This window comes from Agelaius phoeniceus, chromosome W, assembly GCF_051311805.1.
Source record: "Agelaius phoeniceus isolate bAgePho1 chromosome W, bAgePho1.hap1, whole genome shotgun sequence".
Taxonomy (NCBI): domain Eukaryota; kingdom Metazoa; phylum Chordata; class Aves; order Passeriformes; family Icteridae; genus Agelaius; species Agelaius phoeniceus.
Genome location: NC_135301.1, coordinates 17,159,321 through 17,231,409, shown reverse-complemented (window position 1 = coordinate 17,231,409; position 72,089 = coordinate 17,159,321). Strand labels below are relative to the sequence as shown.

The 72,089-nt window shown below is 45.5% G+C and overlaps 1 pseudogene; it reads left to right on the top strand.

Moving 5' to 3' along the window:
• The first annotated feature begins 19,547 nt into the window (after window positions 1-19,547).
• On the top strand, window positions 19,548-54,215 carry LOC143696618 (uncharacterized; annotated as a pseudogene).
• Window positions 54,216-72,089: the final 17,874 nt, after the last annotated feature.

Sequence of the window (72,089 nt, the reverse complement as noted above, 5' to 3'; positions counted from 1 at the left end):
AGCCGCCGCTTAAAGTAGGTGCTGGTACCGGCAGGGGACTGCTGTGTAAAGCAGGAACCGAAGTCGGCGGGGAAGTGCTACTTAAAGCAGGCGCCGATGTCGGCGGGGCAGTGTTGCTTAAAGCAGGCGCCGATGTCGGTGGGGAACTGCTGTTTAAAGCAGAAGGCGATGCCGGCGGCAGATTGACTGTGGACATGGCAGGGGATAATGGGGAACCAAACCAGTCCCCATAATTTCTGTTTTTTTCATGGGCTGCACTAGCCTGCTGAGCAGCTCTTTCCTCTGCCTGATATTTCAACCATTCATCATGCACGACTTGCCATAACTTTCCCAACTTTCTTGCAGTTTTATCATCATCTATGACTTCCTGCCACAACTTATCCCCAAATATACGCCACTCTGACAACTCATGCACTGTGTGAGGATTTCGAAAAAGTCCCTGTGCACACCCATAAGCTAACAACCCAGGAAGCTCTTTCTGCAAATCTATACCCTTAACCTGACGCTTTTGTAAAAAGCTAGTAAATAAATCGTATGCTGCTTGCCTTTCTTTATCCATGTTAAAGATAACAGCACGCTTCTTTCAGCCCTTCAAAGCGTTGGCAGCACGTATCGGCCGGGGTCTCCGATGAGGTCCCGGGGCGCGGCACTTTCCCTTTTTCAGCGGTGCTTTCGCCGTCCTCGTCTGCGGTAGGACCCGAACTCCTTACACCGATCGACCGTGGCTACTGGCGAAAAACATCTCGGGTCACCATTTGTCGTGAACGGCGGAAGAATTGCCTCACACAATATGCGTGAACAGCAAATCCCAAAGTTTATTGATAGCTCACACATATTTATATTGGTGTTAATGAAGCTTATACATATTGCAAAAGCTGAGCTCATTATTGGTTAAAGCACACTTGGATCAACCACACCTACTTCTATGCTCTAATGATTCTTTTGTTTCTATTTTTACATTCTTATAGCTACTCTACCTAGGCTATCTTCATTTTCTGGCAAGCGATTTTCTCCCCCATCTTCCTGTTTCAGCGAAGGTCACCATGACCTCTGTCAGTGATTGGACACTGGTTACTTAATCCCAGGCTTGTTTCCCCTATCCTTATCCAACGGTATCACATCGAAGTGGCCTTTCTCAGCTAGCCAATTATCCACAAAGCTCTCCACAAAGAAGTGACACAAGCTAAAGAAGCTCCACCATATAACCAACTGCCAGCAGAAGATACACAATACGCTCTTTTTACTGATAGTTCTTGCCGCATTGTGAGAATGAACCAGAAGTAGAAAGCAGCTGTATAAAGCCCCACACGACAGATCACAGAAGCCACTGAAAAAGAAAGTAGATCAAGCCAACTTGCTGAACTCAAAGCTGTTCAACTAACCCTGAACATTGCTGAGAAAGAGAAGTAGCCAAAGTTCTACCTTTATACTGATTCATAAATAGTAGCCAATGCTCTGTAGAGATAGCTAGAGAAGTAGAAAGAAGCTAACTAGCAGCGTAGAAGAAAACCAATTTAAGCTGCTGATAAGTAGAAAGACATTGCTACCAAAGTAAAGAAGGTGCCTGTGAAAGTCCGCCATGTAGATGCTCATGTTCCCAAGAGTAGAGCTAATGAAGACCACCAAACAATGAGCAAGTAGACCAAGATGCAAAGATAGAAGTGTCAAAGATAGATTAGCAACATAAAAAAAGAGTTATTCCTAGCTCAATGAGCCCATAATGCCTCAAGCCATCAAAGCAGAGATGCCACCTATAAGTGAGCACGAGACCAAAAAGTAGATTTAACCATAGACAGTATTTCTCAAGTCATCCATAACTGTAAGACGTGTGCTGCCATCAAACAAGCCAAGCGAGTGAAGCCCCTATAGTATAGTGAGCGGTAGTCCAAGTACAAGTTTTAAGAAGCCTAACAGATTAACTACATCACACTGCCCCAGACACGCCAGGGCAAGCGCTACATGCTGACCATAGTAGAACCCACCACTAGATAGTTAGAAACCTACCCTGTGTCTCATGCTACAGCCCGAAACACCATCCTGAGCCTTGAAAAGCAAGTTCTGTAGACACATAGTACCCCTGAAAAGATCGAGTCAGACAACAAGACTCATTTCAAAAACAGCCTTATCAACACCTGAGCTAAAGAACATGGCATTGAGTGGGTATACCATATCCCCTACCATGCACCAGCTGCAAGCAAAGTAAAGAAGTACAACAGACTGTTAAAAACCACATTGAAAGCATTAAGTAATAAATCTTTCAAAAACTGAGAGCAACATCTAGCAAAAGCCACCTAGTTAGTTAACACCCGAAGCTCTACTAACCGAGTAAGCCCTGCTCAATCTGAGCCTTTGCATAGAGTAGATAGAGACAAAGTCCCAGTAGTGCATGTCAGAAGTTTGTTAAAGAAGACAGTTTAGATTACTTCTGCCACGAATACAGACAAGTCCATTCGTAGAGTTGTTTTTGCTCAAAGACCAAGTTGCACATGGTGAATAATGCAAAAAGATAGAAGAACACGATGTGTACCTCAGAGATCTAATTGTTGAGTGAAACCTATGTGTAAATACCACTGTTTGCTGAATGTTATTACCATTGTCTGTGTATAGATGTATAATGAATGTATAATGTATGTGTTTGTAAAGTTAGAATTTATATTAGTTTTAGTAGTAAGCAGACGATACAAAAAATGAGTGGAATGTCCTGAGTTGACTATATGATGCTTTTATCCCCAATCGTCTCATTCTGTTTATGTTAAATAATAAGTTTTGCACCTTTAAGAGTGTTCCAGAGAGTGAAGAAAGAGAAGAAGTAGCAGGTTTTTTCAGACACTGTACTCACTCCTCCACATTCCTGCTCCTAAACTGTTGTTGTCTGCAGATAGACAGCAAGACAGAGCTCTCTTTTGCTTTTAGTTAGTTTTAGCTAGCTGAAGCAAAGAAGTTCCCTAGACTTTTGTTTTTGTCCCTTTTCCTTAGACCTCTTAAAACCTGCTCTAGACTGAACACCCAGAAGAGCACCAGCAGCTGCATCTGTAGCCCACCGGGCCGGGCCTGGCCTGAGACATTTCCAGCACCAAAAAAACTGATCAGAGACTGAGTAAGCTGAGCTGCAACCTGAGAAAAGACTTTCTCAGTTTGTCATCTCTTTTAGAGTAGCAAAAGATTTTATTGTTTGATATTGTTTAAGTTTTATTGTTTAATAAACAGGTTTTTTCTACCTTTCTCCAAAGAAGTATTTTCTCCCAGACCAGTTAGGGGGAGGGGCCAATTAGATCTGCTTTCCTACCGGAGTTCCTTTTAGAAGATTCTCTCCCAAATTTGGTCTAAACCTAGACAAATACACCATCCCACCTTCCCATGTCTTCACACAGAAAGAACCATAGGTCAGCCCTTGGGGTGTACCCTCTCTCTCTAGCTGGAGGATGTTGGGCTCTGACTTTGGGGCCTGTGACTTGCATGGGTGCTGCATTGATCTTCCTCACTTCCTCCCTCATCTCCTTCATCTCTTTGAACTCCTTAATCACAGCAGAGACATGAGCCTGAATCAGGCCATTGATCATACTTTCATAATTTCTAAGCTTGTTGGCGACAGAACCCACTGTCTCTTGGTTGGTATCAGCATTAATCGTTGCAATGAAGGTGGTGTATTGAGATGGCCCTAGATTTGCCAGACTCCACAACATTTGCCCTGTGCACCTGACTCTGTCAGGGTCATTTTCATGCTGTCCATCCCTCCCAAAGAGTACCTCCAATATTGCCACTTCTCTCAACTGTTGGATACCTTCCTCAAGGGTCTTCCAGCGCATTCTATGGTGGTGCTCCTGCATTCTCTCCCTGTGGACAAACCTCTCTCTGACACTCATTAAAAGCTGCTCCCAGAGGAAAAGGGACTCTGGCTCCCTTACAAAGATCTGATTCATACCTGAGTCCTGTGTGGCCACATTTCTCTTCACAGAGAAAAGCAAGGCACAACTTCCCAAGGATATTTTCTGGGAGTCGCAGCGAGTAACCTCAGAGAAAGAAAAAACAATTCTCATTTGCTGTGCCTGTGTTTGTGCAAAAGTAGAATGCAATATGGAGATTGTTTACCCAAAGGGATGGTGTTTTGTTTCCTTGGCCTATCAGGGCCAAGCGTGTGTGCAGACTGTCAGTCAGCAGACAGTCACAAGATTCAGTTCAGTCAGTTGAGTTGAGTGCTTGTGCAGATTCAGTGTAATATAGTATAGCATAATATAGTATAATAAAGTAATTAATTATCCTTCTGATATCAATGGAGTCAGATGAATCATTTCTTCCCACATGTTGAGGTTGCCCTGCTTTACTATAGTCCTGGGTCAAGGATCTCAAATTCCTTGCTTCACCACCATCCAGTTGCACGCCTGTACCCATAAGGTCCCAGACCCGAGGTAACCAGGTTGTATAAGCCTCACACCCCGGTCTGTCCTGAGTTGACTATATGATGCTTTTATCCCCAATCGTCTGCTCTGTTTATACTGAATAATAAGTTTTGCACCTTTAAGACTTGTTCCGAGAGTGAAGGAGGGAGAGAAGAAGTGCAAAGTTTTGTTTTCAGAAAACTACACTCACTCCTCCACATTCCTGCTCCTAGAATGTGTTGTCTGTGGATGGACAGACAGCAAGACAGAGCTCTCCTTAGCTTTTAGTTAGTTTTAGCTAGCTAAAACAAAAAAGTTCCCTATATTTTTTTTTCTTCTTTTCTTTAGACCTGTTTAAACCTGCTCTAGACTGAAGACCAAAAGAGCACTGGCAGCTTGCACCTGTGGCCCACTGGGCCAGGCCTGGGCCACAGCATTTCCAGCACCGGAAGGACTGATAAAAGACTGAGTGAACCAAGCTACAGCCCACAGAAGGGACTTTCTGAGTTTGTCTCTCTTTTAGAGCGGCAATAGGTTTTATTGTTTAATATTGTTTAAGTTTTATTATTAATAAACAGTTTTTCCACTTTTCTCCTAAGAAGTATTTTTTTCCCAAACCAGTTGGGAGAGAGGCCAATTGAATCTGCTTTTTAGAAGAACCCCTTTAAGAGTTCTCTCCCAAATTTGCCCTGAACCAGGACACCGTTGTTCAGTGTTAATGTGCAGATTATGGAGACTTTCATATGTCAGGGACTTGTTATGATTACAACCTCTGGCTCCCCTGTGGGTTGTGAGGGCCTTCCATTCTTATCCTTGTCTGGGTGCTCTGATTCCATCTTAGACCTCCTTGTTTCTACAGGGGTGACTGCTGCTGGCTGTGACTGCCTTTGCAGTTCAGCTGGAACCTGGACGGTTGTAACATTTGTGGGCTCAACTGCTGCACTATTAGACTCTCTCTTTTTGAGGCAGGGGGAGGGTTTCTCACCAGCTGGGGAGATGTACTCCTTCAGCATCTGGCTCATTTAACATATCTTCTCAACCAGACCCCCCACCCAATCTGGATGATTCATTTCTGAGGTGGGCTGTGGAGCAGGGACAGGGTCTGGGGCAGCAGCATCCCTAGTCTCTGGGGTAGGTATCAGGGTGGTTATCCAGGTTAATCTTCCCTTATCTCTGAATGCTAACTAGAACAGGCATATCAGCAACACCAATCATTGTATGATATCATTAGCAATTAGAGTGGATCTAAACCCTTCAAAAACTGGTGGGGCAGACCCAAAGAGATGGTTAAAGGGTTGGGAGAAAATTTCCCCCAGTGTCATTTCCTCACAGTAGGTACCATTATTAAAGTAACCCCAAAAACATACAGTTAGTGTGTGATAGCGCTGAATCCATCTGCCCGCCTTCCAGAGGAAGTTAATGATCCATGAATTCCTCACCTCATTAAGCCATAAAGCAAACTGGATAACAGCCACAGTAGCCTTAGTTATAGGATCCATGTTTAGATAAACATGGGAGAATGGGAGAAATACAGCCATGACCATGTGCCCGCCAAACCAGGGTATGCTAGACGACATGGTGACACTTAACAAGGTTTCTATATCAGCACACAAAAATTAGATTACTCAAGAATTGTTATTCCTTTTTTCACCCTTTTTCTCTCTATGCCCTTGAGCCTCACGTTGGGCACCAAAAATCTGTCTTGGTTTGAAAAGACAGGTGTCTGCTTAAGGAAGATAGGACTCTCCCCTGAAATGGGAAATGTAAACCCCCTCCCTCCAAATTGTTATAATTTTGAAATTAAAGAGCTCTCAGGCAAAGATATGGGAATAGGAATAACAGTTCTTTACCAGGAAAACTAAAAAATACAAATGCAATAGCACAAACAAAAAAAACCCCAAAAACAAAAGCCACTGACAGAGTCAGAATATGACCTGACACCCTGTGGGTCAGGGTGTTGGTAGCAGTCTGATTGAATGGTGGCTGCAGTCCTCCTGGAGTGACAGGTATGGTTCTGTTGAAGCAATGATCCTGTAGAAGGATGTAGGTTTCCTCTGAAGATCCAGTGGTAGTGTAGATGGGCCTGGTCTTCCTCTGGGAATCCAGTGGAGAAGACAGATGTTCCTCTGAGAATCCAGTGGGAAAAGGTTGCCTGTGGTCTTCCAAATGTCTGATTATATCCAGTTAAGAATGCTTGGCTCCTCCCTCTGGGTGGAGCTTCTCCCAATAGGATGATGTAATTTTAGCAGTCATGCAGTGAGACTCAATGACCCATTAACAGAAGATATCTCCCTGGAGGGATGATTGTTTGTGCAAGAGATAAAGAAAACTGCCCAATTAACAGAAGATAACTGCTCCACAGATAGGAATAGAATACGCTCACCAATTTCCAACCTAAACCACCCAGTTTTCAGTTTTGTAATCCAGGTTCTCTGATAATGGTTGCTTCCAAATCCCTCCCTATGTTCCAAGTTGGTTTCTCCCTAAGTTGTATCCATCCCTGATGTAAATCACTCACCTCACCCCTCCCCTAAGGTTATCCCAATGGCTGGCTGTTTGTACTTGCTTACCGGTTTTGGCCTGATTATAAACCACTGCAGAGCTGTGTTCTGGCTGTCTTTCGCTTCTTAATCTCTGGATTAAAGACCTTCTGAAATATCAGGTGGAGAGCATCCATCAACTCTTTTACTTTTCTCCCTGACTCTGGTAAAGTCAATCCCGCTGTAGAGCCACAGCTCTGAAGTTCAGCTCCTGGTGAATTTATCCTGGAGTTGTTCCATACACCTTGGCGTGGCTACTGGCATTCTAAAAGAGCTAGCTAAAGACTCCAGTGGCTGCGTCAAGTATCCCTTCAATTCCTGCATCCAAGTTGTTTATAAAGATGTTGAGGAGAACTGGTCCTAAGATCGAGCCCTGCAGAACCCCACTGGTGACTGGCCATCAGGCTGATATGAAACCATATCCCTTTGTGCCCCACCTATGAACCAGATGCTCACCCATCACGTAACATGGTTATCCAGCTGTGTGCTGGACATTTTGTCCATAAGGATCCTGTGAGAGACAGTACAAAAGCTTTGCTGAAGTCCAAAAGGTTTGCATCTACTGGCTTCCCTTGATCAACTAGGTAGGTTATGCCGCTATAGAAGAAAATCAGGTTCGACAAGCAGGACTTTCTGACTCATGTAGCCATATTGGCTGTGACTGATGACTGCATTGTAATTCAGGTGTTTTTCAATACCTTCCAGAATAATCTTTTCCATTATTTTACCAAGCACAGAAGTTAGACTTGACAGGCTTGTAATTTCCGGGGTCTTCCTTCTTGCCCTTCTTGAAAATCAGGACAGTGTTAGCCAGCTTCCAGTCAGCTTGAGGATTCTTGTATGAATCCCATCAGGCCCCGTAGATTGGTAGCAATCTAGCTGGAGCAGCAGATCCTGCACAAGTTCAAGGTCGACTGGGGTTTGATCATTCTCACAGAAGCAAAGAATGCATGAAACATCTCAGCCTTGTCCATGTCCCTGTTTTTTGAGGTGACCACCCTGATCCTGGAACAGGCCAATGTTATTTTTACACTACCTTTTGCCATTAATATATTTGAAAATATTCTTTTTATTGTCTCCCACAATACTGGCAGCTTCAACTCTAATTGAGCTTTGGGCGCACAAATTTTCTTCCTACCTTGGTGAGCAGCATCTCTGTATTCTTCCCATGTGACCTGACTTTGCTTCCACTGGGCATACACCTTCCTTTTTTGCCTTAATCCAAAAGAAGATTCCCACTCAGCCAAGCCAGCCTTCTGCCTTGTCTGCTGGACTTCCAACAATCAGGAATTGCCTGCTCCTGTGCCCAAAGAAGGTGGTGCTTTAAAAGTGATCAGCATTGATGGACCCCAGCACCTGCAAAAACATTTTCCATGGGGACTTTACTTACTAATTCCCTGAGCATCCTTAAGTCAGCTCTCCTCATGTCCAGGGTTGAAGTTTTGTCAGCACTTTTCCTCCTGTTATCAGGGATTTTAAATTCGATTGTTTTGTGTCTTGTAACCATAACTACACCAAAGACAAAATTCCCTAAAGAGCAGGGAAGAGACTGTTTATTGGGTTTTCTGTTCTTGTTTTTTGTTGTTACCATTGTTGTTGTTTGTTTGCCTTGTTATACATACACATACTAATAAAAAACTGTTATTCCTTTTCCCGTATCTTTGCCTGAAAACTCCTTAATTTCAAAGTTATAATGATTCAGAGGGAAGGGGTCATATTCTCCATGCCATGGGAGGTTCCCGCCATCCTTGGCAGACACCTGTCTTTCTAATCAAGACACCCACCTAGCTGATCAAGGGAAGCCAGTATATCTAAACTTTTTGGACTTCAGCAAAGCTCTCGATACTGTCTGTCACAGGATCCTTCTGGACAAAATGTCCAGCATACATGTAGGTGGATAAACACAACATTAGATGGGTGAGCATCTGGTTCATGGGCCAGGCACAAAGGGTTGTAGAAAAATGGGGTTACATCAGGCTGGCAACCGGTCACTATTGGGGTTTGTCTTGGTTTGAAAAGGAAGTGAGTTTTTTGGGAAGTTGTAGTCAAACCAATCAGTGCTCAGATTTGAATATTGGCACCTGGTGTGGCCACTGAAGACATAGATACACCTCTGAGAACACGGGGTTAAAAAGCAGAGAACTCCCAGGGGAACTCTCTCTTGTTCTTTTGGTTCCGGTCGGTGAAAGAGGTCAGACTTCCCCTGCCCAGCTGTGGGCTGGGTGAGAGAAGGGAAGCCATGCAGCCTCAGCTGAGGTAGGCCAGAGCCTTGGACAGAGAAGATGGGTGAAGGCCCCTGCAGGATGGAAGGGTAGAAGAACACTGAGAAACATCAGGCAGCCCCTTCCCCCCCCCCCCCCCCCCCCCCCGCCGTTCTGCCGAGAGAGAGAGAGAGAGAGAGAGAGAGAGAGAGAGCGCCTCTGCCTGTGCCACCTTGAAATTTGATATCTTGTGCTGGCAGCACCGCCAAGGAGGAGGGGGCGGGGCGATGGGGCGAGAAGGTGCCCGGCTGCTGTGAGAGTTCTGAGCAAGCAGAGCCCAAGATTTTAACCTTTTCCTTGGACGACGAAAACTTTACAAAACACTAGTCCTCCTTAATTTGAACGAGAAGAGAGACAGACATGAAATAAAAAGAAATGAACAAGTGTGGTAAAGGTCTGAGCAAGTGAAAGATGTCAAAAGAAGATGGGGAAGAATCCTAAGTAGGAAGAGATGATGGAGTGGCCTTTGGCTGGACTTTTCTTGCATAGCCATAGACGGAACCAATTTTCTGCAACACAGAGACTGCATTTAGGGGGAGGCAATGGCTTGAGCCAAGAGAGTGACCTGCTGAATTGACGCCGAGTGCAGGAGTGAAGAGAACAGAGAAAGATGAGGAGAGTGTGGTGGTGCCCTCTGTCTTCAGAGAAGAAAAAGATCTTCCTTCTTGAGACTCTCAGCCCCAAGGAGAGTGAAAATGGGGGGGCCTTTGTCCTGAAAGTGAGAAACTGTTGCTTTTTTGGTACTTAGCAAAGCATCCTTAAAAGGGAACCCTATAAGCAGTTTTAGTCCATGAATGGTGGTGAAAGCACTGTACATGGAAGGAAGGAAAATGTCACGATGGCAAATGTTCTTGGGGCGGTGCCACGTGTGACATGGAAACACAAGAAGTTTCAACAGTGTTTCCTGGAGAAGCCTGTGGTACAAGAGGGACTCCTCTCTCCTTGATGAACTGAGAGTTGATTATCTGAAGGGTGGTAACTAGATTGAGAATCTAAGGTTTTATCTCACTGTGCTGTGTTAAAAATTAGGTAAGGGAATAGGGAATGTTTTGAAAAGCTTTCATTCTGAGTTCTATGTGTGTTCCTTTTTACATATTGTAAGTTAATAGAGTTTTTTCCTTTATTCCTAAGCTGGAGCCTGCTTTGCTCTATTTCTAATCACATCTCTCAGCAAACACTGAGGAAAATATATTTTCAAAGAAGCACTAGCATTGCGCCAGCATCAAACCATAACAGGGTTCCACAGGGCTCCATCTTTGGGCCAATTCTCTTCAACATCTTCATAAACTACTTAGATACAGGACTTGAAGGCACACAAAATCGTGAGGACCTGTTGACTCCCTTGATGGCAGAGAGGCCCTGTAAAGAGACCTCAATAAATTACAGAGATGGGCAGTCACCAACCATATGAAATTCTACAAAGGCAAGTGCTGGATTCTGCACCTGGACAGGGCAATCCTGGATGTATGGACAGACTGGGATAATGAGATGATGGAAAGCAGCACCTTTGAAAGGAACCTGGGGGTCCTGGTTGATGGTAAGTTGAATATGAGTCAACAGTGTGCCCTGGCAGCCAGGAGGGCCAACCATGTCCTGGGGTGCATCAGTCAACATCACTGGCCTGTTGAGGGAGGTGATTTTCCCCACTCTACTCTGCACTGGTGTGGCCTCACCTTAAATACTGTGTGCATTTTTGAGCATCTCAATATAAGAAAGACATTAAACTATTAGAGGGCATCCAAAGGAGGACCACAAAGATTGTGAAGGGCCTAGAGGGGAAGAGGCTGAGGTCACTTGGTTTGTTCAGCCTGGAGAAGAGAAGACTGAGGGGAGACCTCATTGCAGTCTACAACTTCCTCATGAGGGGAAATGGAGGGGCAGGCACTGATCTTTTCTCTCTGGTGACCAGTAATAGGACCCATGGGAATGGCCTGAAGTTGAGTCAAGGGAGGTTTAGGTTAGATATTAGAGAAAGGTTCTATACCCAGAGGGTGGTTGGGCACTGGAAAAGGGTCCCCAGGGAAGTAGTCACAGTACCAAGCCTAACAGAGTCCAAGAAGCATTTGGACAATGCTCCCAGGCACATGGTGGGACTCTTGGGGATGTCCTGTGCAGAGCTAAGAGTTGGACTCAATGATCCTGATGGGTCCCTTCCAACTCAGAATATTTTGTGATTCTGTGATTCCGTGGTAAGTTAAGTCCCCAATAAGAACAAGGGCCAGCAGTCATTAGACTTCCCCCAGCTTCTTATAGAATATTTCATCTGCCTCTTCATGCTGGTTGGGTGGGGTTATAACAGACTCCCACCATGGCATCTGCCTTGTTGACCTTCCCCCTGCTTCTTACCCATAAACACTCAACCCTTTAATCACTGTCATCAACCTCTAGACAGTCTAAACACTCCCTAATATACAGGGTTACCCCCCTGCCTTTCCTTCCTTGTGTATAATTTCTGAAAAGTTTATAACCATCCATTGCAGCACTCCAGTTTTGAAAATCATCCCATTGTGTTTCCATGATGGAAAAAATGTCATAGTTTTTCAGCTTGACAATGGCTTCCGGCTCCTCCTGTTTGTTGCCTATGCTGTGTGCATTGGTGTAGATGCACTTCAGTTTGGTTACTGATCCCTTATCTCAAGCAAGCCTGATTTTTATAATCATGTTCCCTCTTCAAATCTAGTTTAGAGGTCTTTCTGATGACTTTCTCTGGTCTTAAAAATATGAGCCAGACACAGCTGGGGTAATTAAAAGGGGGTACCTTTATATAAGGATCCTTAGGTGCACAGTTCAGTCAGGTGGAAAATGCCAAAGATGCATATCCCACATGATGTGTGTACAATTTTTATAGATTCTGCAAATTAGCATATCTGAAAAGAGCCCCCAATTAGCAGCATGCCCAGTGAAGTAATCCCCCCAGTTCTAGCACCTTCTAAATCCTCCCCCCTTCAAATTAGATCCAGGCCCTGTTTACAAAAATATGTCTCAAAGAGCTGGTTTCAACCTTGGTTTCTAAGGAGAACCAAGATAGCATAGGGGTCCTGGAATTTGTTTTGTCTTTCTATCTAGGAAAATACTGAAGCTAAATTACAGTAATAGGCCACAAAGCTACAAATGTATGTGCAAAGAATACAGAGAATATATAAAAGAAAAAAAAAAGTAAAAACCAAAGTGGCATCATTTTCCCTCTTTTTTAGAAACTAACAAGACTAACTTGAGTAGGAAGCATCCTCTTCACATCTTTAATCTGTTCCCCAGGGAGGCAGAAGACTTCCCTAAGAAGTGGGGTTGGTGTGCATATTGGTTCTTCCCTTCACAAGGGAGTCTTCTATGACAATGACCCATCTTTTTTTCTTTATGGAAGCAGTTTTGATGCAGAGTTTAGTCTGACATAACCTCAGTGACACTTCTAAGCTAGATAAACCATTGTCCTCATTGTTTAGTTCCACTTGCAGAGCCTCGTACCTATTATGCAAGGGCACTTGGTAAGGTGGAGAAGTTGTAGAGGAGACACTCCTGCTGCTGCTCTGGGCAGGAACTTGTCATCATTGTCACCTATCCCTTAAGTCACTGTGTTCAGCCAGGTAGAGAGAAGATAGGGAATCCTCTATATCATGTGTCCCATCTGCTTGTTGGGCCTGTGTCAGGGAAGGTGGGGTGTGATTGCAGTAGGTTATCTTTCACACTCCCTGATACTTCTCAGCCTTCTCACCTACTCCCAGAGCTCTGTGACTAGGCAGAGGAGTTCTCTACCTGGATGCACTTCCCCCAGGTGTGCTCACTGCTGCTGTCTGGTACTGGCATAAGAGTAGGGCATGCCCCACAGTCCGACACCTTGGTAGCATCATGTTCTGTCCAGAGCTCTGTCTGGAAACTTGCGTCTGTTGTCATGGGTGCAGAGGCCATGGCTTTCTGCCAGGTGGATACCATTGCTCCCTGGTTGAGCTGTCAGGGCATCAGCGCACTACCTGCGCACCCTCACACACGAACTGCCCCGCCATACCCTGCCTGATGTGCCATGCCCTGTTTGCACTGCTCTGTTCAAAGCACTCCTGGTTGCTAGTGACAGACAACACAGAAAGTAGAAATTTTCAGTTCCTCTTGAAGTTGTTAAATAGAGCTTAAAGACTAACTAGCAAAATAGATAACAGAGTGTAAAAGTAGACACACAGGATGCTAAAAGTAGCTGGAACCAGTGGATAAAGAGATAATGAGGAATATAGTGGCTTTTGTAGCAAAGCCATGCAACACAAAGCAACAGCCCATGCCCTAAGAGAAGTTCAAAGAAAGGTCATCTGCAACATTGGTTGCATTCAGTGAATACCATCACCAGAAATCCCTTTAGAGGACCCTTTATGACCATAAAAGGACTTCCAATAAGAGGCATGCAAATTAGTTCTAGGAAAAGTGATGTTTATGTATTAGCTAGGAAGTACGCTGCAATGAATATGTATGATCATGATGGAATAAATACCCTGTTGTAAAGTGTCATGGCACACCTAATTAGAGGAGATATCCTCTGGGTGTCCAGCATGCTAAGAATAAAGAATTCCTGCTTTTTAATACTTCAAATTATGTTATAAAGTTTGTTTTCTAGCCTATTTTGGTATTACTAGCATTTCCTGGGGCTGCCTTTTGTGGGAGTGTTGGACGGCCCCCATACTCCTGACCTTGCCTGCACCTTAATCAGCTACTCTCATGTGAGCTGCTGGCTTCTGCTGTGTTTCAGCACTCAGGAAGCACCCTCTCTATGCCAAGATACCCTGCTTTGCTGCAGAGTAGTCTTTTACCTGATCAGTTTGTCTCGAAGAGTGCTGTTAAGTACATGAAAGAGAAGGAACTGCCTGTGGGGTACTGACAAAATAATTGAGGGAGCAACTAAAGCCTGTAACATATGCAATTGGATCCAGTCATACAAGGATCTATCTCTTTGTACTGGTTTTAGCTGGGATATAGTTAAATTTCTGGAATGAGCTTATGGTTTGGATTTGTGCTGAACATATTGTTGATAACACAGGGATGTTAAAGTTATTTCTGAGCCATCCTTTCACAGCATCAAAGCCTTTTCTTGCTTCTCACTGCCCTGACAATGAGTAGGCTGGAAGGGCACAAAAAGTTGAGAGAGGACAAATCTGTGACAACTTTTGCATTAAGAGTAGAGAAATTTAGCAGAAAATAAAGCCCCTTTCATTCCAGTTGTTCCTCAGAGATCAGAGGGGCTGGGTGCATTCTGGGCTTAATATCTGATTATAGCAAATTGTTGTGGTTTGTCACTGGCCAAATGCCAGGCACCCACAGAAGTCACTCACTCACCCTCCCCTGCCACAGCTGGGAAGAGGAGAGAGAAAAATTTAATGAAGGCTTAATGAGTTAAGGACTGTGAGAAAACACTCCAAGGGCAAAACAGGCTCAACTTAAAAGTACAAAGTAAATTTATTACTAACAAAATCAGAGGAGGATAATGAGAAGTAAAATAAGCCCTTAAAAATGCCCCTTCTTCCCCCAACCCCTCCCTCTGTCCCACTGACAGTGCAGGGAGACAGGGCATAGGGGTTTGGTCAGTTCATCACCCAAGATCATCTTCCACTGCTCAGGGAGACAAGTCCTTCCCCTTCTAAACCATGGGGTCCCTTCGCACGGGAGACAGTTCTCCGTTATAACGTTATGGTCTTGGGTTGGAGATAGACACATGACAGGACTCACCAAAGATCATGTGATAAAACAGCAAACATTTAGTATGGCCACCTCCTTTTATAGGGGGTTCAAAATTCCCATGCCTTAACAACTGATTGGTTGGGGTCTCAGCACCGCCCAGCTCACTAGCCAGTTAGATGTTTGCATTCGGGACTGAATGGGATTGGCTGGGGTCCCCTGTTTGAGTTTGAATCCAACCTATCCTTACCATACCTGGGGACTTGTTTATTTCTTTTCTATGATGATCTAGGCAAAACAACACACCAATTCAGCACTATAAGTCCGTTTGAGTTCAATAAGGAGAACTTTTACAAGCACTGATTCACAAACAATGCAGTTCACCAATTGTCACGATCTGTCCCTACGAACAGGTTTCGTGATGGTTCGTGGATTGATCTCAGGGTGCAAAAAGAACTGACACGGCACAGGGGGTCTGCAGTGATAATCAAAACAAATGCACCTTTATTGAATGACCACAGCAAAATGCGATAGAGAGATTAAGGGAGAGAAAAAGATAGAGAAAGAGAGAGAAAAGAGAGAGAGAGAAAGAGGGGGATATAGCTACCAAATGTAGAGACGAAGTCCTTCGGTCCAGTCCAGTCGAGGATTCGCCTGTTACGTCGGGGAGATCTCAAAATCTCTAGCTAACTCAGAGGTTTTTATTATGATAATTTGATTGAAAATTGTGAGGAGGGGGGAAACAGATACAATAAGGAATAGATGTAACAGGTAGTCCATGTTCTCAACAGTAAATGAGAGCCATTGTTTTCTTGGTCCAGTGGTCACAACCTGCAGGCAAACATCTCGGTTTGGTCAGCTTGCCTCCCCCCACACACCTTCCCTGTGCTGGGGGGCTTCAGTCCCAGTCCTTGGAAGGAGAAGAGGGGCCTTTTCACATGGGGGTTTCATGTCTCAGTACTTGATGGAGAGGCTTCTTACATCTCAGTCTGTCACGGTGGTTGTAAAGCAGGTGAGGGTCTTCTGTGGGAGACCACCCAGAACTCAGGAGAAGTCCAGCCAGGCCGAGAGGTGGGACAGCTTCCAAGGCTATTGTTGCAAAAAGGGCACGGTGCCCCCTTCTTCATTGGGCTCAGTGTAGCATACAGCAAACAACACCTGTGAAAGCAATAACTTAGCACTGTGCTCTCAGGTCTCGGGGCCTTTGGCGTGTGACTTTCTCCTACAGGGCTAGACGGGGGGGGGGGGGGGGGTCTTCTCTTCAGTGGTCCCCAAATGACAATCATGAGGCAGATGAGGGAAAATTTGGACAGACTCTCACACCAATTCAGTACTATAGGTCTGATCCCATTCAATAAGGACTGGCACAATCCAGATTCACAAATAGTACAGTTTATTGAAGCAGCAGGAAAGGAGGTTTAGGATTGCTGGTGATAAATGTGGTAACTACAGAGCATTAATATCTGTTGCAATAGTAAATATATTAACAGAAATCTATGACATATATATATGTGAGAAATAGCTACTCACTTTTCATAGTTTAGGAAGGTTTATTAAACCTTATCAAAAATACAGCAGAAGACTGAATAAAGAAAAAAGGTTATGGCGCCGGGAGCAAAAGATTTTCCCCGCCATGTGCTCAGCCCCCTCACAAAGGAGGTTTTCCCTTTTTAACCTGTTAATCCCTCCCAAAGTTCTGTCCATCAACCCCTTCTTCGCCGTCCAGTGGTGGAGATCTCTTCCTCAAATCCTGATTGGAGGTCAGATGTTACCATAGTGACAAGCTGGCCCTCCCAGATGTCCCAACTCCAGATGTCCCTTGATAACCACGCAAGGGGGTAAAACATAAATATAAATCTATACTTTTCTTAACATGATATTTGTCTATTAATTGTGAGAGTCAATCATCGCATTACTCATCTATCACGTAGATATAAATTAATATTCCCAGGTGTGCTTCAATGCAATCTGAGGTGCAAAACTCCCATAAAGGTGTCCATTCAGCAAAGGAGGAGAGACACAGTTCATTGACCGATCCCAAGCAGGCAGAGGTGTTTTCCCTCTCTGACACTTTCTGCCCTCAAGTCCCCCTCTGTGGTATAAATTTTTGTTCCTTCCTAATGGGATGGAACAATCGCATGGTATAGGTGGGGTTTGATTACTTTGGTCATACATGTATTACGCTTCATGTTTTTCCTCATTTGAATCCCAAGGACTGTGAAAAGCAATATGTAAACAGAGCTTAATCAGGGTCTCAGTTAGTTTCAGTCAGAATTTGTAGTTGACATAAAAGGTAGAATAAACACTTTGATCCTCCTCTATCCGCTGAGGCAGCAGTAAAGGCTGACTGACCTACACCAGATAGTCTCTTTGTACATCTGTTTTGTGGGGATAAACAAAACTCCACAACTTTGCAAAAGTTGTAAAGCCGGTATGTTTATTACAGCGCTGGATGCATGTGGAGATTACTCTCCTTAAAAGACATGCGCACCTCTGGGAACTCCAGGTCCCTTTTTATCCCCCTCTCAAATACATAAGCATGCAGTTTCACAATAGATTCATGCATATTCATTTTTATAAATTTCACGTGATATTTGCCACTAGTTCTTCTTTATCAGAAAGAATTCCTAGGTCAGGTTGACCTGCTCTCACAGCAGTCACTCTGTCTCTCTCTGTCTCCCCCCCCCTTATCTCTTTCCTTCACTGAAGCAGTTTCTCTGAGCCTAGGCTTTTTACGAGAACAGGCAGTCAGACTAAATAGCTATGTTTTCAAACTACAGACTTAACTCAAAGATGTACATTTCACCTAAATCAAAATCTACTCTGGAGAATTTCTACTCTGTCTCATTTCCCCCCTTTTCTAGAAAATAAGTAAATTCTTTTACTTAATGCAAACCCCTATGACAATAAGTGTCTCTTAATGCTTTACCACGTACGTTTGATAAGGAGGTTAACACAGCTACTCGCTGTAGTATTCTCCAATTCCAAATTAGCAATATAATGGATAATCCTAAACTTATTCCAACTAATATTAACAAAACTACAATGGGATGACACAACTTATTAAAGATTCCATTTGCAGTTGGTGACCACCCAAAGATCACATCCCACCAGTGATGATCTGCATTTTGTTTTATTCTTTGTAGAATTCTGGTTATTTCTTTTGTATCATGTTGGACAGTAATTAATGTTTTCTTTCCACTTTCTTGGATTTCCTTCAAGATCCCCAGTAGGTCTTGGTGCTTAATTAATTGTTTTACCGATGTAAGGTCCATCCCAATAGGAGTAGGTGATAGTCTGTGATACATTGTGTAATTCGTTGTAATCAACTGGTGGGATGTCACTGGGGCAAAGTACGAAAAATCACACCCGATAATTTTAATAAAATTACAAATACAAAAATTAGAATGATTTTTACTAGACAAAATAACATTGCTGTTATCAATTTTTACAGCAGCACAAGCAGTTCTCAAGCACACACAACCTTGACCAGTATATACGAGCACAGTTTTCTGATCAGTGACTGGATGAATTTTGAAGTGGCAAATACTCTGTTCAGTGTCTAGACACACATCCTGGGCATTAATAGTATTGCTTTCACAAATGAATCCTAGTTGTTCTTTAGTAATGCAGGATTCTAAGTTTACTGTTTGCCACTTTTCATTCACCTTTCACGCTCACACTTTATGTTTTGAAGGGTGGAGAACTGTTTTTTCATTATTTAATCCTAGTGCAATGATGGGATGGATAACATAAACAGTGCCATTACTTATGGTAAGCACAAAGGCAGCGGCCACATTAGAAGCAGGATAATAGGTGAAATTTACCATAGTCCACCAGGATTGAAACCTCCTTTCAAAATCAATCGCATTATCCCAGACAACTTTCCGAATTTCAGCTGGAAAATTACCTTCACCCCTTTCCCATATGATCAGAGCTGCTGTTGCCTGCATCCATAACAGTGCTTGTATACAACTGAAAGCTAAAGACACATTATCTTGAACTGTACTAAATGCTTCTACTATGAACTTGTGGTCTTGGTCCCTGGCCTTTTCTCACTTTGGCAGCACTTTTGAAATCTGCCCCTGGCTAGTTCCTAATGCCAATAGAGATGACTGTAAAGGATGCTTCAATTTTGCTAGGCCACCTGCTGCAGTGGCCAGCTTATTCATCAGTATTTCTGAATCAATTCCATTTAAAACTCCCAATCCTGTCCCTAATATCCCAATTAGATCCTTTCTTATTCTGCTCCTGAGGTATACCTAAATTTGTAACCACGTTGTCCAGCCCTCAAAGGATGTTCTTAGGAAAGAGGAGCAGGCTGGTTGGATTTTTGAGATATTAATTTGCATTCCACAGTTCCCGTTCCTGCCACTCCTGCTCCAAATATACCTGATCCCCGTGGATTACTACAGTGGATAGGTTTAAATCTTTTATCTCAGAAGGTTCTCCCATGGATCCAGTATACTGATTAAAAGCCTGGGACCAAGGCCATTCAGCATTGCTTTGAATAGAGGTACTCTCTAATTCTAAGACTCCAGTTTTAATTATATACAAAACAATTCTGTAAATTAAATTACAAACTACCCCCGGCCACAATATACTCATTTTGCCTAAGTTTTAATCTCAGTTCATTGTCTCCTGGTGTCACTCTCCAAGGGGCTTCTGGGGCCTTCTTCACTCGAGAGTGCTGGATCCAGGCATTCTGCTCCTTGATCTTGATGGCGGTGAAGGTGGTGAGAAGCACTTGCAGTGGTCCCTCCCACTGTGGTTCCAAAGTCTTTTCTGCAAGAGGCTTAACATATACATAATCCCCAGGCTGTATGTTATTTACTGGTCCATCTAGCTCCCTGCTATGAGTTCCAGTCACATGTTTTCCATTTTCTCCGAGCTGTCTACTTAAAGCCACCATGATAGGTATTGTGGCTGGAATTCTGAAAGCAGTATTGTTTACTCTGGTCATCTCTCAAGCCTTGACAGTTCTGGTGGGGAACACTTCTGGCCACACTGAAAATGTATTTGTCAATACTCATAAATAGTGACACCTCCCTTTCCATGGGAGTTCTGAAAAGTCAATTTGCCACTGCTGTCCGGATCCATGACCCTTTCCAATCTGACCTAGTTTTGGTCTGGGGGTATCCTTGGGGTTAGTCTGGAGGCAAGGATCTCACTGTTGGTTTACCTGAGTAATAGTGGCATATAAATTCCTGGCAACGATTCTTTCAATCAGATATGTGTTCTAGAAAGGCTGTGGAAACTACTACTTAAAAGTCAACACTTAATTTCGATGCACTCTGTAACACTGGCAGCCTTGGTCATTCTGGGAAAGGAGCCACACTTTATAAAAGCTTTTAACTAGTCAGGCCCCAGTGTGTTTTCTCGTGCTCTTCCTTCACTAGTGATCACAAAAATGGGAAGGGATTACCAGTTCCCTTTCAATGGTAGCAGTAGTAAGGGACAGGCGTTCGGAAGATTTCGGGCTGTGATGGAAAATTACAGGAATCCTTCTGCCCCCCTCCCCATAGATAAGGATCACCCTTGGAATGTAGCCAAACAGGTAGCCCCCCTAACCTATGGATGCCAGTAACTTTCCACTCCATACTAACCCTAGAAAGTATAGCCAAACCCCTGTCTGATGTAGAGAAACCCCTTAGTCCATAAATACCCTTGAGACCCCTCAATAAAGGCCTTTAACCGTCCACCACATTGGTGTTAGCGTCCGTTATTGGCCCCGAAGGATCCCAAGGAGGAGATCGCCGTGCTGGACTCTGAAACCAGGTCATCGCGGCCTTCACAAGAAGGCAACATAGTGGTGCCGAAACCCGGGACAACGCAAGTCCGGGCGACAGGGGTACTCCTGGCCAGGGGACAGCATCCACAGCGCCGGAACGACTGTAACGAAGCAGGGGGACGCCCCGGGACCCGCGATTCGTATGGAAGCGATAGCAAAGGTCGTAAGTTTGATACATATGCAATGGGGAATCAAATGTGAACTCGGGAACTTTAATCTCGCTTTAACGAGACTCCTCGAGCTTGGGGTCATTGATCGACCCATAGATATATTACACTCTGAGGTGTGGCAGAAACGCACTGTCGCGTTAGCAGAGGACACAAAAGCCACAGGCAGCAGCAAAAGCCTGAAAGCGTGGGGGAAGGCAGAAGCAGCCCTACACAAAGCATTAGAAGAATGGGAGACGTGGAACGCTGCGCGTTCCTGTTTGTTAATCATGCCACAGCTGGGGGAGGGGGCGATAACGCGAAACTCCCCTGGTGGCGACCCGATTGAAAGCGGGGAGACGCGGGGGCCGGGCGCATCCCATCCCTCCCCGAGCCCAGAGCCCCCGGAGCCCCCGGGGGACCCCCTGACCCTTTCGGGGGACCCGCCGGGGCCCAAACCCCCTCCGGAACCCCCCGGAATGCCCGCGGGCCCCTCGCCTATCCCTTCCCCGCCGCTAGCTGACTTAGAGCAAGAAGCGGAGGGACTCGCGCGGTCCTTTTGGGAGGGACTGGCGGCAGAAGCCCAAAATATCGAGAAGGCAAGCGCATGGGCGGGTGGCGGAGGGGATCCGCCGCCTTTCCCGTTCGAATATGGCGCGGGTGGCCGGGAAGAGGGGTGGAGCCCGTCGGCCCGCGGCGGGAAGAACCCGAACCCAGCAGACACGCATGCGTGGGGGTGCGACAGAGGGCGGGCACTCGCTCGGGAGCCGCGCCCACTGCCGCCACCATATATGGGAGAGATCCCTCCCTGCGGGAGGCAGGGCGAGCCCAGGGGGCGGGAGTGGCACCGCCCCCGAGGGGAGGAGCGGGGCCGTAGCCGAACAAAACGGCAGGGGAGACCGGAAGTTCATTGGCAGTTGACTTCCGACTCTGAAGAGAACCACACCTCCCCAGACCGCTCTGCGGAGCCCACCGAGTCCAGCAGCGACTCGGAAACAGAGGAAACAGAATCAATGCGGTTTCGGACGAAACCAAATAAAACTTTTAACACAGCCGGGAACCAGCCCCAATACGAACTCACCGACTGGGGTAAAATCAAAATCGAATGCGCGGAATGGGCACCCGCAGCATCGGTGCATGCCTTCCCGGTGAGAATTACGGGACCCCAGGGGAACCAGCAAAGAACGTATACTCCCGTTAATTCCAAAGACATTCAGACAATAGTAAAAGCTATTTCAGAAAAAGGAATTAACTCAGGGGTGGTTTCCACTCTCGTGGATGGTCTTTTTAGCAATGATGATTTACTCCCTTTTGATACAATGCAAATAAGCCGTATGCTTTTTGAGAGGGAGGGAACGTGCGGGATTCAGCCCCCTCCCGCTATGGATGCGAGACGGCCCATCTATGCCAACCCATAGTGGGGCAGGGGATCTTCATACCCTATGCTCCCACAGGCAAAAGCACACAGAAAGGGAGAAACATGACCTACCCCAAAGCTTTGCCCACAAGGGTCACCGACGTCCCGACTGGTGATGAGGAAGCCTTCCAGATAGGCCGCTCAGCCAGGTCAGGCTCGGACCCAATCCTTCGCATGTTAGAAGCTACCTTTCTATCCCTGAATGAATCTAACCCTAACCTAACCGACTCCTGCTGGCTTTGCTACGATGTTAAACCCCCCTTTTACGAAGGAGTCGCTTTAGATACACCCTTCAGCTATTCCACAGCCGATGCCCCTCGCCAGTGCAGATGGGACACACCCCGCAAAGGAATTACCCTGAGTCAAGTCACAGGTCAGGGCAGATGCTTTGGCAATGCAACCCTAGCTAAGCGGAAAGGCGACGTCTGCACCGAAGTAGTTGAGCCCGACAGGAAGAATAATAAGTGGGTAGTCCCATCCGCATCTGGGATGTGGGTTTGCTAGAGATCTGGAGTAAGTCCCTGCGTGTCTCTTGCCAAATTCAATAACTCTAACGACTTTTGTGTTCAAGTTCTGATCATCCCTAGAGTCCTGTACCACTCAGATGAAGAGGTGTACCACCTTTTCGAAGAAAACAGCCGGCTCCACAAGAGAGAAATATTAACAGGTATAACTATCGCCATGCTGCTCGGCCTAGGGGCGGCTGGAACGGCAACAGGTGTCTCAGCCCTAGCAACTCAACACCAAGGACTGTCCCAGCTGCAGATGACCATCAATGAGGACCTGCAGAGGATCGAGAAATCCATTTCCTTTCTAGAAAAGTCAGTCTCTTCGCTCTCAGAAGTGGTCCTGCAGAACAGGCGAGGACTGGATCTCCTGTTCATGCAGCAAGGGGGCCTGTGTGCTGCCTTGAAAGAGGAATGCTGTTTCTACGCTGACCACACAGGAGTCGTTAGAGACTCCATGGCAGAACTCCGAAACAGACTAGCTCAGAGACAGAAAGACAGGGAAGCCCAACAGAGCTGGTTCGAATCTTGGTTCAATCAATCACCATGGCTAACTACCCTAATTTCTACCCTAATAGGTCCATTGGCAATGCTGCTTTTAGTTATTACCTTCGGGCCATGCCTGCTGAACAAGCTAGTCTCATTCGTTCAGGCCCGCCTAGAATGGGCTCGCATCCTGTTCGTGGGACAGCAACGGTTCCTGTGAATCCAACAGGGAACACTGCCAGTCACCAGAGACTTGCCTGGCAGAAACTTACTCAGGTTTCCCAAGACCCTTTTCCCTAGTCAGATCTCAACCTCCTACCTCATTTCAGTGCCTATGTATAGGACTACCTCGTTCATTTGTGAAAGAGGGGGGGGAAGTGTAGTAGTAAGGGACAGGCGTTCGGAAGATTTCGGGCTGTGATGGAAAATTACAGGAATCCTTCTGCCCCCCTCCCCATAGATAAGGATCACCCTTGGAATGTAGCCAAACAGGTAGCCCCCCTAACCTATGGATGCCAGTAACTTTCCACTCCATACTAACCCTAGAAAGTATAGCCAAACCCCTGTCTGATGTAGAGAAACCCCTTAGTCCATAAATACCCTTGAGACCCCTCAATAAAGGCCTTTAACCGTCCACCACATTGGTGTTAGCGTCCGTTATTGGCCCCGAAGGATCCCAAGGAGGAGATCGCCGTGCTGGACTCTGAAACCAGGTCATCGCGGCCTTCACAAGAAGGCAACAGGTAGCCCACCCCTTGTGGCTGTATTTCCCTTATGATTAGTATTATTATTATATTCTGGTTTACCTTCAAGGGAAATCTGTCCATAATTACCTCACCTTTTGCTGCTTTCTTTGCCTCTCCATCTGCCAGCTCATTTCCTTCCTCCAATTCTGAGCTCACTCTCTGGTGTGCCTTAATATGCCTTTTCAGGCAGCTGAACTGCTTCCAGCAGACGGATTATCTCTTCTTTCCTTGTGAGGTCAGCAGTCCCCTCTCCTTCCAGATGGCTTCATGTGCATGCACGACTCCGAATGCATACCTCGAGTCTCTCTGCATGTAGTCACTGCGTATCCAGCATGTCGCTTTCCACTGCCAACATCATTCCCATCAATGAACTAGGTCTCTGCATCATCCAAAGGAGTGTCCTTTAAGTCTGGGCAACTGGAGTAGGTAGCTTCAATGGTCTCCAGGCAATCGTGGTGTACTGTTTCTCCTTGATTTCCACTGAGAAAAGAAGCTGGGTTGACAATATTAGTCACCACTACCTCTACATCATCTTGCTCTACCATGATGGCCTGGTACTTCAGGAACCTCTGTGGTGAAACCAGTGGCTGCCCTTTACTGCCAGTACTGCGGACAATGTGTAGGACACTAGCACAGTCATTTTGTCCCAGGGTAAACTTGTGTGCCCCTTGCTGCTACAGCTCTGAGGAACCTGGCCATCCTTTGGCTGTTGCATCTAGTTGCTTGGAGAAGTAAGCAACTGCCCTCTTGTATGGACCCAAGTCCTGAGCCAGTATTCCCAGGACAATTCCCTGTCTTGCATGGGAAGATAGAAAGAATGGTTTACTTACATCTGGAAGTCCCAAAGCTGACATGAGGGCACTCTTTAGCTGGTGAAAGGCCCATGTGGCTTCCTTTGTCCACTGGAGATCTCTGTTTCCACTGGCAATAAGAGCATAGAGGGGTCTGACGAGCAGTTCATAATTATAAACCCACAAGCCGGCACCACCCTGCCATGCCTAAGAAGGTTCGGAGTTCCTTTGTCGTTTGGGGTTTCGGGGTTTGGCATATGGCTTCTTTGTGAGCCTGCCCTAAAGTCCGTTGCCCAGCACTCACCTCATACCCCAGGTAGATTACTTTCTGTTTCACTACCTGTGCCTTTTTCTTTGATACTCTGTATCCTGGGAGTCCTAGGAAATTTGAAAGGCTTACCATCCAAGCCACACATGCTTCCCTCGTCCAAGTGGTTACTAGAAGATCATCCACATACTGCAATAGCCTTCCTTCTTCCTGTGGAGCATCCCAGGACTCTGGGTCTTTGCAAGTTGTTCCCCAAACAGAGTGGGGGAATTTTGAAGCCTTGAGGCACATGGACAATGTGAGCTGGGTTTTGCACCACTTTTAGGACTTTCCATTTGAATGCAGAAATTTTTTGTCTGGCTTCGTGGATAGGGAGGCAAAAGAAGGCATCTCTCAGGTCTAAAACAGTAAAACAATTTAGCTCAAGTGTTAAACAAGTTAGTAAAGTATTGGATTTGCTACCACAGGGTATAAATTCTTTGTTATTTTATTGACAGCACTCAATCTAGTACTATCAATTATTCACCTGATTTCTTCCCTATCTTCTTTTCAGGGGCTACTGCTTAATTCTCACTGGTTGTGTTCCTTCCTTAAGCTTGATTACTATGGGGGGGGGGGGCATTTTTCACCCTCCCTGGTACAGCAGAGGCCCATACCCCCGAAAATACTTGTCCTAATATCTCTTTCCTAATGTCTTTCTTAATTTCAATGGCTGTTAATGTTAAGCCTAACATCTTTATATCATTTGCCTCCAGAATAACCTCCCCATTTGAGAATGTTTGGCGATTTGGGCATATACAAAAGCTTCTAAGTACACATGTTGCTTTAAAGGTTTGCAAAAGTATGCCTATTCAGACTGGCCAGTTGTTCCCCACACTACAACATAATCATTCTCCACAGGTACTAAAGCTTTATTTAAAACTGAATATATGGCCCCTGTATCAACTAAAATTCCACCCTTTTCCTCTGGTCTCACTGCCTCTCGCAGAGGGGTCTGTTACCTCCTAGTTCTGGATGAAATTGAACTGCCAGGAGGGGGATGGGTGCGAATGGGTATACCTTTGGAGCCTGAGTCCTCTTCCCTTTTGGGGAGGTCCTCCTTATCCTCCCTTACCTTAGGAGGAGCCTTTAACAAATCATATGTACTCATTTTGCGAGTTGTAAGCGCTTTGCATTTCAGCATGATAAACTTTGTCTGACTTCATGCATTGCTATCTTATGCTGCATGCTGAACAACACGTTTGATTTGCCTTCTCTTTGCTTTGTTTTCTTTTTCAAGAGCTAACACCAGTAGGTCAGAGGGGGCTCTGAACCCACAGTTACTCTGCCATTCTGTGTGATTTTTTAAAGCAAAAAACACATCAGCATACGGGACCTTATCCCATTTACCTTCCCATTTTAAAACAGCATTAACTGCAATAAGGTATTATAAATCTTTTTATTTTCTGAGCCGCCCCTACTTGTAGCAAACCCCATGGAGCTGGGTAAGGCTCCATGGAGAATTGAACAATAGGAACTGCTGAGACAGCAAAATAAGTTCCTGTCTCTCTGACCCCTGCCCCAAAGCTTATCTCTTTAACCCTATAGGCCATGTTACCTAACCCTTACTATTGGTCAAGTTTGGATCCCCCTTAACCCTATAAAAGGGGCCTACTTTAGCCCATTCGACAGAAGAAGAGCTGTCATTGGAACCTTCACAGCCTCTCCTGCAATAAACATCGCTGTGGAACCCCAAGGCGCTCCTTCTCCTCTCTTGCCGTCTGCTGCAGCCTCAAGCCAAGGGCTACCTACCTAGCAAGGAAGAGCTGAGATCCTAAGAGAGCTGATACCACTATAGAGCTGGCAATCACCAAGTTTGCTAAAGGAGGTAGCCCGTGGCATCGGCCTCAAGCTAGCCTAGCTTTCAGGCACCCTGTCTCCCTGAGGACTGGGCCCCCGGGCCAACTTGCACTGCTCGATAATAAGGCCAGAATAGAGGCTTTATTATAACTACTGGCAGCTTTCTCCCAGTGAGCCCCTCCCAAAAAGGGCTAGTTCAGGAACCTCTTTACTCTGATTAGTTCTCATTATCTCCTTCTCCTTATACTATCTTGTTTCCATCCAAGCCTCACAGTGTCTTTTCTCAGTTTTTCCTCACACACAGACCTCCAGGTGGCAGGTATCAGATGTGATCCTCTACACATAAGCTTTAAGATCTCAGATTCTGAATTGGTTTGATCAGGAACCTTCAATTTTAAGGCACAGAACAGCAATACCAGCCCCTCTCACAAACTCTGCATTGCACATAAGGTGCCACCCTCTCAATGCACCAAAAGCTCCTCACTTTGGCGTTTATCACTTAACCTCTATGGCGGATTGTTCTCAGTCCAAACTTACTATATTACCAGCTGAAGTCCCATAAACTCATTCGTCTCTTCTATCTAAACTCTGTTTTACAAAATCTCAGTCTTTTCCAGTTCTCTTCCCACACAATCTAGTTAAAGCATTGTTTCTACTGACACTCACTTTACTGCCTTGCAAAAGGCTGTGCTTGTTTCAGCAAAAACTCTGATATTGATATGCCCACAAACACAGACACCCCCCCCCCCCCCAACTCAATTTCACGAGAGTCAGGGCTTGAATTGCTCTGGGGGGGGGAATTCTTGGAATTCCTTTAATTCACTTTACCACAGTTAAACATAAATCACCATACCATAGTTCTTCTGTGTAAAATGCTACACTTGTTGCAAACAAAATCCTAAAATCTCCACAAACACCACTATACAATCCCAAGAATCAAATTACCACAATGCGGTGGAAGAACCACACAAACTCACTGGGAAGGGGCATATCTCTCAAAGTGCCCACTTTTCTCAACACAACACAGCATACAATACTTCAACATTTACTTACATCAGCTTTCTCTGGTCCTCACACACTCTGGACACAATCAAAATAACAGCACACAGTAAAATTCCAGAGATCAAGTCCAAACTACTAGGGCAGAGGAACTCCCTGAGCTAGTCCTCGTGGTTAAAATGCTCCCAATCTACACAAATCACCACCTTTAAACACAATAAATATCCTCACTGACATTTCTCCACTTGTTCCACTTCTCTGCGGGGCACTCCCTGCCCCCACAGCCTGCCCCAGCCGGCGCCTACAAACCTCACTCAGCTGCTTCAGATGCAGGTAGAACTCCCCCCTCCCCCCCCCCCCGCCACCAAACTCACTTGTTTGCTCTCTCTTTCATATGCCACACACTCGCACGATTACAAACACATTAACATTAACCACACTATGCATTAATCATACAATGTCTGGACACCACAAACACACACAGGTTCACTCGACCCGCCCCCAGGGTCACCAGCGGTCGCTCTACCGAACAGTGAACCCCCGTCTCTAGTCCAGCCGTTCTATCAGCTGCCGGCCTGCAGGCACAGAAACGAGGCTGAGCACTCGGAGGTCTCTGAGTGACCTATTCAGGCGTCCTAGCTCTCTTTTCCCCCGGGGGCCCCTCAATACCTACCGTATTCTCCACACACCAGCAGGGCCTTGTCTGTCTCCTCAGGAGGCAAGGCGAGACGAGTGGAGCTCCTCCGGGAAAATCCCGGGGTGCACCTCGGAGGTCCGTCTATTCTCCCCTGCCCCTGCTGCTGGGACAGAGACACATCCTCCTGCCTGGCTCTCCAGAATGTTTTGCGGGGATAAACAAAACTCCACAACTTTGCAAAAGTTGTAAAGCCGGTATGTTTATTACAGCACTGGACGCATGTGGAGATTACTCTCCTTAAAAGACATGCGTACTTCTGGGAACTCCAGGTCCCTTTTTATCCCCCTCTCAAATACATATGCATGCAGTTTCACAATAGATTCATACATATTCATTTCTATAAATTTCGTGTGACATTTGCCACTAGTTCTTCTTTATCAGAAAGAATTCCTAGGTCAGGTTGACCTTCTCTCACAGCAGTCGCTCTCTGTCTCTCCCCCCTTATCTCTGTCCTTCACTGAAGCAGTTTCTCTGAGCCTAGGCTTTTTACGAGAACAGGCAGTCAGACTAAATAGCTATGTTTTCAAACTACAGACTTAACTCAAAGATGTACATTTCACCTAAATCAAAATGGATTTCTACTCTGGAGAATTTCTACTCTGTCTCACATCTTTATCTCTTAAAGAACCAGATTTACAAGGCTTGTTTTGCACGGTGAAGGGGAATGAGGCCAATGGCTGGTGCAGAGACCTGGGTGCTCTTCTGTGCCTCACTGAAAAAACATCAGACCTTGAGACCTTCGCTTCACTCTATACATCCTTCAGTTGTGTAGTCCTGCTGTTTCCACAGTGGGTAGAGTCAGAGACCGACACAGATACCAACTTAAGGAATAGTGTAATGTACTATAACACAAAACTGCATAGAACCACAAAAGGATAAGCTAAGTAATGCACATAATCATTAATATGAAAGAATGCCTATAGTGATTAAGAAAGATACATCACCAGTTACCCTAATACTTTACCCTCATCCAAGCCTGCAGAACATCAGCAGTGGGGGAAGCTGTCACAGTGAAGGACTGTAGAACCACACCCCGTAATTGGGAAATCCTTGGCCATGCATCCACTTTTGCAGGCCACAAGACTCCCTCACTTTGCTGTGACAGTAGCCCAGCTTTTATACTGTTAAACAAACAAGCTGGCATAACTTCTAATTTCATTGTCCTGTTGGCTTTCTCTCAAATCCTGGCCAGGGCTCAAGGAGGAACTAAGGGAATTGTCTTTGATCCTATCCTCCCCTAATTAAGTCAGATGTGGCCTTATCCAGTTTCTAGATATGGAAAGGTAAATACAATTTTTGCCTATAAATTAACACATATAACAATACTTTGTTAATGAGGGAATATATATATATAACATTTGGTTGGAAGGTTCATCTAGAGGTCCACTTTGGCTCAGGGAGGGCCTGTTATTCAGACCTTAGTACTTCAATCCGTCCTTTGACCTATAAATGAACTACAACCTTCATAACAATTCTTTTGATAGTAGAATCTTAGATTTAGATATTAGTCGTAAAGGCACCACCTCTTATTCTTCAGTTAAGTGCTGTTCAAGTTCATTACTCAGAGCTATAATTTGCATTCCTTTTAAACCATGCCTGATTAGTTGCTATTCTTTAACAGATTCTGGTTTGTGGGATCTCGCCCTGCTGATGTTTTTACCTCAGATGCTTTTACAGATGGATTTGGCCATAGACCATGGAAGGCAGGGCACTGAAAGGAGGGGACACCTGACCAGGCCACAGTGGGAACCATAGGTTCTTGGGAGCCAGTATGCTAATAGAACCTTCCTATATTTGGTCAGCTTTCCAGTTTTCCTTCATCACTGGTCAAGACCTTTTTCTTATAAGGTAATGTTCTAAGTTCACTTTTCTGATCAGGCCTGTGCACCTATACCTGGCTGTGTTTGCCCTACCCCTGGGGTCTTGGGAACATAGTCTATGTACCTGTGTGATGTTTGTTATTTTTGCTATTAAAGTTTTTTATTTTCTGGCTAGTTCCATGGTTCCCATTCCTTTTATTAGCCAGTTCCTCTCCTGGCTAAGCCAAGGAGGGGAACCTCAGTGGGCTTCAGAGCTCATATCTGGCACCCGAGACTGGGACCTCACATTGAGGGACCTCCTCGGCTCAACTTGCCTGGGTCTTGGCCAAGTCAGTAGGACTTTTTTTCTCTTCTGGGGAAATCATCAGCTGATGTTGTTGGAAGCCGCCTCTTGGATCCGGCTCAGTTCTTTTGGACACCTGCCTGAATAAAGCAGGTAAGCAGAGAAAAAGATATGTCACTGTCATATTTTATGAAAAATCCCTTTGCCAGGATTTTTCTCCTGAGAAGCTGAGAAGCCTCAGAAAAGAAATGTAAACAATAATTATCTGATTGCTTGGAATGTGGTTTGGAGGTTGCTTTCCAACAGGTGCATCTTTGGTTCCATGCAAATTGTTTTTAATTAATGGCCAATCACAGCCAGCTGTGTCTGACTCCCTGAGTCTGTCACAAGTTTTTATTATTCATTTTTTTCTAGCTTTCTGATGTATCCTTTCTCTTTCTTTAATATAGTTTTAGTATATCATTTTCTTTTAATATAATATCATAAAATAATAAATCAGCCTTCTGAGAACTTGGAGTCAATTCTCATCTTTCACCTCGTCTTGGGGACCCTCAAAACACCGCAACAATTGGTGACCACAAAGATACGCTTATTCCTGTCTGATCCTCCCTTTATCGGGTGGGCATGAAGCGATATGCAGAATAAATAGACTCCACAACCCAATGTAGTTATGAAGTGGGTATGTATTGTCAGCGCCTGGCACAAGTGAGATAGCTCTCCTGAAAACTTGTACCCCAAGCCTCAGTCTGACCCACATCTTTATTCACAAAGATGTTCCATATGCATTACATTGCGCAACCTTTCCATGCATATTCAACCCCTGGCCCCGCCTGTCCTCGTCTCACATAGTAATTAGATCCACGCCCTTCTGGGCATGCATTGTTTGCTGTGGTGGTCACACAGGGATCACTTGGTGGTCTCTGAGGCTGAAGATCATGGTCTTCTTCATGACTGAACTTTTGAACTTTGCTCGTGCACTTTGGTCCCTTGGTGCTTATCTGAGTACATCTGTCGGTCTTGATGAGCTTGGAGACAGAGGAGCCCCTATATCTGGGTTTCTTGCATACCTTGGTCTTTTCCCGGTATTGTTCTTTATGCAAAAAGCTTCAGAAATTTGCATTTTCCTATGCCCTTTGTACCATGGCAGAGGTTTCTTAAGTAAAAGGTTAAAATTCAACACATAATTCTACAAGCTAAAATTTAAATGTTTAATTCATATTGCTGACTCAAGTGAACTCCAAAAATTTCTATTTCAGGCACACTCACCTAATCCAAATTTAAAATGGGAATAAGACTGTCTAGACCTCTGAGGAATGTTTATGGATGATGTAATATATGGTATAAAATAATTAATGCTGAAAGAGAAAACGTATATTATAAAATTGTAAAATCCAACGAGCCTCTGACCACAAGCAGCCCAAGGACAGATAACTACTTTGGAATTTCAAAATTCCTGAAGGCAGCAGGAGAACGATGCTCCATTAGCCCATGAATAGACGTGGCCAGCACGATTATGGGCTTCCTCCGGGGCCATCAAGAGAAACCCAAGTGTGATCATCGCTTGATAGATACCATCAATCAAGATAACCGAAGTTGCCAAGAAAGATGCATCTGAATACGCAACTTCCCCTGACATGATCAGCCCTTGCTACTACTCAGGAAACAGCAATTGTCCAACCCTGGACAGTGAAAGAAACTTTCATACATATGTGGGGTTACAAAAGAAATCGGGGCGCCTCTGCCTCAGGCATAAAAAACTGTATAAAACAGCCCCACTGGAAACAGCATTTGTGAACAGAGGGAGATCCGGTGCGATAGAGGTTGGATCTAGGTTCACCCAGCGCTGATCCTGGGCTCGATGCTGTCTCTTTGACTGTGGGTTTTTGAGAACGGTATTTTGGTCGCGAAAATAAAATCTTTTGTATTTATTGATTTGGAGTTCTGGCTGCTCATTTATAACAGACTGTTTAAAATACTTTTAGTTTTACATGAGTTGAAAAGCCTCCTATAATGGGTGTTTTAGAACTTTCCAGCTGCTGCCGCCCTCTCAACCACTTCTGCCTCACCCACCATTGCCCGCAGGAAAACCCCGCTGGCTGCCGGTCCAGCCCCACTCAGCGCAGCAGAAAACAGCACGGATTATGGAGTATTCTCTTTGGGGTTTTGGGATTCAGTGGGGGTTGCCCTTTACAACCTAGTCACTAAGGGAGATTCTCTCGCAGCTCGTCTGCTCCCTACTTTCTGCACTGTTTTTGAAACACTCAAGGCTGAAAAGCTCCAACTCCCAGAGCCCGACCCCTGCCCTGCCCTGCCGTGACAGGAGTCCGGGGGGGGGGTCTGAGACCATCCCACCACAGGCAACCCCCCCATGAGAAATTATACTCACTTTCAAATATTTTTGCTTTATTGATTTTGTCCCCTATTGTTCTTTACTGAATTTTTAAAAATTCTGTTGAGAATTGGGGGTTGTTTCTCACATGAACTGTCAAAAATGGTACTCACTTTCAAAAAATTATAAAGGTTTATTAAAACCTTATCAAAAATACAACAGAAGACTGAATAAAGAAAATAATACAGCACTGAGAGCAAAGGATTCAGTCACCATGTGCTCATCTACAAAATGGATGTTCCGCCTATACCTCTCGCCCCTCCCAAAGTCTTGTCAATCGTCTTCTTCTTTGCTGTCCAGTGGTGGAAGTCACTTACATTTTGATTGGAGGTCAGGTGCTGCCATAGTAACAAGCCAACCCTCCCTAATGCCCTGACTACTAAGGCTATCCCATGATAACAATGCTAGGGGGAGGGGAAACATAACTATACATCTACAAAACTTCTCATAACATATACATAATATTTGCCCTTTAATTGTGAAAGTCAGTCATCCCATTACTTATCTATGACACCCCCCCATCCTGGGACTGCTTCCAACCCTTCTAACCCTGAGGAGGGAATTTGAGAGCAGAGCTTGTTGCATACACAGGAGCCAAAGCTTTCAGCTACTCCTGCTCTCTCGTATTCACTCCCTTGTCACGCCTCAGACTGCCCTGGAATGGGATACGGGGTAGAGAATGCCACCGCGCACAGACGAAACCTAGACACAGGTTGCCCCGCTACCCTGGATCCCTTTCCCCCTCCTCCGCTTGGGATCCGAGACAGCAGTGGCCATGCCATCTCTGACCCCTCCCCTTCCTCCCTCCCTGCCTCGCCTTCCCTGTGCCTTTGCTACCCCAACCCCCCATTTTCCCTGCTCCTCCACCTCTCCAACCGCCCTACTATTCATGTGAAAATCCTGTTAAATTGCCTACTGATCACTCTGCTAATGTGTATTCCTTGCGAGAAGCCTTGCCTGTTAAGGTTTCACCCCTCAACTCCACCCCTGCTACACAGGGTCCTGCTGCTCCTACCCCGGACTACAACTCTCAGCATGCTTCGGGCCACTCCCCTCCTGGGGAAACCGGAACCACTCCCACCGCAGTCCCGGAAGCGCCGGTCTCCAAAATGGTGGCGCTCATGCCGGCCACATGGGAAGAGGTATCGGAGGACAAAAACAACGTTGTGACCTGCACCCTCAACCCCCTTCCTCAGAAGAAGACCTCACTTCACCTGGATCCAGTGATTCCATCGATCCATGGCAGAAGATCTGGCTGACTACGGTAAAAAACAGGAGGAGAGGATTGGCCCTATATGGAAACCTCTAGCCTACAGGCATATAAAGGGACTGAGTAAGGCTGACCAAAAACTATGGAAGAAATTCTTCTTTCTTGAACAATCTAATGAAAGCTACTGTGATATGTAGTATAGGTTATAAAATAATTTGTGCTAAGTGGAATTAAAACCACAGCATTATGGGTACTAAAACCAATGCCGGGCAACAGGCCAGCTAAGAAATTCAAAACACCAGGAAGGCACTGTTGCCAGAGATGTATATTCCAAAGGATTTCTTGTCTGACAAGACCCCAGCTGGAGACACTTCAGATAAGCATCACCAGTAACCACAGACTGAGAAATTCAAACAAGAAGGCAGCTGTCCCCAGGAATGTATATTCCAGGGGATTTCTTTTGTCTGACAGGAGGCATTTTGATAAGCATCACCAGCAACTACAAACTAAGTGATAGAAATTCAAATAACAGAAAGACACTGCCTCCAGAGATGTATATTCCAATGTATATTCCAAAGGACTCCAGCAGGAGGCATATTGAGAAGCATTATCAGAAGTTTTTCCTGGAAAGTTTCTTCCTGACAGCTCTGGAAAACCCAATGATATGCTAAAGAAAACCCCCTTCCAAAGCCCGAAAGATTGTATAAAAATGGACCCCTTGGAACAGATCAGGGGAGACCCATGGGGAAGCTGGTGCAGACCAGGTCTTAGAGTCTCCCCCAGCCCTGACCGCCCGGGCTCAGAGCCGAGATTGCTTGTGGCTTTTTCCAAAATTATACTTTTCATCATTTAATAAATTTATTTGATTATTAAATTGGAGTATTCATTTATAACACTACTTTCTCTGTATATCCTTTAACCCCTTATGGCTTAAAACACGTGATGACTGTGCTGCTATCTCCACTTGAATTCACACTGTGGGAGAGGGGGTGGAAGAGACTTATATCAACTGTTGTTTGTCGATGCTGAAGACCAAGCATGGTCAGTGTTAACACTATGTGAAAAACGCCAATCACTTGTTTTGAAATTTTAAAAGTTTAATAGTAATAAAATAGTTATAAAAATAGTAATACAAATTAGATCAATAAGAATTTGGACAATCAGAGTTAGGACAATAGAGGACAATAAAAAGCAAAGAAATACACACTGTCCAGATGCTTCCTGGGAAACTAAGGCCCGAAAGCATACACACTAAAAAAGGATTAACTCTTAAAAGCAACAGCCTGTTGCATATTCATATATCTCATACACGATGCATAATTTTTTTTAAACAAAGGGTGTTCTCTGGTTGGCTCCTCAAAGTCTGGAAGGAAGTGGAAGAAATTTGGTCTTTTCCCAATAAGGAGGCAATATTTCTTCTCTTGGGGATTTAGGTGTCTTGTTGCTGTTATCTCTGTGCAAAGAATTTCTTGATTATCTCATCCTTTTCTTGAGCTAGTTAAAAAAAGTATCTTATATTGCATAGTTTCTATCTTAACATTATGTTATAACCTAAAACTATATTTACCACACTACTTAAAAAAAGATTAATACAATACTACTAATTAATACAACATAAATCATATAGTATTCCTTTTAATATCTGCAAAGAGTCAATCATATAATATGCACTTTTCACAATCCTCCCTCTTTCTTTTTGTAAATCATTTGGCTCGAGCAATATTTATTGTTTTCTAGCCTTCATTATTAGCTCATGTTTTTCACAAATAAATCTCGCTTCTTTGAAGGGGTCTTCTATATTATTTTGTTTCTTTAACACCATAATCCTTTGCACCATTTTTGTAGCCAACTTTTGGTCCATGGTCACAAATTGCATGCCTTGGACTACACTGGTGATGAGCCAAATGAAACAGGGGATCAGACAAGGAAGAAATATTAGACCAGCTGTAGCGCATAAAAGGAATTTAATATGTGATGTGAGGTAATCCATGTTTATATGAAATATGCATAAAATAAAGTTGAAAATAAAATTGTGTATGTAACTAAAATCCAAAAGCCTAAGACCACTGACACTCAGGAGACAGATTGCCACAGTAAAATTGTGAAACTCCAGATGGCAGCAAGGAAAGGAAGCCTAATTAGCAAGCAAAAGGACGTGGCTGGTGCGGAGATGGGCCTTTCCGGGGACTATCCAGGGAACACCCAAGAGCAATGAACACTTGATAAGTATCTTCAATCAAGATAACATGAGTGGTCAGGAACATACATCTGAATACCAAGTTCCCATAACTCGATCAAACACCAGCCACCTCCCAGAAACAGCATTGTCCAGCCCTGCACAGAGAAAGGAGACTTCATGCATATGCAGAGTAGCAAAAGAATGGGGGTACCTTTGTCTCAGGCAGAAAAAACTGTATAAAACCAGCCCCAACGAAGACATTTGTGAACAGAGGGGGTGCGATGCGATAGAGGTCAGATCGAGGTTCACCCACTACTGATCCCGGGCTCGACGCTGTCTCTTCGACTGTGGCTATCGAGGACCGTGTTTTCAGTCATGAAAATAAAATCTTTTGTTCTTATTATTAATTTGGCATTCTTGTTGATTATTTATAACAGGAAGAAACCTTTTTCCACCATTCTATTCCCAACATGTTATCCCACCAACTAGTATTTAGCATTGATTCCCACCTTTGAACTTGTACATGGCCGATTTTTCTGATATCATTGACTATATCCAGGACAGCATCCTCATTGTCATCTATTTTTAAACAACAATCTGATGTACTGAATTTTCCACAAACATCCCCTTCTTCATCTAATAAATAGTCTAAAGCCAACCTATTCTGATACACGGCCACTCTTGTTTGGGTTTGTTGCCTTGATATTAATTCCATTGCCTGACCAGTTCTGTTTGTTATTATCTCTACATCGGCTTGGAGTCTTATAATATGATTTAGCATATAAATTGAGGTCCAATATCCCCAACTCCCATCTTGTGCCCAGGTGGCTGGCCCATACATTTCCAATATGCATTCAGGGGGCCATTCCTCATCTCCCCATTTTTGGAATCCTCCAATCAAATCTCTTTTATTTCTCTTTAGGTCCTCATAAGCTGGTATCCCTAATTGATCTCCATCAGGTCCAGGTAAAAGAAAAAATCCTGGCTGTATGATTCCCAGAGTACAGCTCCCTTTCCACCGAGAGGGGAGTTTTGGGTGTGCTCTTTTTCTACATATCCAAAATAAGCCATCTGGAGCTTTCTAATAATATTTTTTTTTTGTTGATCTATACTCTCACAAAATTTGGAGATTTCTGGGATGCGAAAGTAAGGATTCTTGCCTGTATCATTACATTGAAAAGTCTAATTTTATTATTATACTTAAAATTTCCTTTTTTGTTTTTTCCTGGGTCCAGTACATGGTTGGTTCCTCTGGGATCCACCATACAGAAGTTCTATTACTAACCTTATATTTTATACAGGGAGTTTTTCCTACTTCATGAATGAACTTTTTCCCAGTGTGCCAGAGGCATTCTTCCCCTGTCACTATTGAACTTAAAATCCACCCTTCTGGTCGGTTTTCTCCACTTATACTTGTTTGGTTGTACTTAAGGAGCTCAATTGGACCTAAGCTGCTGCCTTTCCATGGCCATTCTTCTGACATCAAAATCCCTCCACAAACCCAACAGTTGGTTAAGTTCCCTACTTATTCTTTCCCCTAATTCTACAAACTGATTTTTACCCATTCTTGAGATATCTATTTCTTTTTCTAATTGCCGTTCAAGTGAGATTGGCACAGGTTTAGGTGTTTGTGCTGGCTTAGCCTTTTTGTTTATCTATTGCTCTTTTATCAAATCTTGTGCTTTATTCCCAATAGCATATGTGAAACAAATCCATCTCTCCCCTTTTGGGCATTGACTTCCCATCCTATTACCACTTGTTCCTAAGTTCTCTGCAATCCAATACTTTTTCCCATTGTGCATGCAATTGCCTAATTTGGATGGGATATAACAGTGACTGTTGACATGAGTGTGAGAAATAAAAAAGGAACTTTGGTGTCTTTCTAGATACAGCTTTCGATAACACCTGTGACATGACTTTGTTGGTATCCCAAAAGGGAAAGACAACAAATGAGTGACAGAAAAAGGAATAACAGAGGTCCAGTATGGCTTATATTCCCACCTCCCATGCCTATGGGGTTGCAACCCACAGCAGGTGTATATGACCTTTTTGGTGGCGAATACAGAAGCCAATCCAGTCTTGCCCTCTATGTCCTTGTCACTTTCTCTTAGCTAATTTCCAGGCAAATAGTTTTTGACACTCCTTAACTGTGGTTTCCCACTGTTCCTCAGCTATCTCCCATCCAACAGGCACCAATAATTCCCATCCACAAAACAAAGGTATTATTTCAGTTGTTTTGAGTTCTACCTGGATGGGGGATCGATTTGGCACTTGACACTTCCTGCAAAGAGGGCATTGATTGTGTGAACTACAAAAACCAATTCTTCCTACAGTTTAAACATTTACATTTAACCCAGCTAGCATGTCTGGTATTTGGGTAAGTCAAACAGGATATTTGATATGGCACTGATGGAAGTTGTAACTCCTCCTCCTCTTTGTATAAATCACAGACTAAGGCCAGAATACAAGAGCTCTCTGTCCAAAACAGTCCTGATCCTCCTTTTTGGAGTGGAAGTATTCCTCACCAAGGAGGTCATCGGAGGCGTCTGTGGGTTCCTCTCATTTTGCCTCACAACTGTCTCAAGGACAGACATCAGGACCCTGGGGACTCTGACTGGAATTCTGGCTTGCCAGTGGTGGATGAACGCCAAATGATTCTGAGGCCTGAGCAGAGTTCTGGCTTGCCAAGCTATTGTTTGCAGTTGTGTTTGCTGCTATGGAACACTGAGCCTGGTGGAAGAAGAATGGGCACCGTGCCCTCCATGTTTGCACCTGCTTTCGCAACAATAGCCCTGGAATTTTCCCACCTCTTGACTTGGCTGGACTTTTCTGGGGTAACCTTTGGTGGTCCCCACGGAAGACCCTTCATCTGCTTTACAACCACTGTGACAGACAGACTGAGATGGGAGAAGCCTTTCCCTCAAGGACTAAGACATGAAACCCCTAAATGGAGACGCTCCTCCTCCTCCCAAGGACTGAGACTGAAACCCCTAACCCAGCAGAGGTGTGTGGGGAGCTGACCTGACTAAAGCGAGATGTTTGCCTGCAGGTGTGACCATGGGACCAAGAAGACAATGGTTCTCGCCTACTGCTGAGAATATGGACTGTTTGTACCCTTCTTCAATGCCTTTTTTCCCCTCAGCAATTTCAATAGACTATTCTTTATTGTATCTGATTCTTCTCAGCGATTTCAAAACCTGTGTCCCCCCCCCCACCAAAAAAGGACTATAAAGAACCTTGAGTTGACCAGTGTCCTTTGAGATCTCCCCTGACGTGACCAGGCGAACTCTGTTGACTGGACTTTGAAGGACTTTGTCTTTCTACGTTTGGTAGCTATATACCTTCCTTCACTTCCTCCCTCTCTTTTCCCTATTCTTTCCTTTTCCCCAATCCCCCTAACACATTTGCTGTGGTCATTTCAATAAAGGTGCATTCTTTTTTGATTCTTACTGCAATCCTCTTTCTGTGTTGGTTTTTTGCACTCTGAGATCAGTTAACGAACCATCACGAATCCTGTTTGTAGAATGGATCGTGACATTAAATTGGCGTCATGGACAGGATTCTGATAGACAGAGGGGTTTGCAGGGTTGAGTGTAGTCTGTAACAGGTGGAAGAACATTTCACTCCACAAGGGGTGTGATTCAAATTTCCTGCAAACCGCACACACCTAGGTGAAAAGCATCCTCATACTTTGTTGAGGGTTCTGTCTTCAGAATTTCACAAAAGATATCTCAGTGCAAAAGGGGAAATTGTTTCTGTTGTGTTTGTGTGTGTCTGGACCGTTTGGGAAGGAAGGGGCAATTTTAAGAAATTAAGCAAGGGCCTCCCAGGCAGATTAGTCCCTTCACCTACCCAGGGAAGTGAGGGGAAACACAGCAAGAGCTGTGTGGTTCTGTAACTTAAATCAGTATTTCCCTGTTGTATTTTTTGGTCCCCTCAGGAAAAAAAAAAACAACAAACGTTTTAGCATGTGTGTGTCTAGACTGTCTGGGAAGGGACACTTTTGGAGTAATTAAACAGGGCCTACCAGGCAGATTTTTGTCTCTTCACCCACCCAGGGAAAGTTAGTGAAGGGAAAACACAGCAAAAGGGCTGTGTGATTGCATAACTTGAGTCTATACTTCCCTGTCGTGGTTCTAGTCCCTTCACAAAATGAGTGAAAAACCTCAGTGCAAAGGTAAAAGCTGAATTTTATGCTCTGCTTGCTAAATACAATGCAAAGCCATCCCCCGGTGGAGAGGTTTGGGCAGAGAACAACTGGTTTAATTTAGAAAATGTTATTGATAGAATATGTTCTTGCAACATGAAACAAAATTCAAACTGGGCAAAAATAAAACCATCCTCTGTTCAGTTTTGGGAGCCTGTCTTACAGCAGCCATAGAAACTCGCTTTAAGAGAAGAAATGAAGAAATAGCAATAATAGACTCCTTTCAAAACCTAGTTGAAATTTTGCAAAAACAATTAAATGCAGATAGAAATGAAATCTATATCTGCTTTTAGAGAGGAATGTGTTAAAAATTCACATAGTGCTGACTCCTCTACAGAGGCAGAAGAAAAGGACACTCCTCACATTACACAGACCTATCCCCATAAGGAACTTGAGGCAGTAAAAAATTGTGGGGAATACTGCTGTCCTCGTTTAAGACCCTTAGTTAAAACAGAATATAACTATATTAATGATGAGGATCTTGACCCACATATCACAACTAAACAAATACCATTCAGCGCTACTGAATTAGCTAAGCTGAAAAAAGAATTTGGGCACCTCCCACAAGAATCGGAGACAGAATATGTCTTCTGAGTGTCCTTCACTGGTCGACATCAAATTAAATTAACTGAACAAGAAGCCAGTGGGTACTGGGGACATGGTGTCTTCTTAACAACAGGAGATAAGCATGACGCATGGTCCCTAACACAACACACGGCTTTTTGGACCAGAGGAATTAATCCTTTAGAAAGGAGTGACCCCCTGGCAATTGTCAGTACCACTGACCAGCTTTTAGAAAGTGTGCACAAAGCTGCCTGCCTGTAAATGATTCATGAAAAGAAATTAATTCCTGGTTTTGAATCTCTGATGCAATTACCTGTGATGCCAAAACTTATGACCCCTTTAATTTGTGAGCTTCCAGAAACACTTAAACCTACAGCAATCACTCTACAGAAAACCATAATGGCTCTAAGTCCTGTAGAAAGACTAGATAGATTTCTCAGTAACTCCACTGACCAAACTGGATCTACTGATCCTGGCTTCACTCCATACTCCTCCCCCTCACAGTCCGCAGCTTCTCAGTCTGATTCACCTGTCAGCAGCCGTAAAGTCTGGACATGGGATGAAGTTGCAGTAGATCTGATTAATTATTGTAGACAATATGGACCTGTAAAAACCCCGGAGGAGAAATCAGAAAAAACAAAAGGTGTTTGGTTTATTGGCACTCCTCACACTGAAAATGTAGAGAAGGGAAAACAGATCTCTAACCGCCACCATTGGTGGTTGTTGGGAATTAAAAAGGGAGTCCCCAAAGACATGATGGACGGTTTGCCCCTTGATAAATTGCAGAAAATAATAAATAACTGGCACTATCGAAAACCAAATCCATCAACTCAACCCAGTGCACCCCTCCCTTCTCAGGAACCAACACACACCTCCTCCAACACACTAACTCCCTCTCAGCCTCTCCCACAAAACATAGGCAATGAGACAAAATTAACTCTATCCCAGCTCCTCTCTCATAATGTGGGCAGCGGAACCCTCACCCCGTCTCTCTCACAAAACACTGGTGGTGAGCCAAAATTAACCCTCTCACAACTCCTCTCTCAAAACCTAAGTAACACAACAGTCCCCCAGCCCCTTCTCCAGAACACAGACAATGAACCAAAACCAACAGGGTCTTCAGGAAAGTAATATCTCCACCGCTTACAAGTGAGTGAAGAGGTGGAGCATGGGTTTATTTAAGAATGCTCACTAAAAATAAATCTGGAGATATAATAATCGCAGCTATCATGGGCCCCCAAAAAGTTCTAGTAATGTTTTTAATTGATACTAGGGCTCAAATTTCTGCACTAACTAGAAAGGACACCCAAAAGTGTGGAATTGTTCCATCTAAAAGACAATGCTGTTTTCTTAATGCTCTGGGAACTACAGAATCTATGAATGTGGCCCTAGTCAAACTCATGCTCCCTGGAGATGAAAATCAATTAGTTGTCAAAATGGTAATCGGGGACATTCCAAATAATTTATTAGGGATGGATGTCCTTGCTGGGAGGCAGTGGGAAGACTCTGAGTGATTTCTGTGGTCTTTTGGCACTCCGCCACTTAACATTAGGCTGCTTCAGACTGCACCCTACCTGTCGTATATTAAAACAACCAACATAAAACAATACCCTCTACCTTCTGGTGCCAGGGAGGGCATCAAACCAGTTATACAGGATTTGCAAAACCAAGGGGTTATAATTCACACACATTCTCCTTTTAACTCGCCAGTGTGGCCCGTTCGAAAGCCGAATGGCAAGTGGAGGCTGACAGTAGATTTTCACAGACTTAATGCCAACACAGACCCTCTCACAGCAGCAGTCCCAAACTTAGCTGAATTAATAACATCGATTCAAGAAAAAGCTCACTCAATCATGGCAATTATAGATGTCAAAGACATGCTCTTTATGATACCTATACAGCCAGAAGATATGGACCGTTTTGCCTTCACACGGGAAGGACAACAATATACATTTACCAGGCTTCCCCAAGGCTACAAACACTCCCCAACTCTAGCCCACCATGCTTTAGCACAGGAATTAGAAAAAAAACTCAAACCTGACGCTGTAGCTGTTTCTCAATACACTGATGACATTTTGGTGGGGGGAGAGGAAATAGAGGTAGTGGGGGAACATCAGCAGAAAATAATCTCACTTAGAAAGCCTTGATTTGCAGATTCCCCCAAAAAAATTCAGAAGCCTTCTCAGGAAGTGAAGTTTTTGGGAATTTGGTGGAAAGGAGGTATGACATGTATTCCACCCAATACCCTAACCTCTCTAGATCAGATTAAAATGCCTGAATCCAGGAAAGACCTCCAGCAAGCTCTAGGACTATTAGTATTCTGGAGGAAACACATCCCAGATTTTTCAATAATTGCTAGGCCCTTTTATGACTTGCTGAGGAAAGGGGTAAAATGGGATTGGACTCCTTTTCAGGAAGAAGCATTGCAATTGCTGATTGTTGAGGCAACAGCTCACCAAGCACTAGGCCCTATCCATCCCACAGATCCCTTTCAGGTGGAATGGGGGTTTGCCTCCTCAGGGCTATCAGTACACATCTGGCAGCGGGGTCCCAAGGGTCCAACATGCCTGTTGGTTTTTATTCCCATGGTTTCAAAGATGCTGAGAAAAGATTCACTATCTGGGAAAAGGGATTGTTTGTGGTTAGCTTAGCTCAGCTCTCATAGAAGTAGAAAAAAATTGCACGACAACAGCCTATTGTGTTAAGAGGTCCTTTCAAAGTTTTTAAAGCTGTCACTAATGGGCCCCCCCCGCCTGACAGGGTAGCCCAGAGAGCCTCAGTTAGAAAGTGGTACACTCAGATTGAATACTACTGTAATACATTCTCAATGACAGAAGGTGCTGCTAAAAATTTAGCAATCTAAGACACTGAGAGCCTGGCTAGCACCCAAGATAAACCTGCTTCTGTACTCAAGGCTGCCCCTCCTTTCTCCCCCAAACTAGCAGCAAATTCTTGGTTCACAGATGCCGCCTCGAAACGGGAAGGGAAGGTATGGAGGTAAAGAGCAGCTGCCTTACACATTTCATCTGGTGAAAGAATCATTACGGAAGGGGAGGGCAGTCCTCAGGTTGGAGAACTCATTGCTGTTTGGAGCGGCTTCCAATGTGAGGCTCAGAACACTTCTCTTGTCTGCATTTACACTGACTCTTCTGCAGTGTACAAAGGTTGTACTGAGTGGCTTCCTTTTTGGCAGCAAAATGACTGGGAAGTTAACAGAATCCCAGTGTGGCAAAAGAAGTGGCAAGAAATTTTGCTGTTGGTTGGATAGCTTCTCACCAAACAGATGGAAATCCAGCAGGAGAGTGAAATAATAGAGCTGATGAGCTAGCAAGGCTCAGCCCCTTGAAAAAGGAACTAATTACTGAGGACTGGGATCAACTATTAGAATGGCTGCATGTAAAAAGGCAGCACACGGGTGCAAAAGATTTGTACAAGGAAGCTCATGCTTGGGGTTGGCCTGTTATCAGGGAAATGTGTAAAACATGCATATCAGCCTGCGAGAAATGTCACAGGCAACTGGAAAGACATCCTTTAGAAGATGACCCTCTGCATTTAAGAAAGGGTAAAGGCTTATGGGACGCATGGCAGGTAGGCTATATTGGCCCCTTTAAGAAGTCGGGAGGTAAACACTTTGTGCTAGTAGGAGTAGAAATTGTATCTGGATTGGTTCAAGCTGATGCTTTTAAAAGAGCTACAGGTGATAATACAGTTAAAGCTTTGCAGGGGTGGTTTGGAACTTTCCCAAAGCCACAGGAAATTCAATCTGACAATGGGTCCCACTTCACTGCTAGAGTTGTACAGGATTGGGCAAAAGGTGAAGGAATTAAGTGGACTTTCCACACCCCTTACTACCCTCAAGTTAATGGGATCTTAGAAAGGACTCCTAAAACCACAGGAGGGAAATTGGGACGTTCGGTTATGGGAAGCTGTTAAAAGAGTGAACAGTAGATGGAGGGTCAATGGATGTCCCAAAATCACTGCCTTTTACCTGACACCTCCAAGCATCATCCCCTCACTGCAGGGACCTGATGATTCAAAAAATCCATCACATTACCCTGGACAACCTGTTCTGGTGGACCTCCCTACTGTAGAGGAAGTACCTCTAGTGCTGAAAACCCCTCTGAATAAATATGCATGGGTGGCCTCTGATGCTCTAGGGAAAGAGGATCGGATAAATACATGCTGGATAATCCCATCATTTTAACTCTTTTCTGCCTCTCAGTGCCAGGATTTCTGTTGTTTTTGCTTTTACAGAAGAACCCCGAGGGACGTGAGAATCATCTGAACCATGATAACACTGGTGATACTTTTCTGCATCCTACCCCAACTCCGTGGACAAAATCCTGCTGAGTGGTCATGGTCTGAAGCTACCATCCATCACACTAATATTCTAGGATCATATCTCAAGGGTTGCCACCCAAACCTAGCTACTGTAGTGCTGCATGACTTCAAGCTATATCGTCCAAGTGAGTGGGGATGGGATCAAAACAACTGGATTAGAACCCTAACTGGAATAATTGGTGAGTCGATTGTGGTAGCATGCAGAAAAGTGGAAGGATCTCTCCATGAGAAAGCGCCTCCATTACAGTTGCCGGAAATTTTATGGAACCAGGTGGAAAAAATTATCTGGATATCCCTTCAGCGAGACTGTGTCCTACAAAGAGGTGGGAGTGTGCAAACCAAATTCCCCTCACTCTGTGTTGATGCCAGGAGTATGTTGGTAATTACACTCTAGGTCCCAAAACTAACAATGTTGCAATTACGAAGGATTGTAAAAATGAACCAATTGATTGCTGGCACAATTTTACTTTAGCTAAACCGACTTATGTGACATGACGCTGGCAAAATAACTTGACTGACCCGTTAGGTCTGAGAGGCCTGGTTTATAAATTTAAGATAGACACTATAGCAAAACCCACACTGAGCATCATAGTTACATCCCCATGGATAGAAGGGACTGAGATCATGAAGCCCACATTAAGTACAGTAGTTACATCTCAATGGGCAGAAAGCACAAAGCTCACACTGAGTACAATGGTTACGTCCCAGCGGATAGAAGGGGCTGTGACTACGAAGCCCACATTAAATACAACAGTTAGTTCTTTTTAATTAGTAGAAGGGACCGAGAGTCCCCTTACTGAATGACCTTGGTCCCAGGCTTTTGTACAATTTACCGGATCCATGGGAAATGTAAAGGGTTTGAACCTATCAACTGTAGTTGTACATGAGAATCAGTTATACAGTAGGCGGGAATAGGAAAAACAAAAAACCTGGCAGCTTCAAGGGGTAGTGGGAGAAAAAAATTAGCATAGAATGCCGAATGATTAATGGAACTACCTATAGTAAGGCAATCTCAATTGGTGTTTCGACAGATCAGGAAAATAAACATGAGCAGGTTTGTACGCACCCAAGTGTACAAGACTGTTGGCAGAGTTTTACATTAACACAAACTGCAGAAGCAGTTTGTCTTTGGTCCAAAAATACTGAAGGCCTTTCTTTTAAATTTGTAATAAATGCTATGACCCAATTTTCTACTATCGCCACTCCAGCCCAACCACCAGTCATGCTCAGCCCAAAAATTTTTGAAATTGGACCATATGTATCAGGAAAACTGGTCAACAACAAATATTGTTCAATCCGGCATGGTCTCTTAAACAAGTAAAATTCATGATGCAAAACAATGTCTCAGAAATTCAGCTGGCCTGTTCGCCTTTTTTGCAGACTTCCTCTGAGGGTTGGACGATCTGTCTGCAAAAGTGGAGCTCTTTTAAAAAATGAACGCCAAGAGACATAACCGGTGCTGTGGGAACAGGATTGGGAATTCTAAACAGTATTGATTCAGAAGTACTAATGAATAAATTGGCTGCCACAAATAGAGATTTGACCAAATTACAACAACCACTGCAATCATCCTTATTGGCTTTAGGAACACATCAGTAGCTGCTATCAAACATTCTACCAAATTGGGAGAAGGTAAATGTAAATGATCATAAATTGGTAAATGATGCACTCGGTGCTACACAAAACAACGTTTCTTTGGCCCTCAAGTGTATCCAGGCACAATTGCAGATGCAGTCAGTGAAGCAATACGTAGAATAAATAAACTCCACAACCAGATATAGTTATGAAGTGGGTATGTATGTCAGCGTCTGGCACAAGTGAGATAGCTCTCATGAAAACTGGTGCCTCAAGCCTCAGTCTGACCCACATCTTTATTCACAAAGGTATTTCATATGCAATACATTGCACAACTTTTCCATGCATGTTCAACCCCTGGCCCCGCCTGTTCTCGCCTCGCATGGTAATCAGATCCACGCCCTTCTGGGCATGCGTTGTCTGCTGCGGTGGTCACACTGGGGTCTCTCGGTGGTCTCTGAGGCTGAAGATCGTGGTCTTCTTCATGACTGAACTTTTGAACTTTTCTCCTTTGCTCATGCGCTTTTGGTCCCTTGGTGCTTATCTGAGTACATCTGTCGGCCTTGATTAGCTTGGAGAAGGAGGAGTCCCTTTATCTGGGCTCTTTGCATCCCTTGGTCTTCTCTGCTATTGTTCTTTATGCAAGAAGCTTCAGAAATTTGCATTTTCCTATGCGCTTTGTACCATGGCAGAGGTTTCTTAAGTAAAAAGGTTAAAATTCAACACATAGTTCTACAGGCTAAAGTTTAAATGCTTAATTCATATTGCTAATGCAAGTGAACTCCAAAAATCTCTATTTCATCAGTTGCTGCCTCAATTACAAAAGAAGGTGAAGAAGGCACTTTTCCTACTGAAATTCGGAAAATAATTTGGGACAGTGCCACTGATTTTGAAAGAGAATTCCAATCCTGGTGGAACTTGGTGAATTTTACTTACGACCCCATTTCAAATACAGCCACAGCTTTTGTTTGAACCATACGTAATGTCTCAGTGGATTTGATTTTTCCTGTTATTACATGAGGGCTGAATCATGACGGAGCTATTCTCTATCCTTCTGAGCATAGGGAATGAAATGGCAAACTGTCAATTTGGAATCTTGTATTGTCCGAGATCAACAAGGGTTTATCTGTGAAAGCAAGGCAATCATAGCTCAAGACATTTGTTTGGACACAGAGCAAAATATCTGTCATTTTGAAATTCATCCTATCAAGACTTCTGAAACAGTCCTTATATACATAGGCAATGGGTGTGAATGCTTTAGAACTGCTTGGGATATTGTATTCGTAGAAAATGTAGTAGTGGATCCTAAAAATCATTCAAATTTTTGTGCTTGTAACTTTACCAAAATTGCAGGATGTGATTTTTCTTATGAAGCTCCAATTACCTCTCATTACCTTTTACAATCCAACTACACACTGATTCACAAACTGATGCCTACTCTCATTGGGATGAACCTCACTTTCATAAGGCAATTGTTGCTCCATCGGGACTTAATCAAAATTTTGGAAAAGATCAAGAAAAGTGGACAGAAAACCCTGGTGACTGTTCATCACAATGTGAGACAAATACACCGTGTCATGGATAGAGTAAAGAAAGATGCCGAGCACAGGTGGTGGGATACTCTTTTTGGGTGGTCACCAACTGCCACAAGTGTCCTGAACAATATGTGCCATCCCATCATTATCCTTTTGATTCTAGTTTTGATTGATTTTATTCTATCAGCAATCTTATTCATTATGAATTGGAGAATGATGAAATGGTTAACAAGATTGACATCTATAATTAATGCACACAACTTGGCTGATGTCCTCTTCACTGTGGACATCCCCAAGACTGTTGACACAAGGCGATTATAAATTAGAGTATGTGTTTTGAAATAATTTTTAATATTCTTTTGTGATTTTGTGAAAATAATTTTTGATTTTTAGTGAATTGTTTTGAAAAAATTATTTTAAATTAATACTGATTGCATTTGTTTATTGCTTTGTTGCCTTTGATTATTTATGATTTGTTTTGATCATTTGAAAAAATTAATATTAATTATATTAGTTTATCATTTATTTTCTCTTTTTTCTCTTTTTTTTTCTTTTCCTTCTTCTTTTCTCTCTCTCTACATACTGTCTCTGTTTTCTGGGATATGCTACCAACGTGACGAGTCCTGAAGACTTCACAATGACACTACGAAACCCTGCTGATGAAGGTCTCCTTACGACAATCATGAGCCACGGGGTGGTGTAAGAGACGGTCTGAAGTTTCCCTCATTTGCCTCACGACCGTCTCAAGAACAGAGACCAGGACCACTGAAGACCCTCATTGGAGTTCTGGCCTGGTTGATGTTGATGCTCGCCAAGTGATTGTTCGCAGCTGTGTCTATAGTGCCACCATGGTTTACTGCTTCTAGCAGGGCCTGCCAAGGAGCGACTCGCCCTATGTGCTTGCACCTGCTTCACGACACAATGGCCCATTAATTCCCCCACCTCTCGGCCAAATGAACTTTCAGGGGTAACTTTGGTGGTCCCCCATGGAAAACCCTTCATCTGCTTCACTACCACCATGACAGATGGAGATTGAAGCCCCCTCCCAAGGACTGAGACTGAGACTCCTGTAATTCTAACACGGCGGGGGGGGGGGGGGGGGGGGGGGCTGGCCTGATCTAAGCAAGATGTTTTTCCCAGGTGTGTTCCCTGGACCAAGGAAAACAATGGGTCTCGCTCACTGCTGAAAACATGGACTGTCTGTACCCCTTTTCAATACCTGTTCCCCCCTCAGCAATTTCAATAGACTTATATTTTATTGTATCTGTTCCTCCTCGGCGATTTCAAGATCTGTTCCCCCCTCGGCAAAGGACTATAATAGACCCCTGAGTTAACCAGGACTTTGAGATTCTCCCTGACGTGAAAAGGCGAATTTCCATCGACATGGATCATGAGGATTTCGTCTCTACATTTGGTAGCTATAGCCCTTCTCTCTCTTTCTCTCTCTCCTTTTATCTATCCTTTTTCCTTTTTTTTTTTTCCTAATCTCTCTATCGCATTTACTGTGGTCATTCAATAAAAGGTGCATTTGTTTTGATTAATACTGAAATCCCCTCCGTGTTGTTTTTGCACTCTGAGATCAGTTAACAAACCATCACGATTCCCTTTGCTTGTACTAGTGGATTGTGACACGGTAGACAACAAATCTTTAATTATTTTTGATATTTCTTCATGCCTTCCTGGAATCCGTTATTGTTTCAGTCACTAATTTGGTTGCAACAGGAATCTGGACAGAAGGCGTTTTTACTTTCCCTTCTAAAGTTGTCCAGGCACTAATATGATGTTTTATTCCAAATTGGTACTGACCATCCAGAAGATTCAGGGTTAATCCCTTTAAAATATCTATTCCTATTATATATTCAAGGACACTGACAATCATTACTGAGTAAGATCATTGTGGGAGGTTTCCTATCTTCATTTCTATTTGTTTGTACAGCTTCAATTTGTTTCCCTCTGTCCTGGGGTGACTTTATGATGCTGTGTATCCCCATCGTCTGTTTTTTGCTCAGAAATGCATCCTGTAGCTTTAAGCTAAGCTCAGAGAGAGAGAGGGGGTGGGGGGAGCAGTGGAATTTTTCATGGCTTTTATTCAAAACAGAGACAAGAACTCAGTGCTCTCCACGTTCTTGGCTTCAGAGAGAGGCACATGGGGAGTTTCCATTTTTTTTCTCTCTCTTGCTGGTTTTCCTCATTAGCTAAGGCAAGAAAAGTCTTTCCAGGGCTGTGGTTTCCTTTTCTTGAAGCTGTTCAGCTCTGCTCGGGACCAAAAACCCAGAAAAACACTGGGAGCTCATGCTTGTGGCCCACTGGGCCCAGGATGCTGCATTCCAGCACTGGAGGGACTGAGAGAGACCAAGCAAGGCTGAAAAACACACACAGAGGACTCTCTCTGAACCACAGAAGGACTCTGAATTTGCCAGCTCTTCAGAACAATGAGAGGTTTTATGGTTTAATATTATTCATTTTTTTCATGTTTGTGAGTACTTTGCTTGTGAAATAAACCATTTTTTCCACTTTTCTCCAAGGAGATTTTTTTTCCCAAATTGGTTGGGGGAGGAGCTGCTGGAATCTGCTTTTTTAGAGGAGATCTCTTCAGGAAGTTTCTCTTGGGTTTTCTGTGGTTGAAATGGCTCCCGAGGTATTAAAAAGTCTTTTTCCCAGCCCCGTGACCGAAGAAGAAGTAGAGATTCCTCATCTCTGGTTTTCAAGGTTGTTTATTTTTTCTTATCTATAACATTCTTTCTCTGACCTGCTGAGGTCTGTCTGGTAGGTCGGCTTGCGGCACACTGACCGCCCTTGGGGTGGTGTTAGTTTTTTATATTACGAACTACATGTACTTTATTTACAATAATTTTCCAATACCTATCACCTATGTTAGACAGTCTGTCTCTAAATCAATCAAAAAGTGTCACCATCACAGCAGAAGATGGAGGACAAGAAGAAGAAGGACAGGGCATGCCCAGATTCCTCCATCTTGCCTCTTGAACTCCCATTCTAAATCCCAAAAATTCTACTTTTTCACCCTGTGACAAATTAACTATCATTCTACTCAAACTCTTGTGTCTTGTAGATCTTCACACAAAGTTGGTAATTTTTTCCATGGGCTAAAATCAAAGGCACAGGTGTCTTTGACTTCGTGCCAAGGTCTCTGAGCCTCTTGCCAGGGTCTCGAATCCTCCAGGGCAGTCAGAGGAATGTCCTGGGTTCCGACAAGTTTCCTCTCAAATTTTGTCTCAAACCAGGACAACCTCTCAGACCTGTAATAATTACAGATTGTGCTTTAAATTTCTGGGTGTTCACATACATTAAAGAGACCTTTGCTCCAGTGTCAATTAAGGCTCTTACTGTTTACAAGGACCAGTTTTTGAAAAAAATTTGAAGCTCCACATGATGTCGCTGGTCCTTCCATTGCACTGGAGCTTGGCAGTTATTTCAGTCTTGTTTATTACGCTGAACTATTTCCCTAGTCTCTTTACAAGGACACAAATGAGAATATGATTCCCAATCCACCTTATCCCCTGGAATAACTGATCCGCTCACTGGGGGCCCTTCTTGAGAAGCTGTGAAATCCTGTTGAGAGTCTGACAAGGGTGCCCTAATCTTAGTTGTTCCTGGATTGTTTGCCTCAGAATCTTGCACTTTCTTACTACGTTTATTCTACCCTCTCTGTTTATAAATCTGCCATAATTCATGGGGTTGGAACACCATCAATTTCTCCTGAGACATACCATCTTTTAATAAAGCCACAAACATTTCTTTATGAGAAATTTTGTTTTCACTCCTCTTAGAGCTGTTATGACAGCAAAACAGCTGGTCCACAAAGCCTGAAAGAAGGAGGGGTTTGGCTACAGAGAGCCAATCCCTGACAAAAACCGAAGCAGGCAGCTATTGGTCAATGAGCTGGGTGGTAACCAATCATAGCCAATCAGGTTCAAACATGAAGTCTTTTGAATAGGGTATATAGAGCTGTGTAAGCCGCTATTCTCTCTTTCTGCTGCATGAAACCTCAATGTGTGTTGTCTCTCTGTCTCCACCATCCATGACATATGGTGACCCTGCGCAAGGACAATAACTAAGCCACAAGAAAAGAAAAGGGGAAAATACAGCCAAAACTAGTGATAGCCAGAGCTGTGAGGAAAATACAGCCAGGGAGCTGTGTGAAACAAAAAGCCAGAGAGCTAACAGCCAGAGAGCTGCTAACAGCCAGAGCTACAAAGAAAATAGCCAGAGCTGTGTGAGGAAAAAGCAGCTGACAGAGCTGTGTGAAGGAATCCAGGCAGAGAGCTGCTGGACAGTCAAGGAGCTGTAATCGTCTAGAAGAGGACATACAAGGGGTGAGCTACTGCTGGGACATGGGTGGTAAAATTTCTGCAAAAGATTCTGCAGAAGATAAAGCTATAGTAAATATTTGGACTTTGATCTTAAGTAAAAGAGGGGTTGAGCATAATAAAAAGGCTCGAGAGACTTTATTAATGTTTTCAAGAGCCAAGGTGTAGAAATCACCACAGATGCTGCCTTTAATGTTAAAATCTGGGAACAAGTCAGCTGATAGACCTTTGACTCTGCCTCTAGAGGTGACAAAATTGCCATGACTGTTTTAACTACCTGGAGGACATTAAAAGACACTTTAAAATTGATAAACGCCCAGAAATATGCAAAAGCAGCTGCTAAGTCACCTTTGCCAGTCGCTCAAAATGGCGGAGACCACATGGCATGAGCACGCGAAAAACCCCAAGACGGCAGATACCACGTGGCGCCGGACTCTCTTGCCTAAGATGACTGACACCACATGGTGCAGAAGCTGCCCGCTCAAGATAGCGGAGCCTGCGCGCTGCAGGGGGCAGCCCATGGGAGAGGGGAAGCCATGCTGGGCATGCGGGAAAAGCAGCTAGAGGGGGAGTGACCATTGTTCAGGCTCCCCAGCTCCGCAGTGCCAGTGCGCCACAATATCGGAGCTGGAGCACCCCCCACCGCAGGCGCTGGAGGTGTCTGCACAGTCTGCGCGGCGGCCGGGCCCCCCCATACCAGAAGCCCCTACAGTGCCCACACAGCGGCGGGAGCCGGCCCTTGGCGTCCAGGGTTGCCCCCGCCATGCCTGCAGGAGCCATTCGCCACTTCTTCCATGCTACAGGTTGCTATGGAAGCGCTTGGCCCGCCTCCACCTACAGCTGATTGGTTCAGTCCCAGAGCCCGGCCTTCGCTTGACATGACAACTCACATTGGCACCATGCCGCCCAGAGAAACCGGAAGCATCGAAGCCCCGCAAGCCGGAAGAGAAGCCGGCAGCCCCGGAGCTGCGGCCCCCGCCGGCACTGGCTGCATCTGCACAGACCACGCAGCGACTGCTGAGCTGCTGGCATCAAAGACGCCTGCACAGCAGCTGGGATCGCCCCTGCCACGGTGCCTGGGTCCCCCTCCGTTGCGCCTACCGGAGCCTGGAAGAATGCCGGAGGCTGGAAGTGCACAAGAAGCCAAAAGTCGAGTGGCTCCCGAACCCGGAAGTGCCCGCAGTGAGCTCTTGGAGTCCGCTGCCACACCCCACCACACCCCATCACACCTACAGCCGAGGCTTAAACGGCCTGAACAACCCATATCGCTGATGGAACTGCTGTCTTAAACAGCTGGAACAGAGGCTAGACAGAGTTAAGGGGAATAAAAGGATATTTATTGAAGGGCCTTCAAAGACCACACCCTGGCAGTATCAGAGCCACGGCTTTGGTTCTGCCCAGATGGCTCCAAGATGGAAGCAAAAGAGGGCTTGGTCACAAGATCTCACATTTTTATAAGTTTTGGTCCATTAGCATATTGGAGCTAATTGTCCAATTACAGCCCCAGCCCATGAAGTCCCATCCTTCTTTTTTTTTCTCTCTTCAGTCCACATTGTTTATACTCTTGGGCCTGAGATCTGGATCTGGCTGTCCTTGGGTCCCCGGCTAGAGAAGGCATTGTTGTGTCTACCTACTCTGTGAAGAGAGCTTACTATCGCCTTATATGAAACCCAGACCTACACACCAAAGCAGCCCAAAATCAAAAAGAGAAAAAGAAAAAAATTTAGAAAGCTAAAACCCAAGGTATCAGATACACGAGAACCCCCACAGAGGGAACCGGAGCTACCACACTCCTGCCAACTACCAAGAGGAAGCCTTCGCTCCACCTCCGCTCCTGTCGGATACCACCCCCACACGTGATCCCGTTATCCTCTGGAAGGAGAGGTACTCAGGCATGAAACAAAAGCCAAAATAATTATATGCGCAAAAACGTTTTTATATATATATATATACACAAAAACTTTTGAGTATCATAAACTGGGTAAGACCTTATATAGAGTTAACCACTCCACAGTTATCAGCCCTGTTCAATATTCTCAAAGGTGACCCTGAGTTAACCTCTCAGAGAGAATTAACTCCAAAGGCAAAAGCTCTTCTTGAAACAGTAGAGTGAGCCATAATAGACCAACAAGTTTACTGGGTATGTCCTGAAGTTTATATTACAGTGTTTATTGCCAAGTCTTCTTTGATATTGCTGTAAACTTTAAATTAACTACCTAAATTTAATTATGACCTACACAACTCAAATGAAAATCTGCTTCATTAAATGTGAAATCATCTTGCAGCATTTGGCTATGTGCAAAAATAATTTCTGGGAATTCTGGTGTTTAATTCTGCTAACTAGTTTTAATATTTACCCACTTAAAAATAAGCTTAAGGTTTCAAAGGGTGCCTTTTTGGAATTGGTGTGTGTCCTAGAGTGATGTTATGATGCTTGTATCCCCAGTCATCTATTCTGTTTATGCTAGATATTATGTTCTGTGCCTTCAAGACTGGCTCTAAAAAGCGGTTTTGTTTTGTTATCAGCCTGCTCACTCCCCCACAATCAGCGAGACACAGAAAGAAGCAGTACATAGTGCTGCTTTTGCTTTTTGCTCTTGCTTTCGCTTTACTCTTACTCCTGTTTTACTCTTGCTTTTTGCTTTTGCTTGTTAATTAGTTTAGCTAGGCAGTCCAAATTTTCCCTAGACTGATTTTCTTTTCCTTTTCTTAGAACCATTTGAACCTGCTCCAAACTAGAACCTGAGAAACACCAAGAGTTTGCACTTTGTGACATGCAGCAGCTACCCCAGTGCCGGAGGGACCAATAACAGAGCAACCACTCCCAAGAGAAACTTTCTGAATTTGTCATCTTTTTCAGAGCAGTAAAAGAGTTTTGTCATCTGGTATTGTTCATTTTGTGTGCTGGGGGGTGCTTTGCCTGTTAAATAAACAGGTTCTTTCCACTTCTCTCTGAAGAATCCTTCCCAAACCAGTTAGAGAGAAGAACCATGTAGGTTTGCTTTCTGGAGGGGCCCCCTTTTGGAGGTTTTCTCCCAAATTTGCCCTAAACCGAGACAGTGTGAAATCATGTCAACTACAGATTCCAAAGAAAGATGTTGTTAAGTATACTGATGATACATTTGCAAAAATTGGTAACATATGACAAAATTGTAAATCAAATTTAAATGTGACCTTGTCTCTTAAGTGTTAACTTTTACTAAGCTTTATACTCAATGCCTGGCACAAACAGGGATCCAGCTAAAAGTTATTATTTGATGTTACTTATGTGTGTTCCTTTGATTATTCATGAGTTATGTTAAGAAACTTTTTCAGTAAATATTAATAAATGTTTGTTTTTCGGATAGTCTTAGGGAAATCCTTCCAGTGAAGTTCCTGGCTCTGGCCCAGCCTTGGATCTGGCTGCCAGGGAAGTATGCCATAAATCCCAAGTGGTTTTGTCCTAAAAATGAAATCAAGTCACTTTGACTTGTAAATTTGGTCTTATAAAAGCTGAACCCTCTTTTCGAGGTAAACTTGGAAGCCTGGTTCCGGATAAAGCTATCCAAGTCCAGCTATGACAGACTCTGGGTGAAGGTAAAACATTTAGGCATTCCTAAGTAATTTTGTTTAGTAGTGTTTATTGTTTACTTGATGTGTTGCTTTACTCTTCATAATAAATGGTGTGGGATAAGTGTGGTGGGTCTAATGCTGGCCAAACGCCCAGTGCACCCACTAGAATATACTAACTCATTTCCTGTTGTGAGATAGAATTAGGAGGAAGACAAAGCAGGCTCAAAACTTGAAAAGGGTATAAAGAAAAGTTTATTTACAGTAACTAAAAGAAAGAATAATTAGAATCAGAATAAAACCTTTAGAACACTTCTCCTCCCCTCTACAACCTTTTCTTTCCCACTAACAATGTACAGAAACAATTGAGTCAGTTTATCACTTCTAGAAGAGTCTTTCTTCACTTCACTTAGGGAGAGGAGTCCCTCTTGTCACTTTATGGAGACTTCTTCAAAAGAAAACAGTTCTCTTGTGGCTTTTAATTTCCACTAATAGTAGCCGCCCGGAAAATCTGCAATCGTGAAGTCCCTCCCATTTTTCACAGCTTTTCACACAGCTGCATTTATGGGCCGTGTCAAGTTAGGGGGTACTGTTTTAAGGATGAGCTGTTCAATGGCAAAGGTTCCCTTTATCTATCTCTGAGATCATCTTCATCTCTAAGAATAGAGGTTGTCTTCTTCTTCCCTGGGGCAGAGGGTCTTCATCACTCTTCTCTCTCTCTGTTTAGGCTTCTCAGAGGATCACAGCTACCTTAACATCTACTTGCTTTAGCATGGAGGCCTTTGCTTGTTGTGTTGTGTTACTATGCTCCCCCGGTTTAAGCTGGAATGTTCTGTTACCCCCTTTTTCTGTATAATGGTTCTGTCTGGAATTCCCCCTCTTTCCCAGTTATCTATCAATCACCAGTTACCCTGGAAACCCGCGCCCTTTCTGTCACCCCCAAATACCCCCCTTTTATCCAGAAACTTCGGTGTTATACACGGAATTATTGGGCCGGGGACCGGGGTCCCACCTTTGAGCTCTCTCGTTTGGCCACCCGTCCTGTCACTTTGAAAAGCCCGCGCTCCCCGTGGGCTCCCATTCGCTGCCTGTCTGAGCTCTCCCCCTCCTGTTTCTCCTATATAACACGTGTATTCCCTCCCCCCGCGGCCCTTCGATCCGGCGGCTTCCCCTGGGTAATACTCCGCGTTCTGGAATAAAACCTGGACTGGTCCCGGTCGGAGGGACGCTCTCCCATCCCTGTCTGTGGTACCGTGCTTTTTATCCGCCTCTGGCAGAGCTGAACGCGAATCCAGCACATCCCTGGCGACGGAGCAGCTCCCGCGCACCGAGCCGTGAAACCGCGCACCCCCCCGCGCTCCGTCGGCTGCAGGCAGGAACGGCGGCGCAGGCGGGATTTTTAAAGTCACGGTTACCGCAGATTTTGGCGCCCAGACGTCGGGCCCCTTTGTGTTCTCTCGGGACTCGCGGCGCTGGTAAGTGCCTCGCCAAAGAGAATTGCGGGACCCGCGTTCCGAGACAGTCTCAATTGGTCGCGAAATCCCCCCGGCGGCGAATTCGGCGGCGTTTTAGCATGCTGTACGCCCCGGGGACGGGACGGCAGCTCCGAAGCACCCCAGGAGTCGTCCCGAGACAGGACACCACTTCAGACGTTTCTTTTCGCCCTCGCTGGAATTCCGTGAGTCTTTTTCTCCACCCTGTCCTTTTAACCCTTTTATTCCTCGTTGCCCTGGGCGGGCAGAGGCAATTTTCTTCTTTCCTCGGCTGCGCAGCCACTCCCTTTTCAGACAGGGGCCAGCGGGGAGCTTTTCTTGATTTCTTTTTCCTTTTCCTGAAGTGGTGGGTGGTTTGAGCTGCTCTTAACATCTCTGCAATGGGTGCAAAGCAGTCAGCAGCTCAAAGGAGAGCTTTTATCCAAGTTGGGGATATCCTTGTTGGGGGGGGGGGTTTCATATTCCAAAAAAGGAGTTGAAAAGATTGATAAAGTGGCTGTTTTCTCAATTTCCTGAAGTTTCCACTGACCAATTAGATAATTATAGTTTTTGGGATCTTATAACTAAGAAAATACACGACTCTGTAAAAAATGGAGAGACAAAACTGGCAAAAATCAGCTTTTGGTCCTCCCAAGTTAAAACGTTGTTAAATCAGGTTCTAAATTCAGAAAACAGTCCTGTTCTTCGAGTTTGCAACCCAGTTCTCCCTCTAACCCTGACCCTAGCCCTTTTCCCTCCCCTGCTTGTCCTAATACTGGGATTCTGAGAAGAGCAGCTCTCTCCAGCAGGGCGCAGGGTGGTCATGTTTCCCCTGGCTCTTCTCAGAAATCCCAATCCCCCCGCCCTAGGAGTCCTGGCCAGACTCTTAGGGGATCTTTTCCTTCTCCCTTTCTCCTGGTTCTCAAATCCCCAGTTAAAACCTCTCAAGTTCGTTTTCAGCTCCCCTCCCAAGATGGCTCCTGTGGAGCACAAGATGGAGGGGACCACATGGTTTTTCCCGCCCTTTTTCCATCTTCTCCCCACAATCCTTTTCGGTCTCCAGACTCCTCCCAACTTCCCTTCCCCCCCCCCCCCCCATCCATCAGCACCTCCCCTTTCTCCTCCCCCTCTCTACCTGCAAACCACGCCCACCGACTCCTCCCTTGGGGTGGCACCTTCGTCATCTGATGCCCCTGCCCAGTCCTCCGACAAGTCCTCCAGCCACTCCCCCTCCCCTCCCCCTTCCAGTTCCCATGCTCCCCCTTCCGGTTCCCACGCTTCGGCATCTGGGGGGAGGGGGGAAGGGACCCGGGATCCGGAGCCGGTTTCCATCCCATCAGTGGCTCCGGTCTCATACCACCCTGGGGGGGCGGGGGGAACCCAAGCCCAGTGGACTCCCTTTCTCCACCACCAAATTAAAAACTCTGCAAGGCCCAAAAGGATTTCTTCCGGGAGAGTGAATACTTCCGGGGGATTCTATTCTAAGGGCCACTTTGGCAGGAACGGAAGTCACTCCCTATGACCTCCGAAACCTTTTCTCATGCCTCCTCAACCCCACTGAATATGAGTTGTGGGAGGCGGCATGGAGAAGGGAGGTGGTGAGGATCCTTCCCTCTTTGTGGGTGAATCCCCACACGGGGTTTGATTGTAATGGTGAAGGCATCTCGGTCGAACACCTGTGTGGGGAGGGAGTTTTTGCTGACGGGCAGTTCCAGGCCAGAATCATCCCACCTGAAGTATTAAGGGAGAGCCGGAGAGCAGCAGAGAGGGCTTTTTTAAGGTTGCCATCGGGGGTGCCCCAAATTTCCTATTGAAAGATCATGCAGCAAGCTGACGAGCCATTCATTCTTTTTGTTGAGCGTCTCTGGAAAGCCATTGAATCGCACGTGCAGGGGGAGGAGACCAGGAAAGAACTCCTAAAGGAAGTGGCCTCCACCAATGCCAATCCAGCCTGCAGGGATGCTATCTTGAGCCTGCCGCTGGACCCTCCTCCAACCCTGCAGCGGATGCTGGAGATCTGTGCCCGCAGTCTCCTTGGCTTCCAGGGACCTTGACCCAAGGGCCAGACCACTGCCCAGACGCGTCGCTGCTGCTGATACCTGGGATGCCACTCCAGTTGACCCTGCTCCTGCTTCCCAGATGAGCCATCCACCGCCATCCAGTACCCCTGGGCCGGTCCACAGGAGGACTTCCCCCTGCCATCTGTGTGGACAGTTAGGGCATTGGATGCCTGACTGCCCCCTGCGGAAGCAGTTTTATGAGTTTAAAAGGGGGCAGGGACTTTGGGGGAACCCTCCACCAAAAAACTAGGAGCTGAGCGCAGTTCCCCCCTGTGTGCAGAAATAAATAAGGTGGGTTCAACATCATTATGCAGGGAGGGGAAAAAGGGAAAACAGCCTGCCACCTCAACCAAATGTGACTTTTTCTTACCGGACTTGTCATGCTTATCATGCCTCCGACCTATGCCTATTTTAACCACCTTTTCCAAAATTGAACCTTTCAGGCTGCAGCTGACGGAGCCACTCCATCTGAGGGACTCCGATTTTCATCTTGTGACTGTGTGCCTGGAGTGCCCAGGTAACTGGGGTTGGATCAACTGTGGGTATGTAGTTGTCAGAGACACAAAATTCACACCATCAGAGGTAAACATTGTCCCAGGTTTCTTGACATCAGATCCGGGGCAATTCTCACTGGGGCTGTACTGTGTCTGCCCTCCCCTCTTCCTGCCCAAGGGACAGATTATTGTTCAGGCCATTCCAGTGCCTGAGCTAACCTGGGTCCCAGGACCGTCCTCTACACCATCTCAAGACGAACATCCTACGGTGGCCTGGGCTCAGATCCTTGGGCAGGAGAAACCAAAAATTACTTGTCAACTCTCGAGGGGAGGAGACCAAATACCCCTTAAGGGTCTTTTGGACACAGGGGCAGATGTGACGATCATTCCTTCTCGGGAATGGCCGTCGCATTGGGAATTGCAGGACATGGCTGGTCATGTCCGTGGTGTTGGGGGTCTTCAATTGGCCAAACAATCAAAGAGCACCGTGCAAATAAAGGGGCCGGATGGGCAATTGGCGTCTATACGCCCATTCGTTTTGGATTATACGGAACCCCTGTGGGGGAGGGACCTCCTTGCCCAGTGGGGAGCCCGAATTGACCTACCAGTGGCTCCTCAGGTTTTTCAATTAGCGGTCGCTGCTGAGCGCTCTACCTGGAAACTGAATTGGAAATCGGACAAACCAGTACGGGTAGTGCAGTGGCCGCTCAATAAACAAAAATTGAAGGCGCTCAATGAGCTCGTCAAGGAGCAGTTACTTAAAGGCAACCTGGTGGAGACCATGTCAGAGTGGAACTCCCCAGTGTTTGTCATCAAAAAGCCAAACAAAGATAAGTGGCGGCTCCTTCACAACCTACGACAAATTAATAATATTATTGAAGATATGGGTCCCCTCCAACCCGGGATGCCGTCCCCGATGATGCTCCCTCGAAATTGGAATCTGGCAGTTATAGATATCAAAGATTGTATTTTCCATATTCCACTTCACCTGGATGACGCCCCGCGTTTTGCATTCACGGTTCCTGCCATCAACTGTGAGGCCCCAAGCAAGCGCTACCATTGGCATGTTCTTCCTCAGGGGATGAAGAACAGCCCTGTGATTTGCCAATGGTATGTTGCTTCCTTGCTGTCCCCCATTCGTGCAGCTGCCGAGGATGCAATAATATATCATTATATGGATGACATCCTCGTTTGTGCTCCGACCGACAACATACTCACACACGTGCTTGACCTGACAATCAATGCATTGATTGCTGCAGGGTTCGAGCTTCAGCAGGACAAGATTCAAAGGATGCCACCCTGGAAGTATCTAGGTTTGGAGATAAATAAGCGGACCATTGTTCCGCAAAAATTCGCTATTCGTACAAATATCAAGACCTTGGCAGATGCCCATCAGCTGCGTGTGTCTTTGAACTGGGTAAGGCCTTGGCTGGGCCTACTGATGTCCTAACCCCTCTTTTCAATTTATTGAAAGGGGGAGAGGAGCTTAGTTCTCCTAGGGCCCTTACTCCAGAGGCTCAGGCAGCACTGTAAAAAATCCAGCAATCCATTTCGGCCAGGCAGGCCCACAGATACCAACCGGGTCTGCCATTCAAATTTATCATCTTAGGGAAATTGCCACACCTCCATGGGGTGATTTTTCAATGGGACGATTCTATCAAAGGCAAGGACTGAGGCTCGGAGGACCGCCTCTTGATCATAGAGTGGGTTTTCCTCAGCCACCACAGGTCCAAAAGGATGACATGGCCATCAGAGCTGATGGCAGAATTAATCAGAAAAGCAAGATCGCAGATCAGGGAGTTGGCGGGGTGTGACTTTGAATGCATCCACATTCCAATTAAATTAGAGTCGGGCCAATTCAAAAAGAAAACCTTTGATAAACTGCTCGAGATTAATGAAATGTTGCAATTTGCACTGGACAGTTACACCAGCCAAATTGCAGTTGATCAGCTGGCCCACAAATTGTTTAATCAAGAATTCTCATTATCATTAAAAAGAATTCAGAGCCGAACCCCTTTGGAGGCACTGACTGTGTTTACCGATGCGTCTGGAGCATCCCACAAGTCAGTAATGACTTGGAAGGATCCTCAAACTCAGCAGTGGGAGGCTGATGTTGCCAAGGTGGAAGGTTCTCCACAAGTAGCTGAGTTGGACGCTGTCGTCAGGGCCTTCGAGAGGTTCTACTGAACCATTCAATCTTGTAACTGATTCAGCATATGTCGCTGGTGTAGTGTCCAGAGCTGAAGAAGCAGTTCTTCAAGAGGTGTCCAACATTCCCCTATTTAACTTGCTCTCAAAATTGGTAAAACTGATCTCTCACTGAGAGCAACCTTTCTTTGTGATGCATGTCAGGTCACACACTGATCGGCCGGGGTTCATTGCAGAGGGCAATCGAAGAGCTGATGCCCTGGCTGCTCCTGTTCAGATGGCCCCGCTTCCAGATCTGTTTGGTCAAGCTAAGATCAGCCACCAGCAGTTCCATCAGAACGCCCCTGGCCTGGTTCGTCAGTTCCAGCTCACACGCGAACAGGCCAAGGCGATCGTGGCTATATGTTCCCAGTGCCAGTCCCATCAGCTCCCATCACTCAGCTCCGGAGCTAACCCCCGAGGTCTTTCTAGCTGCGAGGTGTGGCAAATGGATGTTACACATATCCCTTCTTTGGGCCGGTTGAGTTATGTACACGTTTCAGTGGACACTTTCTCCAGTGCAGTCTACGCCTCTGCCCACACAGGTGAGAAGGCAGCTGACGCCAAAAAACATCTTGTGCAGGCGTTTGCTGTCCTGGGCATCCCCAAGGTCATCAAAACCGACAACAGCCCAGCATACAAGTCCAGGGAACTGCGAAGTTTCCTGCAGCAATGGGGAATAGAGCACAAAACAGGCATCCCCTATTCCCCAACAGGCCAAGCCGTGGTGGAGAGGACCCACCAGAGCCTTAAGAAGGTTTTAGAGCAACAACATATGGCTGTGAAGGTGGAATCTCCCCATGTCCGTCTCGCAAAAGCACTTTTCACTATCAATTTTCTAAACTGTTCCTTTGAGAATTTAAATCCTCCAATAGTGCGACACTTCGGGCAACACAACCAGCTGCAGCTGAAAGCCAGGCCTCCGGTCCTAGTTAAGGACCTGGAGACCTGGAAAACAGAAGGGCCTTTCGGCCTGGTCACCTGGGGGAGGGGATACGCTTGCATGTCCACTCCCTCGGAGCTTAAGTGGGTACCATCTAAGTGGGTCAGGCCCTTCCTTCCGAAAAAGGCACCAAAGGTTGGAGGCGTGGCACAGGTTGAGGAGGCTTGTTGGAGGAGGAAGCGGAAACCCTTTTCCCTTGACCTTGATGTCCTCTAAGTTTCCCTCTGGGCAGAACCAAAATTTTAAGTTCACCTTTTCACCCTGTTTTCTTTGATGTTTCAGTGACACCCATTCAAATGGCCTTTTCTCCATCTACCATCCTGCTGCTGGTGACAGCACTCGGGTCTCACTTTCCACCTTCAGGCACCTGGATTGTCCCTCAGCCCAAAGCCAATAAACATCAGACTGGCTGGGGGACATCTTTTCAGGATGGGGCTTTTCAGCCTGGATGAGGTCAATTCTAATAACTGTTCTGTTGGTTCTTTTTATTTTAGTTGTAGTTTTAGTTGCTTGTTCTATAATTTGGAGTCTGATGAAGAGACTGTTGGGTAGGATTGTTCCTACCCTCGAGGTAAACCAGGCGGTGGCTCCAGGACCGTACAGCGAAGCAGAAGCTTCGCAATTGGATTGATCGGAGGCCTCCTCAGCCGTGGATGACGACCAATGGGCTTCTGCACTTTTCAGCCACCCCTGGTTCGGAGATTCCATCCCGGACTCAGGCTGCCTTAGTCAGACTCAGTTCACCTCATTTTAAGTTTTATTTTTTTTTTTTTTAAAACAAAAAACGGGGAGATGTTGTGTTGTGTTACTATGCTCCCCCGGTTTAAGCTGGAATGTTCTGTTACCCCCTTTTTCTGTATAATGGTTCTGTCTGGAATTCCCCCTCTTTCCCAGTTATCTATCAATCACCAGTTACCCTGGAAACCCGCGCCCTTTCTGTCACCCCCAAATACCCCCCTTTTATCCAGAAACTTTGGTGTTATACACGGAATTATTGGGCCGGGGACCGGGGTCCCACCTTTGAGCTCTCTCGTTTGGCCACCCGTCCTGTCACTCTGAAAAGCCCGCGCTCCCCGTGGGCTCCCATTCGCTGCCTGTCTGAGCTCTCCCCCTCCTGTTTCTCCTATATAACACGTGTATTCCCTCCCCCCGCGGCCCTTCGATCCGGCGGCTTCCCCTGGGTAATACTCCGCGTTCTGGAATAAAACCTGGACTGGTCCCGGTCGGAGGGACGCTCTCCCATCCCTGTCTGTGGTACCGTGCTTTTTATCCGCCTCTGGCAGAGCTGAACGCGAATCCAGCACATCCCTGGCGACGGAGCAGCTCCCGCGCACCGAGCCATGAAACCGCGCACCCCCCCGCGCTCCGTCGGCTGCAGGTGGGAACGGCGGCGCAGGCGGGATTTTTAAAGTCACGGTTACCGCATTTGCTCATATCTACTATTTGAACACCTCATCTCCTCATAATTTCAACAAGTTTCAGGGAAAAAGAGTCTGATGTATCAATTACATTCTTCTCTATAGCTTTACAAGAGGATTTCAGCCCCAAGATCAAGGCACCTCCTCATCCCTCCCATCTGGGACTTGACTCTTTCTTCACTGACCTTGGTGTCTTCATTTTGTTTCTCTACATTTTCTCACTCTGTCCTTTTTCTCTCACCTGAGGGTGGATTGAAGGTCTACAAGTCTTATCTGTGCACTGAAAGAGTTAATATCTCGCCTGGGGCTTGGAGATGGTCACGTGATCGCTGCCAGGCGTTGGCCGAGGCACTCACAGTGATGGATCTTCAGGCTGCACTGGGGGGGCTACATCAGGATCTCAGGGGCCCGCACTCTCTGTGTGGGCTGCAGAGCCACCCCTGGTCTCAGCCTATGGTGCCAGGACAGCCCCTCAGTAGCTTGTGGCCGGAGCTGCTTTACAATAGAGTTTTCTTCAGCCACTGCGCTCTGCAGTGGGGGGAGAGTGGCTAGGATCTCAGTAGCCAGGCTAGGACTCAGCGGCCAATGGCCTTCGGCCTCCCCTCTCCCTGCCCAGCAGCCGCTGGGGCCTGGCCTGGTGGGCTGCCTGGGAAGGGGCCTGACCCCGCAGCAGGGGCTGCCTGGCCCCACCCACCTGAGACGGGGGCCAGGCTGGCCTTGTTATCTCTTCAAGGCTGGAAGAAAAAGAGGGCTTCCCACGATTTTTTTGCCTTTAACGTGTGTAATCATAGAGGCATGTCCAGCTTTCTAGTAATGTAACAGATTGTCAATTCTCAAAACTAATTACTGATTTTTTTTTTGTCAGACAGGGAGGAAACTGCTAGCAGCTTCTCTTAGAAAGTCACTTCCATGAATGGCTCCAATGCAAAACCAGCACATGCATGTTATCTGAATTTAATAGGTTAAATTATGTTCCTGTTATAGTTCTAAGACTGAAAACAGAAGTGAGTACTGATAACCTGTTCAGCTACCACAGCAAACAGAACTTATTTGCCTTGTTATAAACAGATCCAAATGGTACTTATACAGTGGAATCAAAATCAAAGACTAGAAAATTATCAGCCTGGTTGCTCAGTGCTATGCTCTTTCTGCATTTTGTGTTTCTCTGTCTAAAAACAGAGATGCTAAACGTAAAATATCAAATTCAGAACGCCTACAAATATGCATTTTGATTGACTAGTGCTCACCAGGTCAAGGCCTGCATGAGCATTGAAATCTTTTAAATAACCACATTAAAAAAACTATTGTACTCCAGCCTAACAACCAACATTCATAAACGTAAAGCTTCTTAAAAAATTGTCCAAGAAAGTTTTTAAGTTGGTTTGTTTGGAATAGGACAGGAGGACAGGTAGTCTTCTCCTCAGTCCCTTTGGTGGCTGAGAAAAATGGTGAAAGGAATAGGAGAACTCACATTATCAACAAGTGGCTCAAGAGTTGGTGTCATTGGCAGAATTTTGGATTCTTTGTTCATGGGGCAACTTTTATGGCACCTGGCCTGCTAAAACCAGATGGGCTCCATCTCTCTGCTAAGGGCAGAAGGTGAAGGTAAGGGCAGAAGCTTGTGAACTGGCAGAACTCATTGAGAGAGCTTTAAACTAGGTTTGCAGGGGGAAGGGGATGCAGCTGGGCTGTTTGGAAGCAGGCCCAAGGGTGGAAAGCCGGAGATAGGAGTGAAATCAGCAGCCCAGCTGATGTGCATGTATACTAATGCACGCAGCATGGGGAACAGACAAGAAGAGCTGGAGGCCATGGTGCAACAGAAGAGCTATCATGTAGTCACCATCATGGAAAGGTGGTGGGATGACTCACATGGCTGGAGTGCTGCACTGGATGGCTACAAGCTCTTCAGGAGAGACAGGAAAGGGAGAAGAGGTGGAGGAGTGGCTCTTTATATTAGGGAGGCTTTGGACGCCATAGGTATTGAAACTAATGACGATGAAGTTGAATGCCTATGGGTAAGAAATAAGGGGAAGGCTAATAAAGCTGATATCCTACTGGGAGGCTGTAATCGTCCACCCAACCAGGAAGAAGTGGACAATTCATTCTATAAGCTGTGCATGTGACAGCCTGGTCAGAGAGCAAGAAAACGAGATAAGTCTTCTCACAGTGGAGTTGTGAGACTTTTTAGGGAGTTGTAGAGAAACTATGATAGCTTGTTATTATAAACAACCTGCAGGTGGTGTTTTCCTACTCTATTTTTCTGTTCTTCTCAAGGATTGTTTGTGAGAAAGGTATTTTTGTTAATTAGCCAATCAGGTAGAATGTATTGGAACAGTCTATAAAAGAGAAGAGATTTTTGCACTAAAGCTGCTGTTGTGCAAACCAGCCTTCTTGGAGTCCGTGCTGCTGCCAGCGAGTGTCTGTTCCAGCCGACGTCACGCCCCCGGCCAGTTTCCCCCTCCATTTCCATGGTGCCTGTGCAGACAACAGTGACCATGACTGCCGCATCTGTGCCATCACTCCGAACGGTAAATCACACTGGGAGCTGTGTCTCCTTTTGTTCCCCTGTCTTTGGTTATGGAGCAACTGCCTCCTTCTCCTCCCAGCCCGGCAGCTGACTTGGTTGACTTAATGTCTTTTACACCTTTGCCAGTGCAGCCCGCGGTGGCTGTGCTGCCAGCCATGGCCATGCTGGCCGCCGCCACACCCCCAGCCACACCATCTGCGGCTGGGCCCCCGGCCGCAGCACAGGCAGTGGCCAGCCCCCGTGCGCCTGGGCTTGTAACCAGCCCTTTGGCCTTGCAGCCCGCAGTTGGCCTCTTGACTCCGGAGCCTTTGGCCAACCCACCACCTCCTGCTGCCCGGTCAGGTGATCATGTCGGGTGACCATGCGCCCCAAGAATCCTTGCAGCTTTTGGGACGCAGTTAAGGCGCGAGCTTCAGAAGCTCGGGCTGGGGATCCATTGGACAGGGCGGGAAGGCCACGGTGTACAGATGACACCACATTTACTCTAGGGGAAGGAGCTGCAGGTGTGGGTCAGACAGCTTGTCCGACATCTGGGGGGGGACACGGGTGGTTCAGGAGGACCATGTTCTGCCACAAGGCCAGGTGCAAACTCTTCCTGTGTATAAACCTGTCCCAAATTCAGGGCATGCCAACAGGCATGATGTGATTGTCTGGCAGGTGATCCAGGATTTGCAGGACAAGGTTGTGAAATATGGCCTTGGCTCTTTGCAAGTTATGCAGGCTCTCAGAGTGATAAACTCGGACCTGCTTGCTCCATTTGATATTAAACATACTGCTCAGCGACTGTTCCAGTCTGTGCAATACAATTTTTTTTTGGACAGCTGGATGCAGGCTGTTGCAAAGGTAGCAGCAAGCAACAGGCTTCTGCCTCGAGAAGACCCTAGGTATGGCATGGGGGTGGACACTCTCCTCGGAGAGCAGGCCTTTTCCAATCCTGATTTTCAGGCTACCTGGGACTCTGCTGTTCTTCAGCAGTGTCAAAGGGTAGGATTTAATGCATTGCTGAAGACTATTGAGATGGCCTCCCCCAGGCCACAGTTTACAATGATAATTCAAGGAGCAGGTGAGCCTTTTTTGCCATTTACTGAGAAGCTTGCAGCTGCCCTGGAGAAATGGGTTGAGGATGATGCCTTTTATGCAAGCAGCTAGCTCAGGTCTATTCGAACACTGAGTGCCAGAAGATCATAGATCACTCTTCCAGGTGATCCAACGCTAGCAGACATGGTCAATGCATGTGCCAAGACGGGTGCTGTAGACCACAGGGTGTCCGCTCTGGCAGTTGCTATACAGCCAGGCCAGGTACCCTTAGGGGGTGGACAACAAAAAAAGAGTAAAAATGAGGGCAAGAAAAAGCAAGGAATACACAAACCAACAGGGCTGGGTGCCTCCTTCTTGTGCTCTAGATGCCTAAGGGCAGGTCATTATTCACATCAGTGCAAGGCTAAATTTCATGCCAATGGCCAGCCTTTGGCAGGCCCAGGAAACAGTAAGATGAGTGCACAGGGGAATTGAGCCCTGACACAAGTGATTCCTCAGGGCATGGCCCCAGCTCAGGTTTGCCCAGCCAGCTCGGAGGCATCACCCATGACTCCGCCAGCATGGATGTATATACTGCTGGCGCAGTCACTTTAGAATCCTGTTGTGAACATAAGGTTCCTTTGGACATGTTCAGACCTTTGGGACAAGCACTGCTTGTGGGGAAATCTAGTGTCACCAACGAATCTTTGTTCACCCAGGAGTCATTGACTCTGACTTTTCAGGTCTGATTTTTGCCACAGTTTTCACGCCCTCCCCCCCATCACTATTCCGGCAGGGACTCGGATTGCTCAACTTGTGCTTTTTCAGTCATGTGTCCCCAGGACTGGCCAGCAGACTCGTGGGAGCGGTGGCTTCGGATCCACGGGACTGCCACAAGCCCTCTGGTCTGCGGACATTTCTGCTCAGTGACCCCAGATGGTGTGTACCCTGACCTTACTGGGTGCCTGCCTGCTGATGATCGAGCTTCAAGGTTTGATCGACACAGGGGCAGACATGACAATCATCTCCCTCTCTGCATGGCCTCCTGCGTGGCCTTTGGCCTCTGTGGGGTCACCCGTTGTAGGGGTGGGGGGTGTGGCACATACCTTGGGTAGCCAACGGTCTGTGCTCATTGGTAATGCTAATTGGCAAGTGGCTGCAGTTCGACCCTATGTCATTCCAACTCTGAACAATCTATGGGGGCGAGATGTATTGGCTGCCTGGGGAGTGCGAATTGGGATGGATTTTTAATTGGGGCCACTGTGTTGAAGGGCAAAAGATATCTCATGCTGCCTCTGCAGTGGCTGGTGGACAAACTCATTTGGGTTCATCGGTGGCCCCTGACAGAAAAGAAAGTGGTCGCCCTTCATGAATTGGTTCAGGGACAACTGCAACAGGGACACATTGAGCCTTCTACTAGTCCCTGGAATACTCCCGTCTTTGTGATAAAGAAAAAATCTGGGAAATGGAGGCTGTTATAGGACCTCTGGAAAATTAATGCGGTGATGGAAAGCATGGGGGCGTTGCAGCCTGGTATACCCTTACCCACCATGATCCCTGCGGGATGGGAGATCTTGATCATTGATTTGAAGGGTTGTTTTTTTACGATTCCTTTGCATCCTGATGACAAGCCAAAGTTTGCCTTCACAGTGCCTTCAGTCAACAGTGCCGAACCTGTGCAGAGATATCAATGGAAGGTTTTGCCACAGGGCTGTCGCAATAGCCCGACTATCTGTCAGTGGTATGTGGCTTAGGCCTTGTCCGGAGTTTGTGATCAGTTTCCTGACGTGTGTTGTTATCATTACATGGACGACATCCTGGTGGCAGCACCCACCCAGGATGAGTTGCTGAGGATACGGCCTCAGCTGTTCGCTGCTCTGCATACTTACAGGCTACAGGTAGCCCTGGAGAAGGTTCAACAGCACCCTTCCTGGAAGTATCTGGGGGTCAAAATTCTTGACCAAATCATTCAGGATCAGGAGGTGCAATTCTTGGATTCTATTCGCACCTTAAATGATGCCCAGGAATTTATGGGTGTCATCAGCTGGTTGCATCCTTACTTGGGACTAACTGGAAAACAATTGTCCCTTTTGTATGACATTTTAAAGGGGGACCCTGACCTGAGATCACCTCGGGAATTGACTCCTGCAGCGCAACAAGCACTGGAGGAGGTCCAAAGGGCTGTTTCTGCTCATCAGGTTCATCAAATAGATCCTTCCATTGATATCACTGTCTTGATTACCAATCCAGATTTTCATCCTACAGGTATCATTGGCCAATGGAGTGACAAGTGGTCTGATCCCTTACACGTTTTGGAATGGATCTTCTTGCCCCATCAGCTGAAAAAGACAGCACCCTCATTTTTTAACCAATTGCTCATTTGATAATCAAATGCCATCAACAGTGTTTGCAATTTATGGCAGCTGATCCCACAACAATCATTCTTCCTGTAGAATGGGAAAATTTTGAATGGAGCTTTGCTAACAGCGCTCCTTTGCAAAGTGCGCTGCAGAATTTTTCAGGGCAGATTGCCTATCATGTGCCCAGTCAGAAGTTACTGCAGTTGACAAAGACAACTGGTTTGTTGTTGCGGCCAAAAAGCAGCCGGGTGCCAGTGCAAGGGCCCACTGTCTTCACTGATGGTTCCGGGAAAACGGAGAAGGCCATTGTTGCCTGGAAGGATGAATCTGGATGGCAAACACTGGAGGGCCATTATTGTATTTGCAGGGAATGTCTCGACAAAGGCAGAAATGAAGCATCTGACTCCATGTTCTCAGAAGGCTAATTTATTACTTTGTAATACTATATTATATTAAAGAATACTATACTAAAGTATACTAAAGAATACAGAAAGGATACTTACTCAATGCTAAAAAGATAATAAAAAACTCGTGACTCTTTCCAGAGTCTCGACACAGCTTGGCCCCAAATGGCCAATGAGTCAAAACAACTCACACCAGAATCCAATGAAAAAAATCACCTGTGGGTAAACAACCTCCAAACACATTCCATATCTGAGCACAGCACAGGAGAAGCAAATGAGATAAGAATTGTTTTCCTTTTTCTCTGAGGCTTCTCAGCTTCCCAGGAGAAAAATCCTGGGCGAAGGAATTGTTTCAGAGAATGTGAATGCCGCAGGCCATGAGTCAGGCTTGGCCTAACTGTTTGAGTTAAAGACCATTGCCATGGCATTCCAGGAATTTTCTCAAGTGCCTCTGAATTTGGTTACTGATTCTGCCTATGTTGCAGACATAACCAAGTGTTTGGATTGTTCACTTCTGAAGGAAGTCAATAACACAGCTTTGATTCAGTTATTGAAAGCCTTGTGGTGTGCAATTCTAAGCCCGAGTCCATCCGTATTACATCTTGCACATTTGGAGTCACACCAATTTACCAGGTTTCATAACAGAAGGCAATGCCAGGGCTGACAAGATTGCGCAAGCCAAGGCATCGCGTGACTTTTTCTATTAAAGTGCACG